This window comes from Pinus tabuliformis, chromosome 6 (genome assembly GCF_031772625.1).
Source record: "Pinus tabuliformis cultivar Carrire ecotype Pingquan chromosome 6, CPIR1, whole genome shotgun sequence".
NCBI classification, from domain to species: domain Eukaryota; kingdom Viridiplantae; phylum Streptophyta; class Pinopsida; order Pinales; family Pinaceae; genus Pinus; species Pinus tabuliformis.
In genome coordinates, this window is record NC_142292.1 from 625,241,591 (window position 1) to 625,313,679 (window position 72,089).

The 72,089-nt window shown below is 38.6% G+C and overlaps 1 pseudogene; it reads left to right on the top strand.

The window, feature by feature from the left end:
- The first annotated feature begins 24,598 nt into the window (after positions 1-24,598).
- Positions 24,599-51,854, top strand: LOC149260174 (uncharacterized; annotated as a pseudogene).
- The last annotated feature ends 20,235 nt before the right edge of the window (positions 51,855-72,089 follow it).

Consider the following 72,089-nt stretch of genomic DNA (forward strand, 5'->3'; position numbering starts at 1 on the left):
TCGAAGAGTTTGCCAGCTCATCATGGCTTGCTACATGTAGGCCAATGGATAGAACTCCGTTTCGATTGTAGAAACAAATTCACACCAAACAGAAAGAGTCTTACCATGTATCTTCATATCAGCTTGTGTCCTGCCTTCCCACCAAACCAAGGCAGTGGCCCCAAGGCGTAGGCTGGCTAGTTGAGTCTTGCTCTTATCTGAATCGATACTCTGCGCTCTGTAATAAACATCAATTTGTCTGATCCAATTTTCCAACTTTTCTACATTCAACTCTCCATCATATATTGGTAAATTAAATTTAACATCTAGTTTAATCAAAGGTGTCTTCTTTTTATGTTCAGGGATATTAGGAGGTGTGAGAAAGTTTTCTTCTTTCCCTTTGCCTTTTGAGTGGTCATGGAGGAGAGAATATTCTTCTCCTTTATCTTGTTTGGAGCTTGATGAATCTTCATCTTTATGTTTTCTAAAGTCCTTATACATTTCCTCTACCGTGGACCTTATGTCCAGGAAACTATCTACAAATTGAGGATCTTGCCCCACAAAACCTTTCTCTGACATTGTCTTCTGAGCATAGACTCTTCCAATTTTAGGATTAGTTTTGACCAACTCTCCTTCTCCTAATTTGAGCTTTGATCTAGTTAGCATTCAACAGCGAAATCTAGCACAAGCTTGTCTAACCTTAACAACCTATAGCTCTGATACCACTTAATTTGAAATCACCCCTAGGTGACCTCGGGAAATTAATGAAGGTATTACAGACTCATGTGTTGGTGTGTGTGTGTCTATGTTATCTTAGGCAACAGATCAATAATATTGCAAAATAAACAGACACTTGAAACAGTAAGAGATCACAGTAAGAAAAATAGAAACACAACAAAATTTAATAAGGAGTTCACCCAATCCTCCTGGGCTACATCTCCTTGTCTAACTTTCAGTGGTGTCCTTTTTATTATGTTTTCAAAGTAGAGTCTTACAATAAGGAGCTCAATCTAAGTCTCTCTTGACAGAGGACGATCAGTAGGATGGCACTTGGAATTCCCAAGTCCTTAGAGTTCACAGACTCCCTTTACTGAATTTTGGCCTCAATTGGTCTTTGTCTGCTTGATGTTGCCCTTACTCTGATGGTCAACTCAGCTTCTCTATTCTCTACAATTTTTCCTCTCTTTCTGTGTCTCTCAGCCTTCAGCTTCTTCACTGCTTCTCCACCTCACTATCTCTATCTCTTATCTCTGTCATCTCATGGCTTTAAAGCTAGTTCATTCCCCGACTGTTCGTTTCAACTTCCCGACCCTCTGGATCGCCTGCCTCTGTCCATTGGGACTTCTCTTCCCTGCATCATCATTGTTGTGTAATGCTTCGCAGAGAGGTGGCCACCTGTCTTCTTGCGAACTGAGTGTCAGTTCTTCTTGAATGGTCATTTTTTTCCGTTATTTCCCAGATGCCTGGGAAACAGATCCTCCTGTCGACTCATTGGTCAAATTGGGCTTCAAATCTTTATGCGTCGTAGCTTATTTCTCCCTCGGGTCCAATCATCCATCGGGTTGAACCTTTGTCATTCGATTTGGAGCCCCCAGATCCTACGGTCTTCGCTTATATCATGCGGTTGAGTTGCTCGACCGTTAGTCCCCGATGTAAGCAGTTTTTCTCTCTCCCCACTAGACATGCATCACTCAGCGTATGGAATCACTGGGTCTTTGGCCAAACCCACATAGCCCCTGAAATACCTCTGATATTCCACCAGTTTTGAGCACGGGACCCACCTGTCAGTTTTAGCACTTCCCCAGGGTTTTCAGGTTTTCCCTTGTGACCGAGCGCTCAGGGCTTGTCCTTCTCGAGGGGTTTTTCCTAGCGATACGTGATTATTAGAAACAGCCTCCGTTTCTAGGTTTGAGCTTCCCAACTGCCATTTTTGCACCATGCATAGTCCCCATGGGCCAATAGTCAGCACGCTTTGACCGAAGGTTCTCGTTGCTCTGTGCTAGCTGAAAATTACCATTATTCAGAGGTTATTTCTGATAGCTAGAATATTTCTTGAAGTCTGTCATCCATTCTTGACAATCATGGAATTGTTTGAGGATCCAATTCGGATCAGTGACTTGAGGAGATGTAGTGGCAAATTTACCCCTTTCCCGCATTAAAAAAGAATATTTAATTAAAATAAAAGAAGGAAAGGTGTTGCATGATTAAAATAATAATAAAAATAGAAGGTTCTAGAGGAGTCCATCAAATCTATAAAAGAGGAGGAGGAGACCATTGGAGGACATCTTGGATATGATATTGTTTCTTGTATGAGATGTTGAGAACCCAGTGCCCTACTGTAGTAGTAGCCCCAGGATGGAAACCCTCGGGTGATTCAGTAAGAATGGGTGAGCACCCATCTCTTCCTTTGGTGGATCCATTCAGGGTTCACAGGTTCCAGTTATTGTTTTTTAGTTTGTTCTAGAGGTCGATTGCTACATTATTGTAGATCTTTCTGAGGATATTTTATCTCATCTATATGGGTTGTATTTGTATCTAAACCCCAGTTCTTCTAATATAATAAAGATGAGAATTTCTTGTTCTTTGTTGTCAGAGATTGCAATGCTTTATTTGCTTATTTTTACATGGAAATCTTATGTTAAATGTACGATAAATTTTATGTGAAGAGCTTGTTCTAAATTTTTCTCATTTGGGACATTACAATGGTATAAGAGCATTGATTTTGGCTCAATAGTGGGTTATCTTAAAGGGCCAAGTTGAAGAGATTATTTTGAACATGCCAAATTCTATTTACCAGAGAAATTTTCATTGGGTATTAAGAGTTCTACAAACTCTCTGTTGAAAAATACTAGACAATTTTTTTGTGGATTTTTTAGTCACTTAATAATCGCCTGACGAAATAGAGAGTCAAATTGTAAAGAGGCATGAGAAAATTTTGGGCCAAGGAAAGGTGTTAAATTGCGTGGTGTGAAGGTCGTCCAAATTGATTTTCCGTCAGGAAGCCATGAGCTTATTTTTCCTCGGAATCTGTAGCCACATTCAGAGAAACTGCTGAGGCAAAGATCCACGAGTGAGGCCACATTTAGAAAATTTTCCAGTGCATGAAGAGACGTGTCATTGAATTCATTTACATGAATTAGTCGGACGAGGTTGGCATTCCTCATTTTCCCATGCTGCAGAATTGAAATACGTATTTATAGTGGAAAATATGAAGAAGGATTAGGGCCAAATTTCATTGGTAATTGAAAAGGGACCAAGCTGTGTTGATGGATCGTTGGGTATGTTGCTGCTGATTAGAGTGTGTAGACGTAGCAACGCCCCGGGGTTTGACTGCGCGAGAGACAACATAAGAAAGGGTCATTACCACTTGTTTGAAATCGTGTAGTTTGTAATCATTTTGTTCACAAGAGTTAACACCAACACTTGAACATAAATTGTTGAATGTTGAGGAAGTATGAGTGGTGTGGGAAATATTTGTGTGTCAGATCAAGCGTGAATGTAGAAACCACCAGAATATCTCACCACCTATAAGTTGATCGTGAAGATCATGTTGCTAGATCGACAAAATCCAAACAAACTACAATTGCACGTAGAATTGTTAACGATGCAGAGTACATGGGCCAAGACTATGCAGATAGAAGAGAAGCTACATCAGGTTGAATTGTTGATGGAGTTCCATCCATTGTGGCTATTGCAGAAAAATTTTAATAACTCATTGTGGAATATGTCGGGTAGCAAAGATCATAGTGATGATACTACATGAGAAGTCATAGGTGAAATTTGATGAAGACCATGAAGTATCGCACAATAATAACCTCATGGGTCTCCCAGTGGGTGTGGGGGGCACAATAATAACCTCATGGGTCTCCAAATGTGGGCTTAATGGAAGTAGCTTCAAGGTCAATAAATGAAAGCAGCTTCAAGGTCATTAGTACTTCGTTCAGTGACCTAATGTCCCCAACAACGAAGCCAAAAATGATGAATAGGAGTTCCAAAAGATCCAATCCAGAATGATGATCAGCGAATGAGCTCATATCACTTGTATTTATACACAACTTAGGAGTTCAAATTAGCCTCCCTTGCCTACATAAGCCCCAAAAATAAAATAATGTTCTAATAATTCAACGTTTTGTGACAATCCCACGAAACTAGCTCATAAATGAAAAAGTAGGCCTCTCAAGAAGTCAGATAATAATGTATGCATGTTGTAGGGGCCTCTAAGAGGTCTAGTGAGATCCATGGGTGCAACAATGAACAATAGGACCCTCAAAAGTAGTGGACAAGGGGTTGGCCCCTTGTAGTAACCTGTGGTGCCCCAAATGACATATGGGGGCACACAAGTGTCCTTATGGGTCTCTAAACCAATTGAAGATGCTTGTAGATCACCTACAAGGGCTAGGATGATGATGTAGGTGATGCCACATCATCATGCAAGTCCTTGATCATCTACAAAGTGTGTGGTGCAGATCTAGGGCCAGCTGGGTATGATGGATCAGGTGCATCTTCCTTGTCCAATAAGTGAACCACGGGCAATCTTTGAATGGCTGTGGGGATCCATGGAGTGTTGTCTACTACTATGGAGGCCCATGGCTCTCAACTCACACACTACAAGTGCCAATGAGTACATTCCTTTATAAGAATAGGTATGTCCTCACTAATTAAGAGGAAGAGATAGACACATCATTCTTGTCTTCACTTCAGAACACAGAATCGAGGATTGGGTAAACATCTGGCATCCAATGCTTTTTGAGGATGAGTTAGGGCATCCAAGATAAGAGTAGCCGTAGAGGACCAATATTCTTTGAGGACTAAGAATCCGAGATAAGAATAGTCCTAGTGGAACACACCCTAAGAACTCGGGTTGGGTATGTTCTGAGATAGACAATGATGAGGGTGTCTATACATCATTGGTCTTGCCAGCTTTATGCTCAGATCTCGTGGAGAGATAAAGTTGTTATTCAAGGCCTTGCTATGTGACAATGCTAGTTGATATGATGCTAGATAGTTTGGTTACCAATCCGACTCTTCTTATGAGAATTCTTCATATTGATATTGAAAATCCATGGGACAATTTGCTAATGATTGAATCTATCGGTGCGTATGCCATTATTGTCTCTACATGGAAGTTGCAGCCATTGTTAGGGATCGATAGGAGAATGCAACGAGTGACTGATTTGAGGATGCCTTAATTACATAAGTATGGTCATTTCTGAAGCACATAGATAGGCCATAGCCATTGAGTAGATGAAACAAAAAATTTAGCAGTAGCTGGTGTATCCCATGGTCATGTTACTAACCCTGTGTTGACTGTAAATCCTGAGACTGTGGATGGCATGCTACAGATACTTGGTTACTTATCCAAGAAAATGGACATATCTTCTAATAAAAACATATTACCGACTACATATGCCACCATGAAGGAGAAATTGAACCTCATGTTAAGTCAGTGTATTAAGAGCCACATTGTATGGAAGAGTCGTATTACCAAATTTAAAGGTCGAGACTCCACGTTCTGTTGTATACTCATTTTCTGTAATGTTGTTGTAGATTTGGTTGCAAAAGTGTTGAATACTCATGAACTTGTTTTCTATAATGATGGGTTAATATTTTAAATATTAGAGGTGCATAGCTATAGGTAATCTATATTGCAGAGAATTCATTGATGCTCTCATATTCGACTTAGGATTCTTATATTGAGATTAGCTATATGTAATGTGTATACGACCTTGATGCATGTATTGTTCAATATTTCTATGTCTAATTAATTCAAAACCTATGGTATTATGCTGGTGAAAATTACTAGACAGAGAGGTCTTATTGCTCCAGTAAGGGGTCATATTGCTATCATAGTCGTGAGGAGTTATCAATCTTAATGGTTGAGGAGATTCCATTTGTGTGATGTCATAACAAGATGAACATTTCTTTTATTTCTGTCCACGGTATTGTACATTACTAGGGTCAAATTGCTGAGTAGAAGTTGATTAGAAAAAGAAACGCTAGATGTATCTTGTCACAAAACGTTGTATGCTTGAATACCAGATTGTTATGCCATGTGAAGGTATGTGTATTGAATCAACTATAGAAGTATTATTGTACTGTTGTCATATTCATTTTAAAGCCAGCTGGATGTACTAGTTATCATTAAGATAAACATGGATGAAACCTTTATAGTTTCCCTTCATAAAGCAACAACAAAAATCAGAAAACCCTTCTCAAATGGGTTATATGTCATTCTTCAGAAAAAAACAACCAAGAGATGTGCACGATGGGCAGGAAACACGACACAAAATTTATTCTCCTAGGAAAAATTTGAAGCACATGAGGGTCATATGGAAAGTTCTATTAAAACTTGATGAATTAGATGCCCTCCTTTCCAAAGTAAACCAGTTAGAAGGGAAGAAACTAATTTGGGCTCTAAAATTAGCTATGTTTGCTCTCATACAACACAAGTTCTTGGAGGAACCTTGTGAATGGATCAGATTCCAACTGCATCTTGTCTCAGTAACATCATGAGAGTAACCACCCCTACAACTCGTTACAATGATGATGTGATGAGAAGGGTTTTTAGACTGATAGTAGAAACTTTCCAGGACTTGGACAATAGTCCAGGCTCTACCTTTGGGAACAAGCTTGATATTATAAGAGGCATCGACATGGCTAAGACTTATGAGATCTTGTTTGATCTGGAGTGTGAAGATTTGAACCTACAGATGTTCCAATGCTTCTTCAACATTAGGAAACATCATCCCACATACTCATAGTACACATGTAGTCCATCTTGTCCTCATCTATGAGAGGTCATGCTGCCATTTTTTAGGAGTTGTAGTCTCGATCGTTGTCTGTTTGAAGGAGAGAGAAGTTGGTCTCACTTGCTTCTGATGAGCTAGTCGAGAGGTTGGCTGAGAAGAACATTGGGTTTTTTAGGAGGCAGTTGACCAAGGAGGAGAAACTCAAAATTGGGGGATCATGCAGCAAGAATGAGATAAGGAGGAAGGGACTTTGCTTTGTCTGCAAGGGACCTTGAGCACCTAACCACTCATGCTTGAGCGATGTTAGGGAGATCATAGAGGTAGAGCAGGAGGAGATTTCTTTTGACTTTTAGGGTGAGGACTCTTCTTTGGACAAGTCCATGGGTTCATTCAATGATACCTCTAGGAAGCACGAGAAGTCATGTGGAGTTGATATCTGTAGCCCAAATGTGCATCCATGTTTGGTAGAGGAGTATGACGAGAAATTGATTGTTCCGAAGAGGGATGGAGGTCTGGGAGCAGATGAGTGACGGGTGATTCAACATAGGGAGCATGAGACGGATGACACACCCAGTGTGTGGGACGAGCCATTGTTGGAGAGTCTTCCAGTAGCTCATGTTGAGCCCACAATGGATGATGAGCAGACACCCTTGGGGCTAGCCATTGTAGTGGAGCAGATAGATGTGGAGGAAACCTCTGGGGAGGTAGTATTTGCATACAATTGTCCTTATGAGGTGTTGGAGGTTGACAGGGTAGTGTTGCAGAAGGCTAGCAGATGGTAGAAACGTGGAGTCTCCAATCGAACGAGGGAGGAGTTGTTGGAGATGGTGGTGTATCCATCTTTGGGCCGACCCATTAGTGAGGTATAGATAGCTGCAGTGGAAGCAAGTAGAGCTAGAGTGTTTCCAGGCAACATCCCTCTCCAGGAGTACATACACTGGGAGTTTAACTCGGTTTGCCCACTCGTACCTATTGTATGGAGAGATATAGGGTTCTCTTAGTGGATATTGTCGACTGACCAGGTAGAACAACATGGGTTGAGTATGGATCAATATCATCATAGCATATTATTTCCTTACATCGAACTCCATCGCCTAGATTGGTGGGAGATCATGAGTTGGTATCCTATTGATGATGTGATATCCTTAGTCATATGCATAGTAGAGTAGGGACTCCTAAACATGTCAAAGAATACATGCTCTAGTCGGCATTGGGATATAAATAGACAACTCTCCAACATTCCATCCCAACATCAGGAGAGGAGGAATAGCATTGGATTGAGTCTGTGGCTGAGCTAGAGAGAGGTGATTAGTTGGTATGCAGTTGGTGGGGCAACATTCATAGCCGAAGCTATAACAGAACACGAGCCATGGAGCATTGATGCTCCTTCTTGACGACATTGGGATCCAAGTGGATCTACTATTAGCAGGTTGAGTCAGAGATGGACATGGGATCTAAGTATTGGAGGATCTAGTCATGTTTTGATAGCTTAGAGGTGTGACGTGGACCAGTGGTTTTTATGGGATTCAGTCATTGGGTCTCAGTTGCGTTGGGCTACCAAATTGGTCCACGGATTTGTATTTCTTAAGGGCAAGTAATCTAGGGGTAGGAGGACTGTCATGTCCCCATTTTTATTCTTCTTCATAGTATAGCGAGGGTGGATTTCCAAGGTAGGGGATGGCAAGATCAGTGGAGTAGGTTTATGTCATCAGGGGTCTCGATGGAGTTTTGAAGAATTTTTATAGGATTTGATGGTATTCTCTTGGAATATTCCATCATTCGCACAATTTTCCTTTTGTTCTATCACATTTTAACAACTTTCAAAAATCGGCATTATTATTGGGCATAACTTAATTAATTATGCTCGAGGTCGCATTTGAGGGAGATTAATTTATGGAACACCTCAATGTAATAGCTTGTTGGAACTAGAACGAGAAGATCTACAAGATGGGATGGTTAGATATGAGTTTCAGTGACCTAAGGAGATGTGGTGGCCAATTTACCCCTTTCCTGCATTAAAAAAATATTTTATTTGAAATAAAAGAGGGTAAAGTGCTCCATGATTAAAATAAAATAAAATATAAGGTTTTAGAGGAGTCCATCAAATCTATAAAAGTGGAGGATGAGACCATTTGAGGAAATCTTGGATTATATTGTTTCTTGTATGAGAGGTTGAGAACCCATTTCCTACTCCAGTAGTAGCCCCAAGATGGAAACTCTGAAGTTATTTAGTGAGAGTAGGCGAGCACCCATCTCTTCCCTTGGTGGATCAATTATTGTTTTTCAGTTTGTTTTAGAGGTTGATTGTGACATTATTGTAGATCTGTCTGAGGCTATTTTATCTCAGCTATATGGGTTGTATTTCCATATAAACTCCAGGTCTTCTAATATAATAACGCTGAGAGTTTCCTGTTCATTGTGTTCTGAGATTGCAGTGTTTTATTTGCTTATTTTTACATGCAAATCTTCTATTAAATGTATGATAAATTTTATGTGAAGAGCTTGTTCCAAATTTTTCTTATTTGATACAATGCATTTTCTTTCGTGATAGAACCTACAAGGAAATAAACAAGGTAAATGTAGCCGTGACGAAAAACCATAGGTTATCTAAAACACCATGCATTTCATTTAATTGAATGGTTGGATGGATAACAATCCCTGTAGGTAATTCTTGTCATGGAAAAGCTCTAAGCCATGCCCTGTAAGCACTGTAAATTTGTGAATTAGTGAAATAATAATAACCGACATGGCTACTCATGTAGAAGCATAACCTAGTTAGCAAGAACCGAAAGAATTGTTACTTGTAAAAGATGACCGGTGCACTCCAGCCAAACCCCAGTCGGAAGTTTTGCAGAGCGCCAAGCAAACCTAGCAGGAATGAGGAATGGGCAGAGGGACCAGTGGAGGTGGGAGTTACCTCAACCGAATTGCAATGATCTCCACCGTTAGATTGACTCCATATTGATCAAGACCCCACATGGTTACACATAAACCCTAGGGAAGCTAGATTAGCTATATCTGTAAGAGAGCCCGAATCGAGAATGCTCGACAAAGGTTTAGGTAACTGTGATATGGTATAAGTAACCTCAGTCGGGCACCCTACTTTTATGCTTCGCATAACCGTACCAGGGACGAATCAAATAATTTAAATGTCGCTTAGAACTTTATAAGCACATGAACATAATCGTGTAATATAATGCAACTGATACATTTGTTCGTGGTATTTACATACTATTAGATTAGGGAACGAATGTAACACTCAATTACAAATTGAATATATATGCGAAAAGGTTTAATACAGAAGCCACCTAGTTCCATTAACAATGGCTATGTTGTTTTTTCTTCTTTTTTAATTGACTACGACTGTCAAAATGGTAATTGGAGTTTGTACAGGTTACCAAAGTGTTGAGTTTTGTAATTTAAATATTATAATGAAAGCTTGTTTTAAAATATGATTTACAAAATCCCAAGAAAGTGATATATTTTATATTTTAAATATAAATACATAAAAAAATTTAAACTTATTTTCACAATTTTTTTGAATTGTAAAATTTTTATTGTGTATATATTTATAAATGCATGTTTTTGCAATGTTATTTTCATAAATAGATAAGTTTCCGTTCATAATTATTTATTAGATTTTTACCATAATAATGAGATGAGTTTCAAAAATGTTATTATTTTAATTTTTTAAATAAAATTATAAAAAAATAAAAACAGAAAAATAATTGTATAATACATATTTTACAAAATTAGTATTATTGTTTAATTTAATTTTTTAAATTATCTTTATTTTTATATTAGTTATAATTACATTAATTAATAGTATTGTTGATTAATAAATTTGTTTTCACTTTTACATTAATTATGAAATAATAATTCATAATAAATTTTCTACATTTTGTATTTATAAATTGATTATAGTTTTTTTTCATTTTTATATAAACTAATGAAAATATTACTTTAAAAATATTTTTTAAATATGATTTATTTTTATTTCATATAAATATTTTTGTTAAATTTAAGTATATGTAAAATTTTAAGGTTTTTTATTTATATTTTTGAAAGATGTAAAATAATAATTTTTACATATTTAGAAAAAATAAAAGTTACAAAATTAACCTTTTAGATATTTAGAAACAAATATTTGTGAAAGATCCTCAACATAAATGGACGAGTGCTTGCTTGGGACGATTAATTGACTTTCTAACAAAACATTGAAACAACACAAGCTTCAAAATTGGTATTACATTAATTTGTTAGAAAATAAAAATTATATTAACGAAAAGTTAGATCATATAATATATACTAGCTATAAATAATATTAAAAATAATAAAAGTAATTTGCAATGTTAAACTATAAATAAAATTCAATTTGTAATGTTAATGTTAGTTAGTTGAAACTAAGTTTCTCCATATCAATTTTAACAAAACACTGCTAATGAAATAAAGCTAAAGAGCCTCATTACGCCCAATAAGGTGGGGTGCTCACCAAAAAGCACCATTTTAGCACAACATTTTCAATTCCATATCTATTTTTCATCAAATCTTTGATTTATCGGCTCCCAAGTTCTTTGTATTGCATAATCCAATTTAGCTATAACTTTTTAGTAGTCCATAAATAAGTGGTAGATACTAGCTACTACTTAGCACTTGTTAGGTTAAGAAGTACCTCTAAAACTCAATGAATAATTATGATTATCATAGAATTATCATGTAATATTTAAAAAAAAATTAATAACAAATTTTTTATCTTTTTAAAGATTGATTATGAATAAAATATAATAATGTTCACTTTAACTAAATTATTTTAATATTAATTTTTTTAAAAATGAAAAAATAAAAACTTATTATGTTAATAGTCAATAAAATATTTCAATTTCTATTTTAATTTAAAAAATTCCATATCAAATTCACCTATTTATCTATACATATAAAATAATTGAAGTTAAAAAATTATAGATAAAACATTTCAAAGATGAGGGAGATGGAGCTACACATATTCCATCATATATTTCCATCCATCATAAGTGAACATAAATCAAGTACTTTAAGGTCATTTTTTTTTTAAATTAAAAAAAAAATTAGGGAAAGATTTACATCATGATGGGTTTGATCCCTCTGCCCACATAATATATATGAATTTAAGATAGATTTTATAATGGTCATAACACAATTTTAGAAGTACAAAAACTCCTTTATGTATGAAATGCTGCCAAAGTACACTAATAAACATACACTTACAAGTAAGAGTTAAATTGATAAACTTAAAAAAAAAATACAAGATTGTTTTCAATATTGTTTATATTTGAGTTTACATATTATGATACATGAAGTAGGTAGGTCTCACATCCATGTAACCAATATGTTGCTAAGAGGATCACCCTCCTTATAACCATTATTTTATTACCAAATTATAATCAGATATAACAAGAAATTGCACCAAATATTGCAAATAAAATGTTGTAAGTCGATAGCATATGAAAAAAGAGCATAGAAGAAGAGTGATTTCTAGCCATAGAAGTAGATTCATCGAGGGAACACCCAGCTCTATTTTCAATTGAGTGTCTGCTTATCCTTCTGAAGAAACAATTTAGACTGGACATTCCTCATTAGTTCAACTTCCAAAAACATATCATTGTAGTATTTGATTACCCAAAACAATGCATTGTCATATGTAAAGGAAACATCAAAGACATAAACAAGACCAAGGATATCTTAACTTATTAGAATTTAAATGAAAATTTGATAACGTGTCATCAGAAATAGTGAAGCGTGAATAAATAAGGGAAAAGGGTTTAGTTACTTACTTAAAGATGCATATGGATCAAGTGGATTGTAGTTGAAGTTGAAAATTTGGGCCAAGTTGTTGAACTTTGGATGTTGAGCAACAATATTCCAATCACATAATTCATTATGTAATTGAAGTTTGTGATAGGATTTTCACTCTCCAACTCTTTGTAGTTGAGGTTCACATGCCAAAGTGTTCTAATTGGGTGCATGTGAGAATTTCATTGTATGAGAGGAGACGTATTGCTCTTTGTGGATGTTTGTACACCCAGACTCATCAGATGTGGGGAATATCTCTTGTAATGAATTGAAAATGCATCAGTTTTGTATCTTGTCAATTGATTCAATTATAAAAAACAAAAATTAAGAGGACTCTACCAACGTGAATAGGGTTTACATACTCATTACAAGCCCCAAGAGGAGTGAGATTGTTGTGGCAGTCACAAGAACGTGTAGGGTAAGAGACAATAGTGTCATCTTTGTGACACAACAATTGAGAGTCTTCTTATCTAGAAACTATGAGTCTATACAGATCACATTCCAAGTCAATGCAGCGAAACACAATTCGCCACATTACACTGATTTCATAGGAACTTTAAATTCAAACTAATTAGAATTTCATTAATGAATTAATCTTGCCAAAGTTATTAATTAGTAAACCATAAAATAGGGATGGTCAACTACACATAAGGTAGGATTTTCCCTTTTAAGGCATGTACACATAAACTATTAGATTTTTACTACTTAGTATCATTTGGGACATTAGTTTGGAGTGCGTTAACCATCGTCGCTAAAATTGTATGAGAAAAATCATAAATTTCAACTGCAAATCACATTGGAATGGAACACCAATTTTTTCAATTTACAGTATTCACATGGGAATGTGCCACCATGTTTGGCATCTTTGGAAACATAGGGCTACACTTTTGTGATCAATGAAGACATGTTGTAGATGTTTAGGGTTAAGAATTTGTATCCTAGGCCAAAAGGAGTCTACAAACTCCACTTTGTGTCATAAAAAAACACAAAAAACGGATAATATAACACACTATACACATGGCATCACAGTCTGAAAAAACATTTGATTCCATAATTTGCATATTCTAAAGTGGGATTCTGCATGTTGAATTCATATTCAATGGGATTTGGAATTTCCAATACCATGAGAGAGGAGGAATGCCTAAAACCTATTCCTTCTCTCTGTTTCATTCTGGTACCCCTTATAGAGGATGGGCATTCAGACGAACAACATGATCTAATCTAATCAATCCCATAATGAAAAATTGGTTGTAGCCATGCATCACTATCATATTCAACATATCTCCTCATAAGCCTATATATGATTTAACCTGCGTTGGATTCGCCTACAAAAAAACAAATATTTTCAGAACTTCACATGACTACAGTCCAATAAATTACTCTAAGCATACATATTGAATGCATCAAGGCTTACGAGAACATAGATACCTCATTTTTCTTTGTGATAGTAATGTTCATTTATTCAAATAATTATATTATAGGGCTCATCAATGAAGGATGCAAAAGTTTCAAATGAAGGCTTAAGGTCTAAACGTAAATGTGCTTCAAGAAATGCCCAATACATCGTGATAATATGCAATCAAAAAGTGGGGATTCGATAGGCATTCAAGTTGACATAGAATGTTGTTCTTAACCAAGCACTGCATTAATGTCACTGAAGACAACAATGACCCAATCTAGATAAGTTTATATAGAAGTAACCTAGTTAAGGTAACTTCATATAATGGTGACCTAGTTCGAATAATTGCATATAATGGTGACCCAATTGGAAATACCCTTACTTTAGCAGAATCAAAGTTTGAAAGATCTAGTAGCCATGGATCCCCAAATGCCAAAGTTGAGATATTTATATGGGAGCAGGAGGATGAGAATTAGTTGAACAATCTGCCAGTTTTGGAGGCAGACATGACATGGCATGTTCTTACTAGATGTTTATAAATTGACACTGAAGGAAATTAGACTCGAATGAGTCATATCTGCTAAGATTGAATTTCAAATTGTTTGGCAAGATTGTTGCTACGAATGAGCAAAAAATACATTCCTACTGCATTAACATTAAAATTTGGCAAATTCATTCCCTTAAATAGTTATGAAGACATAATTGCACCCATTAGTTTCCTACGACCTTTTTTAAAGAAAAGCCTCAGCTGATATATTGTAATGACAAACAATTCACAACTGACCAATATGCACCTCCCTCCCTCTCCAAGCAAGCTTTAGAACATGGGTGGGTTCTTAACACATAGTTGAGAACATAAGTGTCATATATGGAATTATGTTAATTGTGGTTCCATACACATAATTATGTTTTAGCTTTACAAAAAAAATTCAGGATGGATTTAAGTGTTACTCCTTCATATGCTACTACCTTACGATGTTCCCTTTGCAACATTTGGTGCAATTGCTAGTTATAATAGTGTAGATTTACTTTAGTTTTGGATCTACTAAGCGTTGTGAAGGATCAAATATTTTAAAGTGAAAATATTTTCTCGAGCTCCACATTCAAAAGGAGGTTTAAATCTTGAAAGATTTCATCTCTCTTGGTAGATATAGAGTTAAGATGGATATATATATATATATATATATATATATATATATATATAAAATGCAATTTTTTATGTCAATATATTTTTAAAATAATCTCTCTCTCTCTCTCTCTCTCTCTCTCTCTCTCTCTCTCTCTCTATATATATATATATATATATATATATATATATATATATATATATATATATATATATCAAACTCCATATTAAATACCACTTTCTCTATATGGTAAGGAAATTTTTACTTTCAATTTATTTCTCTCTATACTTAATATGAAAATTGAAATATGTAATTTATGGTTGACATTGAAACATTTTTCCAAATGTTGCAGTTGACACTTTCATTGCCAGTGCTACTCTTTCCTACGTTACTGCCTTACGACGTTCCCTTTGCAAAATTTGGTGCAATTGCTATTTATAATGGTGTAGATTTATTTTAGTTTTGGATATACTAACTTTAATTGTTAGCACTACTCTTTCCTTTGATACTCCCTTATGACATTCCCTTTCCAACATTTGGTGCAATTCCTAGTTATAATAATGTAGATTTATTTTATTTTCGGATCTACTAAGTGTTGTGAGGGATCAAATCAATCAAAGTGAAAATATTTTCTTGAGCTTCACATTCAAAAGAAGGTTTAAATATTGAAAGATTTCATCTCCCTTCGTAGATATAGAGTTAAAATGGATCTCTCTCTCTCTCTCTCTCTCTCTCTCTCTCTCTCTATATATATATATATATATATACTATGTTAATTTCTTATGAGCATAAAAAAAATTCAACATTTCCTTGATTTTGACCTATTCAACATAATATGTTTTAACCATAAGAATATTTTTATATAATTGACATTGAAATATTTTTCTCAACATGGACATTGAAATATTGTATTCACATTATCCACATTAAAATGTTTTTTTCTTATTAATATATTTTTAAATACTCTCTATCTCTCTCTGTACATATATATATATATATATATATATATATATATATATATATATATATATATAATGCAATTTGGTATGTCAAACTCCATATTAAATACCCCTCTCTCTATATGGTAAGGAATTTTTTACTTTCAATTCATTTCTCTCTATACTTAATATGAGAATTGAAATATTTAATTTATGGTTGACATTCAAACATTTTTTTATTAATATTTGTTTTTAAAAGAAAGTGTCTTAACTTTTGCCCACTAGTTCCTTGGGTTGGATCATTTTTTCCATAGACAACACCTATATCATTTTTGCCATAGGCAACACCTGTATGATTTTTTTCCATGAAATATGATTTTTTTTTACAGATTTTAAAGTAATTTTAAACTACCAACTAAAACAAAATACAACATTAAAACTTAATCACCAAATAATTTGGTAAAAAATCTTCTTTATATTTTAAATTTATAAAAATAGAAGCTAAATACAAATAAATTATTAGATAAACAAATCTCATTTTTAAGTGAAAATTCTCATATAAATCTTTGATTTAAATAAATTAAATATTTAACAACTCACTTCCTTTAAAAATAATTTTTTTTCACTAATTTGTAATAGATTAATAAGAATATTGATATAAAATTTTATACTTTTCGATTTAAAACCAACTTTCAAAATATAGAAAATTGCAAATTAAATTTTTTATTTAAAAAATAAATTTCTTTATTTTCTCCATTTATTATCTCACCTTTTATCAATACTACTTTACGTGGATGACTTTCTAATTCATTTTGATCATACAAAAATCCCTATGCAAAGAAACAACATAGAAGTGTCTCACCAAATGAGACAATGTGGTATTAAAACTAGTAGGACTAGATCAACTCGCCTATTTTCCCATTCCATGTGCACCTATAAATGGTTGACAAATAATAGTTTTGAAAGGGTTCCCAACGACGAGGTTTGTTACTTGTTTTTAATTATTTCGAGTGTGTGAAGTAGGGGAGCGTGGTTCGAATGTCCATATTACCTGTGTACCTCTTGGGTGCAGTGGACGGTCTATAAATGTACTAACATTCAATTTGTCAATTCAGGAGTTTGTGAACTTCAAGACACAGTACTGGAAATGCCAGAGAGAGTCCCTGGTAATCTGCAAAAACAATTCTAGTCTATCTTGCGATTAATCTCAAAAATAAATGTAATCCTGTAGTAGTGCGAGAAACACCAATCCTGGACTAGTTCGAGAAACACCAATCCAAACAATTAAAAGCATGTGGGAAAGTAAAAGTAATCAATGCGAAAGGAAATTCTAATTGCAAGTAAACAGAAGGGAAATTAGAACTGAAAATCAAGTTGTACTGACACAATAACGAAAAGACTGTAAATGTTGGAACAAATTCAAAAGCAATTCAAACTATTCTGCTTGCACTAATTATCCCTGCACTAATTCTACTTGCACTACTGTATGTTGTAACGTGCTTGCACTAATTCTGTGTAACATTCCACTTGCACTAGTTCTGTGTAACAATTTGCTTGCACTAATTATGTGTAAGCAAAATCCAGAAGTTAAAGGAAACCATAATATTAATTAAGCATTTATCAATTCAAACATGCAGTTTCCGTATTTATAAATATCATCTCAACAAATGTAAAAATCGCAGCTTTAAATATAAGTGAATGGTCTTGGATTAATTTATAGAATTAGAGTTAGATCTCATAATCACAAAGCCAATCTGATGGATTCAGACAATCTGGAGGGTGCAATCATTGTTTAAAATATTTCAGGTGGAAGTATAATTAATAATGTGGCAAATGAAATAGAAACAAATTGCAGCAACTCAAGTTAACCTTAAAACTTTGAATAGTGGATTGTAGCAAATCAAATTAATTTTTGGGAATAAAACATTTGTAGCAAGCTAGATAACATCAATCGAAGGCAGAAAGAAATTGTAAAGAAATCAAATTCACACAACAAACAAACAAGAATTGAAATGCTATTTAAAATATGAGAGCGGTGTCGAGTTGGTCTGGCGGCAAACCCATCCAACTCGCACCCTCTTTGAGTGCCTGGTTCACACAGGAAACAAAATCATTGGATGTTATAAATAAGTAGACAGAACATGGATACAAATTTCTTTAATTAAGTATTGAAAATAGTATTTTACATAATGCAGACATCGGCTAATCCCAGCACGTAGGAGAACCATTCCAAACTAAAATCCATGTGTTGCTACACCAGAAAACTTCCCCTCCTTTTTGCATTGTGCCTGCCTGTGTGTGCTTCTCCCTCTACTTAATTGATTGACTAAATTAATTAGCTAGGCTTGGAGTGTTGGGTCCCTCTAATACTAGTGATTACTCCATTACTATTGTATTTATACCCCTTATTTATATTGTTGTGCCCCCATTGCCCCCATATTGTTATTAATGTTCCCATAGAATCCCTCTATTGTTATTTTTGTGGCCTTATATTATTATTGTTAGGTTGGTTGGATTATATTGTGACTCCTTAGACTCCTATATATAGAAAGGAGGTTTTGTCATTTGAATTATCGAATAATTATTCATTTATGTAATGTAAAGGAGGTTTCCCCCTCGAAGAGGCTGAATTCTAAGGCATTGATCTATCTTTTCTATCTTTTCTTGAGCTGGTTTCATAACATTTGGTATCAGAGTTTTGGATTCTAGGGTTTCGCTACTCCAAACAGGTCATCGTGGCATTTTCGCTATAACTTTTTTCTGTGTCGTTTCAGAAGTCACAAAAAAAACCCATTTGAGAAGAAATCGTGCTGAACCTTGGGTCCGAATTTTAGAGCTTTTCATGTGATATGTTCGGAGATATGATCTGAGGAAGTTGGTCTTTTTGCAGACTCCTGAATTACATTCAAAATAGGTGACCTGGGGAAAATCGTCATAACTTCCTCTCTGAGGATCGAATTGAAATTTCGTAAGAAGGTACGGAAAGAGGACGGACTGTAGTTTCTTTTATGCATTTTTCAGATCCATAGGTCGAAACAATGACTCGTGGCACGTCGTACAAGTTTGCTCTACTGAACTAGTCTATAAGCAAGTCACTGTGGGAGATTTCGTATAACTCTTCCTTGGAGAAACCAATTTGGGTCAGACTTGTGGCATTGGAGAGAGCGCTCAAAAGGCTACTACAGGTCAAAATGTCAAAACTAGATGATCTGAAATTACAGAGATACACCAGATTCAATATCAGGCTTCTACAAAGTGAAAAAAGGTGTGTAGTTTTTTTTTTAAATTTTTGCATAAGCTTGGTTTGAAGGAATTCAAAGGGATAGTGAAGCATTATTATCGGTAACTGATGCCCCAAGGAAAGAAAATGCAAACACCTAGTAAGGAACCTGAAAGCTCTAGCACGACTCATGAAGAAGAGGAAGAAATGCTACATGATATATCAAAATTACAAGAACAAGTGAAACAAATGTCACGCTCACAAAAGCTAACAGAAGCTAAGATAAATGGCGTGGAATCTAATATAAATGGCGTAAAATCTAAGATAAAGGGCATGGAAGCTAAGATGGATGATTTGAAGACATATTTGAGGACAGATTTGAAGATAGACATGACAAATTTGAAGGCAGATTTGACAAATTTTCTACAAGAAATACTTAATAATGGTGAAAGGTTGTAAAGAAAACTCATTATGTGAACAAAAGAAATGTTAATCATGATTCCATAGACTCTAATGTTGGATCCAAGACCCACCATATTCCAAAAATCGATATGAGGAAGTTTGATGGCAAGGATCCCGCCACATGGATGTTACAGATGGAGCAGTTCTTCGATCTCAATAATGTGCAAAACACACAAAAGGTACGTGTGGCAACTTTATATTTGGAACCAAATCAGTTTGTATGGTATCAATGGCTTTGCTCTTATAAACAATTTATCACTTGGGCAATTTTTACAGAAGAATTGATAGCACATTATGAGGATACAAAAAGCAACACTTTTTTTAGCCAATTGATAAGTCTCAAACAAAAGGATTCAATAATGGAGCACATTGAGGAGTTCCAAAAATTGAACATAAGGGTAAAAGATATTCCAGAGGAGCATAGGATTGATGTGTTCATAGGGTCTTTAAAGGATAATATCCAACATGATGTTCGCCTTTGGGAACCTGATTCATTAGAGAAGGCATTCAGGTTAGCAAGAAAAATGGAAAGCAAAATTATTGCAACCAGGAAGCATACCACTCACAACTATAAAGACGGAAGTGCAGTTGCCCCTAGTCTTCCACAACCTATAAGGTTGACACCACAACAATTGGAAGAAAAAAGAGCAAAAGGGCTTTGTTATAGTTGTGATAGCAAATACACTAAAGGTCATAAGTGTGCTGAGAAGAAATTATTCTACATAGATTGTGAAGAGGAAGAAGAAAAGGAGCAAGAAAGGTCAAAAGAAGAGGATATGCTCCAGGAACAAATCCTAGATGAAGAAAAAATAAATCCGACCATATCTTGTAATGCATTGGCGGGAATTACCACTCCTCAAACCATCAAGATAGAAGGACAAATCAAGAAGAAAAACGTAATAGTTTTGATTGATTCAGGAAGCACCCACAATTTTATTCACTGTAGGGTAGAAAAAGAATTGAATTGCTTCCTATATCAAGCACCAGAGTGTCAAGTGATGATTGCAAATGGAGGAACAATAAATTGCTCTGGAAAGTGACATAATATCAAGCTATCCATGGGAGAACATGTATTGACTAGCCCAATGCTTTCCATTCCATGGGAGGTGCTAATGTTGTACTAGGAGTCCAATGGCTACAATCCTTGGGTGCAATAGCTTTTAATTTTCAAGAACTTTTCATCAAATTTTCTACGGAAGGAAAGGAATTTGAATTAAGGGGTATTGCAGGGAAACCAGGAAAGATAATCAGCTCTAATGGTATGACAAAGCTTCTAAAAAAGGAGCAAAGGGGTGTAATTGCACAATTATGTTCGTTAGATGTTTCCACATTAGAATCATCTATTTCTCCAGATCTCCAAAAAGTCCTGGACAATCATTCCAATGTATTTGAGACTCCCAAAGGTCGCCCACCTATGCGTGATCATGATCATGCTATTCATCTGATTCCAGGAAGTGTTCCTCCAAACATCAGGCCGTGTAGATATCCCTATGTCCAAAAACGTGAAATTGAACGTATGGTTGCAGAAATGCTAGAGGCTGGTATAATTCAACCGAGTCAAAGTTCTTTCTCTGCTCCAGTAATATTGGTGCACAAGAAGGATGGATCATGGCGCATGTGTCTAGATTATAGGGAGCTCAACAAGCTCACTATTAAAGATAAGTTCCCCATTCCTGTCATTGATGAATTACTGGATGAATTACATGGATCAATTTACTTCACCAAGTTGGATCTTCGTTCAGGATATCATCACATAAGAATGAAGATTGAAGATATTCCAAAAACGGCATTTAGAACTCATGAGGGTCATTATGAATTTTTGGTCATGCCTTTTGGCCTTACCAATGCACCTTCAACATTTCAAGGTTTAATGTATTCAATTTTCAAACCATTCCTTAGAAAATTTGTGTTAGTATTTTTGATGATATACTTATCTACAACAAGTCTTGGAAGGATCATGTTGAACATGTTGACAAGGTGCTACAACTATTGGAGGAGAAACAATTATATGCAAAAAGATCCAAATGTTTCTTTGGAGTCCAGGAGGTGGAATATTTGGGTCATATTGTATCTCATGAAGGAGTTAAAGTATACCCTAGCAAAATTAAAGCCATTAAGGAATGAAAAATCCCCACATCCATAAAGCATCTGCGCGAATTTCTTGGGTTGACAGGGTATTATCGCAAGTTTGTTAAGAATTATGGGAGAATAACAGCACCTCTAACAACATTATTGAAGAAAGATGCATTTACATGGACTCCGGAAACAACAAAGGAATTTGAACATCTTAAAGAGGCAATGTGCCAAGCACCGGTCTTAGCTACACCGGACTTCACAAAAACCTTTATTGTGGAATGTGATGCTTCAGGAAATGGAATTGGTGCTATTCTAATGCAAGATGGAAGAACCATTTCTTTTGAAAGTCATCCAATCAAGGGAAAGTTTTTAAGCAAAGCTATTTATGAGAAGGAAATGTTGGCAATACTCCATGCACTTAAGAAATGGCGGCACTACCTAATGGGAAGACACTTCAAGGTAAAAACGGATCATGATAGCCTTAAATACTTTTTAGAACAAAGATTATCCTCTGAAGAGAAAAAAAGGTGGGTCACAAAGATGTTGGGTTATGACTTTGAAATCATCTACAGAAAAGGGAAGCAAAATGTGGTGGCAGATGCACTCTCAAGAAAAGATGAGGATGTGGAAGCATTTTTGTGCGCTATTTCTATCATCCAACTAGATTGGATAAATGAATCAAGGGAGGAATGGAAGAATGACGAAGAAGTGTGGGCACTTATTCGAAAGCTACAACAAGATTCCAGTATGTCTCATACATTTAGCTGGCAAAATGATTCGTTATGGTACAAAGATCTCTTATACCTCTATAAGAATTCCCAGCTAGAACAAAAGATTCTTATGGAATTGCACACTTCTCCCTTAGGAGGGCACTCAGGATTTTTAAAAACTTACCACAGGGTTAAGAAGGAATTTTTTTGGGATGGCCTTAAATCAGATATTCAAAAGTTTGTGGCAGAATGTTTGGTTTGCCAACAAAATAAAGTTGAAACAATTAAGACACCGGGTCTATTACAACCTTTATCCTTTCCAAGCCAACTTTGGGAGGAGGTATCAATGGATTTTATCACAGGTTTACCCAAGTCTGAGGGAAAGAGTGTCATCATGGTGGTAGTTGATAGACTTACCAAGTATGCACACTTTTGTGCATTATCACATCCATTTAAAGCCAGTACAGTTTCTACTGCATTTATGGAAACAATTAAAAAGCTACATGGAAACCCAAAGATTATTGTAAGTGACAGAGATCCCATTTTCACTGGAAATTTTTGGAAAGAATTATTTTCTTGTCTTGGTACTCAGTTAGCTCATAGCTCATCTTATCATCCTCAATCTGATGGGCAAACTGAGATAGTAAACAAATGTTTGGAAGGATATCTTCGTTGCTTTGTATCTAATAAACAGACACAATGGGTCAAATGGTTGCCTCTGGCTGAATGGTGGTATAACACTTCCTTTCATACAACAACAAAAATGACCCCATTTATGGCACTTTATGGGTATCAACCACCATCCATCACATCATATTGAAGATAAAATTCTAAGGCTCAGGCAGTGGAACATCACATCGAGCATCAACAAGAAGTCCTCCAACTCTTAAAGGATAACCTCGTGTTGGCACAGAATAGAATGAAACAACAGGCAGACCAACATCGCAGTGAAAGAAGTTTTGATGTAGGTGATTGGGTATTCCTACGGCTACAACCATATAAGAAAATGTCCCTCAAGCAAGCTAAGAAGGATAATAAATTATCACCAAAGTATTATGGTCCGTACAAGGTGTTGCAAAAGATTGGTACTATGGCATACAAATTGGAGCTTCCTACAGCTTCTCGATTGCACCTAGTTTTCCATGTTTCATGCTTAAAAAAGGTTATAGGCGACAAGCTCCCAGTTCAAACAATATTGCCAGAACTTGATGAGGAAGGAAAACTTATATTAGAACCAAAAGCAGTAATAGAAACAAGAACTCGACAGCTATGAAATCGATCAATTTCAGAGTATCTTATCAAGTAGAAGAACTTATCCGTTGAAGATTCCACATGGGAGGATGAGAATTTTATGTAGAAGTATCCAGAACTACTCAAGCATTGAGGACAACACTTTTTTGAAGGCGAGGGGCATTTTGGGTCCCTATAATACTAGTGATTACCCCATTACTATTGTAGTTATACCCCTTATTTATATTGTGGTGCTCCCATTGCCCCCATATTGTTATTAATGTGCACATAGAATTCCTCTATTGTTCTTTTTGTGGCCTTATATTATTATTGTTAGGTCGGCTGGATTATATTGTGACTCCTTAGACTCCTATATAGAAAGGAGGTTTTGTCATTTGAATCATCGAAGAATTTTTCATTTATGTAATGTAAAGGAGGTTGCCCCCTCGAAGAGGCTGAATTCTAAGGCGTTGATCTATCTTTTCTATCTTTTCTTGAGTTGGTTTCATAACATGGAGCCATAACTCTTCTTTTATAATCTTTTTACATTCCAAACTTGGCATGAAACAAGCCAGTCCTTTGCAAACATCATGGGGATTGAATCCAAACTAAGTATCATTAACAGAATATGACTACAACCATTTCCCTACAAAAATAATGGAGATTCACCACGAATTTCCCAAATCTGGGCATTTTCTAGAATTCTAGAAAAGTTGGTATTTTTAGCAAACTTCCTCCAGAGCCCCCTTCGTATCTCCTTAACCATTATGAATTTTATAAAACAGCCTGAGGCTTACTCAATTTCCTATGCTGGGAGGAAAACCCATGTTTTAGAATTATGAGATTCACTATGATCGACGTGAAAATCTAGGTGTAAATATGCAGTCTGGAAACTGGTACAAATTCAGTGTTGTAGCATTAATTATTCTCTAAATATAAATTTGTATGACCTGGGTGTGTCTTGGCTTATGTCGAAGTGTTCAAATGACATTTTTATCATAAACCTATTTCAGATTCTTCCATAAATGTGGCAATGTGTGAAAGCCCCAAATTGGTGGCAACATGCTGTAAAACTTGCATTGGTGCAGGCACGCTGTAAGAAATGAATTTGTGTGGGAATCTGTTGCACAGTGTAGGCAGGTAAGTGTAGGTTCAAAACATGATCAAATCAACTTCAACCTGTAACATACAAACCTTTATTAAACTTCAAAACAAAAGAAGTAACAAATACTTGCAACAATAATCATTTAATCCAATAGTAGCATGAGAGGGTTTGAGTGAAAATGAGACAAAAATGAGGTGAAACAATACCTACCCTCAACAGAGTTCAAATGATAGGAGAAGACTAGTTTAAAGAAAAAATCCATAGTGAACAAACTAGTGAAACAACAAAGACAAAAAATTGAAGAACATGATGGAAGAGATGTAAGTGTGGAGAGAAATGGGGGAGGAGAAGGAGAAGGCCTGTTATATACATTTTTGGGCACTACAACCTTAATCATACATGTCCATAAACCAAGGGCTCCTAAATCCCTAAAAGTTTTGCTTCACACCCTAAAGGAACAAGGTCAGCTGATTACATCATCTCCCAGAAGTTCTCCACAAAAAATTGCTCAGAACTAGTCAAAGCTAGACCATACAGATTTCCCAGTGCAGAGGGTGCGATGCATCTCACCTACCCAATGTAAAGGGTGTGATGCATACTAGAAATCTCTTCTGTAGGGTGCGATGGGCCAGAGTAGACAAATGACAGAGACTGTTTGCAAGGTGGATCATCATGGAATCTTCCAGAAACTTCTCCTATGACACTTGCCTCTCTGAATTCGCCCAGGGATGAGTGAGAGATCATCAATCTCGAAGTGGAATCAAGAACTATCAGAGAGAAGACACTAATCAAAACCCCAGAAGCTGACTCACCCCCTTGCAATCATCTATATATGGATCGCTCATCCCAGAGATCCAGAGGCTGGAATTTTGTATCTTGTAAGGAAGTGTTGTTGGTTTCTTGGTGGAATATCATAGTGTTGGGTGATCTAAGCTTTTCATGAGGTGAAGAAGGGCTTTCATGTTGGGAGGATGACACAGGGTTAGAACAATTAGTTTTAATCCTCTTTGCTATTCTTGATATTAATAAAGCTATTCAAGTTTTCCTCCACATTCTTTTATGTTTGATTATATATGCATTTGTGTGGTCAATATATATCTGGTCCTATGTTGTTTATGATTGTAGATCTATGTTCTTCGATAGTATTATGCTGCTTTGATTCCACAGGTGCTCTTTGAAGCTGGGTAGATGAAGGAAGAGCGGCAAGGATCTGTTAGAAAGGAGGGGAACCAAGAAAGGAACCAAGCACAAGACTGAGGTTGGTGTCCTTTGTTCCCCTTTTATCTACTTCTCATAAAGGAAAATGAAAGTAGTTTTAGTTTGTTTGTTTCTAGGATAGCTACCAGTCTTAATGGGACTAGCAACTCCGAGTGGACACTAGATTTCCTGATAACAAAATGATGACTCCATTAGGGAGCGAATAGATTGTTTTCTTGTCTATATCTTTTTGCTTTAAAAACTTACAGATGGAGCCTAAAGTTAAGCCAGCTAGCCTTCGAACTGCATTTGCTATGCAAGTGCAAAGTAGATCAATGCTGCTTTAGTCTATCTCCAGGTTTTGTTTATAAATTGAACAATTGATTTGCAAACATCCTAATTGCCCTAGTGGTGGCTCTAGTAACCTCATTAGATCAGCCCGTGTGATTTGTATTTACTGATTATCACTTGCTTGGCCTAAATCCCTGAATTGAGCTGCAAACTGTGATCAAAAGCCAAGTGAAGTCTCGTCCTGGTACCATCGCACCCTCTCTTCAAGGAAATCAGTATGCATCACACCTCCCATGTACAGTAGGTGGGATGCATACTGGATTCCCTGTGTAACAAGTGCGATGATCAGAAAAGGCTAATTTTTCCTCTAGGTTTTGGTTTTTCTTCACTCTTTTCAGCTCTATTATGGAGTTTTGCTGTCTATGATCAGTATACCACTGTGGAAAACCCTTTCCTTTCCATCATTCTGCCTCCATTTTGAAAAGAACTGTGAATGTTTTTATGTAATGTGCGCCATTTTCAGTTCTCTTTTACAAAGAAGTAGCGTAATCGAACTGTCGTTTCTTGATTTGTAAGTGTCGCAAGTGTCGTTTTCAGCCATAGAAAAGAATCCTATTGTTCTTGATAGTCCATTATACTGTTACTATTGTATTTGATTTGAATTAGTGATTTTTCACATGTCGAAAGAAGTTCTCAATTCAAAATCGCAAAGTGTCGTCGTTATCTTCCTTTTGTTTTTGAAGAGAAATTTGTTAGTATTGTCACTTTGAAAAGATAATTCATATTTGTACTTATCATTCTTCTTGTCATTCACACATTAAGAAAGTTGAAAACAAATACATGCATGTGCATTTGCATTTAGACTGCTTGTTGGTTTGATTTAGGACCGTGCATCTAGTGTGTGCTCTCTGCTCTATGTTGAAAGAATATCATCTCTCTTTCTTTAGTAGCTAGGATTTTCATTGCAAAAAGAAGATTAAACGATTGTTTATCATCTTAGATTGAATTTTAGGAATTGTATATCGACATCACGTGGTGAACCTGAAAGGCAAATTTCTTAAGAAATATCAACTGTAAAATAAATTCAATGAACATAAAAATGCTTTGGAACCTGTTAGAGTCGGTCTAGTAGCCCTCCATCAGCGATCAAAACTCTTTGCATTTACATAAGTAGGTGTCTCATCAGTGTCATTTCATTGCATTACATTAGGCATGCTATAACCCTGATGGAGGAGCTGGTGTCTTTATTCCCCTCTTGGCACTGCTGGATCAAGTTGTTTCAGTCTATAAATTTTTTCAAGGTTCCTTGTCTTGTCAAAGTCCTAGGTCTAGGGTTTAGGTCCAATTTGTCTTTGAGGTCATGTCTTTAAAGGTCAATAAATGCCCAGCAGGCTAGAGGGATGACTATCAAAGTTTTTCTTCAAAGATTTCATCTTGTACAGCTAATTTTAACCTTGGATTTAGAAACCTTGTTTTTAAAGACAAGGTCTTTTTTCTCATTTTTGTAAAAAATTGTAAAAATTCAAAAGTTTTCAAAGACATCATGCAGCCCTGGTCCCCTTTGCCAAGATTCCAAAGAAGCTTTCCCTACAAAAATTTTCAAGACAAAGCATCAGTTCAAACAATTTCAGGACAAAAGGAAACCATAAAGTCAGCAACATTTAAATTTTAAAAAAGTGTCAAGTTAAAAACATTAGAAAGAGGGTTTGAGGAGAAATTAATTTAAATCAAGCCTATAAAGCCCCTATCTCCTTCTATTTGATCATCATTTGCCTCAAAGCAATAGTGAAGAGCGATTTGGGCGATTTGGAGAGAAATTGAGCAAAATTGGCAAGCTGAGCCCGCGCGCGACCTGTCAACACTTTCGCGCGACTTGTTGAGCCGGCGCAACCTATCAGGGGGGTTCACCCAGTTGAAAAATTACACTGGCGCGACCTATTGAGCGCGCGCGACCTATCAGCACCTGCGCGCGACCTGTTGGAAATTCATCTACAAAAACCGCCAGTAAACTCCCAAACGACCCCAAAATTCTTCAAGATTGCAGGTAGGCCTCTGATCATCAAGGTATTTTACTTGATAAAGAAAAATGAGCATGGGAAAGGTGTTTTAATGTTGTCAAATTGAAATGAGAGGTTCATGTATATTTGCTTTAAAAATGTCAAAATGCTTGTAGAACTATGGTTTGTTTTGTTGTTTCAAGGTCATCCTTGTCACCCCAATTTTTCCCCACTTCTCTTTACCACCTCCTATATCATTTCTACCTAATCTCCCTACCAAAATATCAAAAGCCCCTAAAACCCTATCCCTATTCCTAAAAATCAAGAATCAAACCCTAAACCCTACTTCCGATAACATCCTTGCAAATGGAATTGTATGATGATATGTATGTCATGATTCTTCCCCTTAACTCCCTATTTCCCTATTTCATATATTTTTCCCAATTTCCCTTCAAAGTCTCCCTTCCCTAACATTTCCCTTGTGCTATTTGTCCCCTTGAAACAACATTACAAACAGGGAAAAACAGCAGGTCATTTGAGCAGAAGCAGCAGTACATTTCAGCCACTTTGCTCCTGAAACCATGTCAGAAACTGAAACCGACTATGAGCAAAGTGATGACCATGAGTCAACACCAGAAATTGAGATAGAAAGGAGGCCTCACAGGGGTGGTAAGAGTGGACACCATAAGAGGGAGGAGCCCACCTCTTTGACTGATTTGCAGGCTTGTCCACTTGCGGTCACATGTTTCCGCTATCTCTCATGTTATGAATTTTGCGAGAGGATTTCTCAAATTCAGCATCATAGGGAATTGGCTCGCTTGTTTGTTTTGCATTTGCATAATGGGCATGTAAACCTTGCAGGGGTGGATTTTATATTGTCATCTGAAAGTATTGCTCAAGCAACAGGAATACCAAATGTGGGAGAAGAGTGGAACAAACGCAAAGTGTTGGACAGGTTTCGGTATGAGCCCTTCGTTAAACCTGCCTACATGAGGTCCATAACTGGTATGTTTCCTTTCAGATTTTTGAGGGATGAGTATGCTCCCTTGATGAGGCTCATCATGCTCTATTTCACCTGTGAGGGCAGGTTTGCATATGTGTATTCGTACCATATTCGCTTGTTGATGCATTTCACACGAGTACGAATGATGAACATACCATGGTTCATGTGCTGGGATATTGAGAGGATGGTGCCCTTGGTGTAGAGAAGGAGCCCAGCACAGCAACATAGGAGCATTTATCATTATGGTTTGATCCAGCTTGTGGTCATGCATCAGTTGGCTCAGCAGGGTATCCCATGGGAGAATTTTATCTCTCAGGATTTTTTCACTGCATCAGCATCATCTTCCCCTGAGGTTGTTCATGAGGAGGGAGGGCCTTCACAACAGCATGATAGTCCTGAGACTAGACATGTCAGCTCTCCTCCATTGGTCACTTATCAGAGAGGCCACAGAGCCTTATTTGCATCAGCTAGGCGAGTATTATCTCCACACCAGGTGGAAGGGGTCTCGCCTTCTTCATCAGCACCACGAGTGTTATCTCCACACCAGGTGGAAGGGGCCTCATCGCCGACAGCAGCACAGGTATCAGAGAGGGGCTAACAGCCTAGGATTGATGAGGGGCCATCAGGTGTTCCAGACATAGAGATTGTTGACCTTGATATCAGTTCTCCTAGTCTAGAGTCAAAGGAGATCATTCATCACCTAAGAGCTGAAAATGATTCATTGCAGCGAAGATTGGAAGGAGCACAATGGACGATCACATATTTAGAGCAGTGCAACAAGCAATTGGAGGATGAGCACACTCTTGATGAGTTGCGGAGGATTCATGAGGACCGCAACTTGGCTCGAAAGAGACCCGGTGATTTGGTACATGTTGAGCGAGAGGCTATTCTTCTCCGGGTCAATGCTCATTTGGAGAGGCTGCTGGCTAAGGCCAACAAAGATAAGGACCTGCTCCGAAATATGAAAAACCACTATTGGGCCCGAATGCACGTATGCAAGGCGAAAATGAAGGTGATTCAAGGGCGGTTGGCCAAGGCACTAAAACGACGAAAAAAGGCCTGATCCCCTCCACATCTTGGCTGAGGCTTCCTTGAAGGAGCATGATATTAAATGACCTCACTACAGCACAAATTTCAAAAAAAAATTGAGCATTTTTGGTCACTTATGAATTTTTGGGCAAAAAACAGGTTTTTCTCCGGCACGCGACCTATTCGATGGGCAACTTCATTTTGGGAAAACTCAGTATTTCTGGATTTTTCATGCAAAGATACACCTGCTCAGCAATTACCAAGAGATTTCATCAAGTTTTGAGCCTCCAGAAGGTCAAAAAACATGCAAAAATTGACTTTCTGCCACCTTTTTGATAAACAGGGAGCAGTCCTGGGAGATTGCAATTTTGGAGGGGCAAATGGCCACCAAATTCAGAAATTCCACTTGGGTTGGAAAGTAGATATCCAGACCTTTCCAAGAAGCCCACGTTTGCCTCATTTGGACACCTGGAAGTGCCTCAAATGGAGCTCCAACGAAGCGCGACCTATCAGGATTAGGGCGCGACCTATCAGACAATTTTCATAATTTTTGACCTACAGCTTAGGAATTCGCCCAGCTTTGACCAGTTTTGACTTTTGATGGGATTTTTCACCCTCTTTGATGTAATTAATGTATTTTCATGTTGACATGACACTTATTTACCTATTCTAGAAGATTCATTCATGTAATAGCAAACATTTAATGAATGAATTGGTTTCCTAGCTTATAGAGGCAAGTTGTTTTGACTGCCTAGATTATAGTGCTCAGTTTAGAATTGGTTGAAACAGCTCCTAGAAGGATGAGCTCGACCCCTAGAGGCTAGGGAATGGGTTGGAATGGTATATATTATGTATTTTCTCAATCATTTTCATGGTTGGAGAGGTTGGACTCTTGAGGGAGAAAGCTCTATTGTATTATTCATTGTATCTCTGCAATTTTGACAAAGGAAGAAAGACCAGGGTTTTGTAGTCCTTTTTGGGATTCATGTGGTTACATGTATTGATGGTGTGTTTCTCTTTGTACTTGTAAGTGTGTTATGTGAAATCATCCTCTTTCTTTTTCTTCTGAAATTAGGCAAATGAAGTGTTAAAGTAGAAGTCATGATTTCCATGCTCTGCTTTTAAATTTGCTTAATATCAATGTTTTCATCTGTTTAAGGAGAACTCAAGGTGATTGCTTGCTCTCCTTAGCTCCTCAACAGTCATTCCTACCCATTCACTTAATTTAAAGGCATCAATACAGTCTCCTACCTTGCCCCAAAGAACCCCCTGCAAAAACTGTGTCCAATCCCCGCACCCAAAATTGCCTTTCCCCAATTTTCCACCAAAATCCAAAAATCCCAAAACAAACCCTTTTTATCAGTTTACTAGCCTAAAATCAGTGTTTCCTTATGGTTATCTCGCCCATTGAAGATCTTTACCGAGATAGACCGGAGAGAGCCCTCTCCTGCCCCATAGGGCTAGCTACGAGGCTAAGTGGTTTGATGTTGCCTTGGAGTTTACCTTTCTTAGCCTGAGGTGAAATTTCAAGCGCTAACATATTGGCGACCATACTGGGGAGAAAAAATTGTTTTTTTATTGATGTGTTTGTTTCATAAGTCTTAGACGGAGCCTGAAGTTATGCCAGGTAGCCTTCGAAACGCTTTTGCTTTGCATAAGCAGAAGTAGATAAACGCTGCTTCAGTCAATCTCCGTGAGCTTGTGAATACAGCACTTCATTCGCATTTTACCCCAGTACATGTATCAAGTTCAGATCTGATTGTTGATAGTGGACAACGATCAGACACTGACAAGGCTGAAATCATTCACTGGTGACTCCTTCACTGAAAACTCCAGAGATCAATGCTTCATGGTGACTTCACTGCAGAGAGATCAGTAGCTATGAGATTTTCAAGATGGACCGAATCACAAGAAGATATGCTCCCTTGAGCCGAGATCACATTCCACGTTTTCCGAATAAAATTCCGAAGGTAGATTGGTCAAGGAATTTGCCTACATTTAATGATGATGGTAAGAAGGATGCTGCTTTACATCTAGTTATATTTCATATGCATATTCGCAAGTTGAAGGTGGATTTTCCTGAAGATTGCTTGATGAAGATATTCCTAGCCACTCTGGAAGGTGAAGCCCAATCTTGGTATGAAAATTTGCCGCCTGCTTGTATTTACTGTTTAAAGGATTTTCATGCTATGTTCATTGAAAGATATATGGACTCTTATCCATCATTAAATTTAGTTCAAGACTGTTGCAAGCATGCTTATAGTTTTATTGAAAGCCTTGAGAAATATTATGAAGATGATAATTTTATGGATGGTGAGATCATGGAGGCTCTGTATGAGAATCCATTTCAGCAGCACACAAAAATCTTAGAGGATACTTGTCAAGATCAGCAGGCTGAAGATGGTCATATAGTGGAAGATGATGAAAGAGGAGATCTTGTTTCAGATCTGCCCACAGAAGAAGACCAGATTGCAGAATGTGATAATGTTAGGACAACTACTTCAGAACAACATTTAGATTATGATGACCAGGAATATCTTGTGCTGAAGCCCATCAAAGAGAGCTCTACTGTTGATATCATAAACAGAGTTTTGGATTCAGATGTTCATGAACAGCAAGGTGAGATCTTTGTGCTAGTAAGTGATGAATCTCCTTTCAATAATTCAGTAATAAATGATAGTTTGAGTGCCCTATCATATGAAGATAATTATTGTTTAAGCAGAAGAGAACAAAAGGCATTGTCTCCTTTGTCTGAAGAGGAGATAGATCAGCTTTTGAAAGGTCTTTTTACAGCCCAAGCTACAGCAGATTTGCAATGCACACATAGTCAGGAAAGTGTTGGGGAAACTTCTTCTTCTGTTGAGGAAGATGATTGTCTTGTAGATCAGCAAACAGATAATGTTTTCCTTCAAAAAGATGATAATTTGGCTGTGATATCATATGAAGATGACCTACCATATTGTCAGACTACAGAAGATCATAGCATACAGGATTACATTTCAGATTCTTCCTCATATGTCTCATGTTTTGAAATGTTATTTCAAGAGGAGATCTGCTCATCTACTTGTTCAGAATTTTTTGAGGACCAGGAACATACTCTTTCTGAAGAACATGATGAAGGCAGATCAGAATTTGAAGCAAAAGACACCTTGTTCTTTCAGCAGGATGTGGCAGTGGCAAAACTTCATGTTTTTCAAGATCCAATGGCAGCCCTGTTGCAATCAACAGTGCAGGTGATTATTGCAGTATTCAGTGATGAAGGAGAATATGGTCAACTATGTTTTTGGATGCCCAGTGATAGGTTTGTATTGTTGACCAGAAGATCTAATCAGGAGAATCAATCAAGAAGGCATCTTCTTGATTGGTTGCATTGGCATTTTGATATAGTTTGATGTATATTGTCTTGTAAGAAACACAGGTGGTTGTCATCATGATTTCAAATCTTGATGGACTGTTGCCCTTCAATAATCTTTGTAAGTTCTTGTTTTAGTTAAGTCAGTCATGAGTCATTTGTTTTTGGTCTGTTGAGTGAGTTTTTCAAGTTATTTCAGTTTGCCATCGAGTCGGTTTGAGTCAAGTTCCAGTTAAGTTTCAGTCAGCTTTCAGTCAAGTTTTCATTCAATAAATGTGTCAAAGTTTTGTGTCAAAGGTGGAAATAATGACTCCATCGCCCAATGATCGAAAGGCACTGGTCTACTCTCCCAGAGGTCTAAGGTTCTTGGTACCTCCAAGGAGCTACCATCCCCATTGGAGCCAATGTTAGAGTCGGTCTAGTAGCCCTCCATCAGCGATCAAAACTCTTTGCATTTACATAAGTAGGTGTCTCATCAGTGTCATTTCATAGCATTCCATTAGGCATGCTATAACCCTGATGGAGGAGCTGGTGTCTTTATTCCCCTCTTGGCACTGCTGGATCAAGTTGTTTCAGTCTATAAATTTTTTCAAGGTTCCTTGTCTTGTCAAAGTCCTAGGTCTAGGGTTTAGGTCCAATTTGTCTTTGAGGTCATGTCTTTAAAGGTCAATAAATGCCCAGCAGGCCAGAGGGATGACTATCAAAGTTTTTCTTCAAAGATTTCTTCAAAGATTTCATCTTGTACAGCTAATTTTAACCTTGGATTTAGAAACCCTATTTTTAAAGACAAGGTCTTTTTTCTCATTTTTGTAAAAAATTGTAAAAATTCAAAAGTTTTCAAAGACAGCATGCAGCCCTGGTCCCCTTTTCCAAGATTCCTCAGAAGCTTTCCCTACAAAAATTTTCAAGACAAAGCATCAGTTCAAACAATTTCAGGACAAAAGGAAACCATAAAGTCAGCAGCATTTAAATTTTAAAAAAGTGTCAAGTTAAAAACATTAGAAAGAGGGTTTGAGGAGAAATTAATTTAAATCAAGCCTATAAAGCCCCTCTCTCCTTCTATTTGATCATCATTTGCCTCAAAGCAATAGTGAAGAGCGATTTGGGCGATTTGGAGAGAAATTGAGCAAAATTGGCAAGTTGAGCCCGCGCGACCTGTCAACACTTGCGCGCGACCTGTTGAGCCGGCGCGACCTATCAGGGGGGTTCATCCAGTTGAAAAATTACACTGGCGCGACCTATTGAGCGCGCGCGACCTATCAGCACCTGCGCGCGACCTGTTGGGAATTCATCTACAAAAACCGCCAGTAAACTCCCAAACGACCCCAAAATTCTTCAAGATTGCAGGTAGGCCTCTGATCATCAAAGTATTTTACTTGATAAAGAAAAATGAGCATGGGAAAGGTGTTTTAATGTCGTCAAATTGAAATGAGAGGTTCATGTATATTTGCTTTAAAAATGTCAAAATGCTTGTAGAACTATGGTTTGTTTTGTTGTTTCAAGGTCATCCTTGTCACCCCACTTTTTCCCCACTTCTCTTTACCACCTCCTATATCATTTCTACCTAATCTCCCTACAAAAATATCAAAATCCCCTAAAACCCTATCCCTATTCCTAAAAATCAAGAATCAAACCCTAAATCCTACTTCCTATAACATCCTTGCAAATGGAATTGTATGATGATATGTATGTCATGATTCTTCCCCTTAACTCCCTATTTCCCTATTTCATATATTTTCCCAATTTCCCTTCAAAGTCTCCCTTCCCTAACATTTCCCTTGTGCTATTTGTCCCCTTGAAACAGCATTACAAACAGGGAGAAACAGCAGGTCATTTGAGCAGAAGCAGCAGTACATTTCAGCCACTTTGCTCCTGAAACCATGTCAGAAACCGAAACCGACTATGAGAAAAGTGATGACCATGAGTCAACACCATAAATTGAGATAGAAAGGAGGCATCACAGGGGTGGTAAGAGTGGACACCATAAGAGGGAGGAGCCCACCTCTTTGACCGATTTGCAGGCTTGTCCACTTGCGGTCACATGTTTCCGCTATCTCTCATGTTATGAATTTTGCGAGAGGATTTCTCAAATTCAGCATCATAGGGAATTGGCTCGCTTGTTTGTTTTTCATTTGCATAATGGGCATGTAAACCTTGCAGGGGTGGATTTTATATTGTCATCTGAAAGTATTGCTCAAGCAACAGGAATACCAAATGTGGGAGAAGAGTGGAACAAATGCAAAGTGTTGGACAGGTTTCGGTATGAGCCCTTCGTTAAACCTGCCTACATGAGGTCCATAACTGGTATGTTTCCTTTTAGATTTTTGAGGGATGAGTATGCTCCCTTGATGAGGCTCATCATGCTCTATTTCACCTGTGAGGGCAGGTTTGCATATGTGTATTCGTACCATATTCGCTTGTTGATGCATTTCACACGGGTACGAATGATGAACATACCATGGTTCATGTGCCGGGATATTGAGAGGATGGTGCCCTTGGTGCAGAGAAGGAGCCCAGCACAGCAACATAGGAGCATTTATCATTATGGTTTGATCCAGCTTGTGGTCATGCATCAGTTGGCTCAGCAGGGTATCCCATGGGAGAATTTTATCTCTCGGGATGTTTTCACTGCATCAGCATCATCTTCCCCTGAGGTTGTTCATGAGGAGGGAGGGCCTTCACAGCAGCATGATAGTCCTGAGACCAGACATGTCAGCTCTCCTCCATTGGTCACTTATCAGAGAGGCCACAGAGCCTTATTTGCATCAGCTAGGCGAGTATTATCTCCACACCAGGTGGAAGGGGTCTCGCCTTCTTCATCAGCACCACGAGTGTTATCTCCACACCAGGTGGAAGGGGCCTCATTGCCGACAGCAGCACAGGTATCGGAGAGGGGCCAACAACCCAGGATTGATGAGGGGCCATCAGGTGTTCCAGACATAGAGATTGTTGACCTTGATATCAGTTCTCCTAGTCTAGAGTCAAAGGAGATCATTCAGCACCTAAGAGCTGAAAATGATTCATTGCAGCGAAGATTGGAAGGAGCACAATGGACGATCACATATTTAGAGCAGTGCAACAAGCAATTGGAGGATGAGCACACTCTTGATGAGTTGCGGAGGATTCATGAGGACCGCAACTTGGCTCGAAAGAGACCCGGTGATTTGGTACCCGTTGAGCGAGAGGCTATTCTTCTCCGGGTCAATGCTCATTTGGAGAGGCTGCTGGCTAAGGCCAACAAAGATAAGGACCTGCTCTGAAATATGAAAAACCACTATTGGGCCCGAATGCACGTATGCAAGGCGAAAACGAAGGTGATTCAAGGGCGGTTGGCCAAGGCACTAAAACGACGAAAAAGGCCCGATCCCCTCCACATCTTGGCTGAGGCTTCCTTGAAGGAGCATGATATTAAATGACCTCACTACAGCAAAAATTTCAAAAAAATTTGAGCATTTTTGGTCACTTATGAATTTTTGGACAAAAAACAGGTTTTTCTCCTTGATAGGTCGCGCGCCGCGCGCGACCTATTCGACGGGCAACTTCATTTTGGGAAAACTCAGTATTTCTGGATTTTTCATGCAAAGATACACCTGCTCAAAAATTACCAAGAGATTTCATCAAGTTTTGAGCCTCCAGAAGGTCAAAAAACATGCAAAAATTGACTTTCTGCCACCTTTTTGACAAACAGGGAGCAGTCTTGGGAGATTGCATTTTGGAGGGGCAAATGGCCACCAAATTCCGAAATTCTACTTGGGTTGGAAAGTAGACATCCAGACCTTTCCAACAAGCCTACTTTTGCCTCATTTGGACACCTAGAAGTGCCTCAAACGGAGCTCCAAAGAAGCGTGACCTATCAGGCAATTTTCATAATTTTTGACCTACAGCTCAGGAATTCGCCCAGCTTTGACCAGTTTTGACTTGTGATGGGATTTTTCACCCTCTTTGATGTAATTAATGTATTTTCATGTTGACATGACACTTATTTACCTATTCTAGAAGATTCATTCATGTAATAGCAAACATTTAATGAATGAATTGGTTTCCTAGCTTATAGAGGCAAGTTGTTTTGACTGCCTAGATTATAGTGCTCAGTTTAGAATTGGTTGAAACAGCTCCTAGAAGGATGAGCTCGACCCCTAGAGGCTAGGGAATGGGTTGGCATGGTCTATATTATGTATTTTCTCAATCATTTTCATGGTTGGAGAGGTTGGACTCTTGAGGGAGAAAGCTCTATTGTATTATTCATTGTATCTCTGCAATTTTGGCAAAGGAAGAAAGACCACGGTTTTGCAGTCCTTTTTGGGATTCCTGTGGTTACATGTATTGATGGTGTGTTTCTCTTTGTACTTGTAAGTGTGTTATGTGAAATCATCCTCTTTCTTTTTCTTCTGAAATTAGGCAAATGAAGTGTTAAAGTAGAATTCATGATTTCCATGCTCTGCTTTTAAATTTGCTTAATATCAATGTTTTCATCTGTTTAAGGAGAACTCAAGGTGATTGCTTGCTCTCCTTAGCTCCTCACCGGTCATTCCTACCCATTCACTTAATTTAAAGGCATCAATACAGTCTCCTACCTTGCCCCAAAGAACCCCCTGCAAAAATTGTGTCCAATCCCCGCACCCAAAATTACCTTTCCCCAATTTTCCACCAAAATCCAAAAATCCCAAAACAAACCCTTTTTATCAGTTTACTAGCCTAAAATTAGTGTTTCCTTTTGGTTATCTCGCCCATTGAAGATCTTTACCTAGATAGACCAGAGAGAGCCCTCTCCTGCCCCGTAGGGCTAGCTACGAGGCTAAGTGGTTTGATGTTGCCTTGGAGTTTACCTTTCTCAGCCTGAGGTGAAATTTCAAGCGCTAACAGAACCTAATGCACAACATCTAGAAGTCTAGGCTAGAGACATATTCCGGCGTTGTAAAGCCTGGTAACTATCGTTTTCATTGTTGGTTGGGTGACTCCTCCTCTTTGAGACGACAAGTGCCAGTATGGACTAGTGCTCCCATGTACCGTCGAGTATATATTGGGAGACCACAATAGGCTATATCCTTTATCCATAGGAAGCCGTGTCTGCTGCCCTATCGATCGCAGTGCACTAAACATAGCATTCGGGAAGATTGACTGTCGTACTGTAAAAAGTATTCTGCAGTTTTTCGATTGGTTTGATAACCCCTCTGTCTAGATTTCCAGAGTATTCTCTTTCATTCCTTTTCAGACTCCTTAAAGGAAAAGGTCCATCTGAGCACTTGTCACTTCAGGCTCATTAAAAATTGAAGGCGACTAGGGTCATCTTTTGATTTTTCTCGACTCTTAAAAATTGAAAAAACAAGTTGTGCCAAAGCGTCTAAAATTAATTTAATTCGAAATCATTTTCCCCCTTTATTTTTAGTTGATCGAGTAATCCACAATCATGGAAGAAAGTCAATAAAAACCCCGTCATTCGCGGAGACTTACGAGTCAACCGTCTTTGTCTCCAGGAAAAAAACTATTCCAGACAAAGCGAACTCATTTAACCAGTTCAAAGTCCCCTGGTCTGGTTGGAACAAGTGTTCCGACACCCTCGGAGACTCCGGTTACTCCAAACGTTTCTGGTATCCCTGCACTTGCAGAAGAAGTTCTGCAGCCGCAAAGGAACATTACAACTGATCCTAGTCTGACAGTGAACATTTCTATTCCTGAACAGGCTCCATCTACAGTTAATTTGGAAGGTATTGTTCCCCAAACATCTGTCACTACAGAACCTATATCTTCTTCAGCACCGGAAATATTTTACGGACCTGACGGTCTACCTCTTCCACCTGGATTGATTTCCATAGAAGAGATTGTGGAGGATCCTCCATCTAGTGCTCCATCGCAATTCGGAGCTGGGATCACCCTATATCCTTCTTCATTAGAAGTTAGTCTCCCACAATCGGAAGTTCCTGAAGAATCACTAAGGAATATTTTGGATAGACTAAATATGTCTGAGCAACTGTTGACATCTAGGATTGTATCATCTAACACAGCAGCAACAGAACTTCTTGCTGCTACTCCGACAATATTCGTCGCCATACCATCTATCCCAACTAGCTCTCAATCGCTGGATGGAGCCCATCCAGGGGCTATTTCGACAGTATGTTCTATTCCCGTTTGTTCGTCCGGAATAATATCTGCAATCTCTTATGTTGAGTCTCAGCAAATTGATCCTTCGCAATGTCAATTTGGGCAGTCCAGTCCTCAAAGGCAAATCATTCCCTTAAGCACTGGATTACCGCCGTATGGGGGGCAATATGCCCTTTCATTGTCTCCTAAGGGAGAACAAACATACGAGAGTTCACAACAAAATTTAGGTTATGCTGGAATTACATCTAGCAATTGGGTGCCAATACTGCCTCAACAACCAAGAATTGTATACTCAATGCAACAAAGTCTGCCTATGTCAAATATCCCCACTACACCGGCTACTGTGACGGTGTCTCAAGTACAAGCATTGCCTGTTGTGTGCCAACCTCAGTTATCTTAGGTTACAATCCAACAGCCCCTTGTCTCTACAACGCTACCACAATCATCAATTAGTGGCCCCTTAACTCGAGTGACCTAGGCTCAAACGGGTACCATTACCCCTCATCTTGGTCAAACAGCCAGTATTGGACAACAACAAATGGTCTCACAATCATGGCTAGTGCAATACCAACAACTGCAATTCCAACAAGTTTACCAAGGATTTGACCACCAAATCTTTGCAAGTAATGGGCAGCCGTACATTCAAAACGGTCAAAATCAACCATTTCATAATGGTTTTGCCCATCAACCTTACCAAATTTATTAGTATCAAACATTATGCTGGTATGCAAAGACCCACTACTTAGGCAATCCAATCTTATCCTGGGTATGCTTCGCCGAACCTGAATCAACAGTTGCCCTTCGTGGTAACTTTAGAGTTACTAGATCTAAATTGGCAAACAAACGATCCAATCGCTTATGCCCCTTGGTGGCCAGCGATTCTTCATAAAATTTCGTCAGATATTCCTAAATTTAATGGAAATCCGGGTGAAGACCTGTCGAATCATGTGATGACCTTTCATCTGTGGTGTTCATCTAACACTCTAAATGATGATTCAATTACGCTTCACCTTTTTTAGCGAACGTTAATTGGTCTAGCAGCAAAATGGTATATCGAATTGCCTAGAGCTTCATTTGATAACTTCAGTACCCTAGCCACAACCTTTTTAACCCATTTTCAATTACCCATAAGGTACGAAATGGGAATAGAGCTTCTTACCAATTTCAAGCAAACGATGGCCACTCACATATCCGATCATATTCATGACTAGCGACGTCATCATAGAATGGTAAAAACATATGTTCCTGATCAGCTGTTGGCTGAATGGTTTATTAAGTCATTGTTACCTTCAATTATAGAAGATGTGGCAAAGGGAGGAGTCGTCACTGAAGACCAAGTCATTGCTCGTGCGCAATATTTAGATTTGATCTATACTCAGTCTGGCACCCTCTATGATAAAATCCCTGATGCTCCTAGACCAGAATTTTCCATTCCTCCCTCTCCTAAATCAAACAAAGACTCTCATGCTGGGGGCGGTGTGATAGGAACGACCAGCACGAAAACCTTAAAGGCTAAGTCGAAGAAGGCCCGTACAGTTTCAGGTCAAAATTCAAATGAAGAACTTCTCGCCTCGGAAGTAAATGTCGTATCGACTCACAAAGGCAAAGAAGCCAAGCAACCAGGATGCAAGAAGAAAAAGAAAGGGAAGAAGAAGAAACAGGAGGGGTCGTCCCCTGAAAAATCTTCTGCAAACCCTTCTGGAGATAGGAAACCAAATCATCCATGCCTTATATGTGATGAGGATCATTGGACAAGAGAGTGTCCATATAAAGCTGAGCTTAGAAAATTCTTCAAGAATTCAAAAACCTCGACGGTATTCACTGATCCGTTTCCAAATCCAGGAACAAATCTAGTCACTAGTGACAATGATTCCCTGTCCCAAGTGCTAATGTTGTCGGTTTCGAAGCAGCAAAATGATGCTTTGATATCGACAAGGAATAAAGATTACGGGAATCCATAGCTGTCGGACAACAAGGCTAATGATCAACCTAGTAGTTCGACAACAACTCCGACCGAAGTTGTGCCACCCATCATTCTAGATCTAACGATAAATCCGCCAAAGGGAGTAGTACATAACTCGACATTTAATCCTCACGCCCGAGCAGCACAGCATTACAATATAGTGGAGGATCTGGCCCAATCACCATCCGCTATGTCGACACTTGAGGTACTACAAAATTTCCCCTCCCAAAAGCAAGCTTTATTATTGGCGATAGGTGGGATTGAACCAACATATTCCAATCTTGTCTCATTTAATCACAAAGGATATGACCCTGAGTTACTAGCTCAACTAGCTTTCCTTATTCAAGTGAAAGCCCTCAACAAAACTGTTCATCGAACAATTATTGATGAGGGGGCATCTACATGTATTATTTCGATGAGTTGCTGGAAAACTTTAGGATCTCCACCCTTGTCGCGATCTTCGACGACATTAAAAGCATTTGATGGACAAACATGAATCCCATATGGGATTTTATGTAACTTGCAAGTCCAACTGGGGGGCAAAAAGGTAGAAATTGATGTGGAAGTGATCGATGGAAACCTCGATTGCAACATCCTACTGGGAAGGACCTGGATATATGCTATGGCTGCCATTGTGTTGACCTACTTCAGGAATATTGCATTTCCCTTCCATGGAGGTATTACAATCGTCTACCAACAAACATTTCTCCCCAACAGTTCACAAGTTACGGGAAGCATTTTGATGATCCATGAAAGCCCTCATTCGCTTCAAAATATCGGAGTAGGGCTACTAAAAGACCCTATATTAATGGCGACTTTTTCCCTACCACCTCCAATCAATCTGGCGGAAGTGGCAACAGTGGGAACCTTCAATATGATATCTTCTATTCAAAAGATCTCTGAAAACGATATTAACATGGATCATCCGTAGGTACTGCCTACAAGCCCAATGGAAATATTGTAGCAATCAATGTTTTCGGCATGGGAGGTAAACCCAAATCAATGCTCATCAAGTGTTTGGATAGATAGGTCTAAGGAATATGGTATTGTTTTAGATCCTTGGTCACAAGTACATTCTACAAACGAAGGAATTGTTTAGTCAATGGTGATTGACGGGGCACCATGGGAAGATTACCACCATCGTTCCCATCTTCTGGATTACAAGGAAGATACTCCTAGTGACCTTCATCATCCCTTAGTTCTTTATTTTTCTATTAAATACTGTAAACACAGTGGATTCCGAGCGAAACTTGTCCAATATTGAAGAGATTATCGCCATAAATATCTCGACCAAAACAGATGTTGTAGAGAATATTCATGTCAGAAAATCTTGTTCTCCTTCAGAATGGGAAATATATAACACTCTTTTTTGCTAGTTCAGAGATGTCTTTGCTTGGTCGTATGATGAAATGCTATGCATTGACTCAAGCATAGTTGAACATGAAATTAAGATGTATCCAGATGTCAAACTGGTACGACAACGGCTATGGTAGGTGCACCCCAAGAAAGCTGCTGCCATCAAGGCAGAATTTGAAAAACTTCTCCATGCTAGTTTTATTTACCCAGTTCCTCTAACCGATTGGGTATCAAATATTGTTCCTATAATGAAAAAAGAAGGAACAATTAGAGTGTGCGTTGATTATAGGGATGTAAATCAAGCTTATCCGAAAGACAACTACCCTACACCCTTCATTGACCACATAATTGATGAATGTGCCAGATGTGAAATCTTTTCATTTATGGATGGATTTTCCAGGTATAATCAAATAAACATCCTCCGACAAGACCAGTCAAAGACTGCATTTATTTGTCCGTGGGGCACATTTGCATATCGCAAGTTACCCTTTGGTTTAAAGAACGTAGGGGCAACATTTCAAAGGGTGATGAATTATGCCTTCCATGACATCAAAAACATCGTTCAACCATATCTTGACAATCTTCCGGCTCATTTTGCAAAAGCGGATCGATCATCCGCAGCATTTGAGAGCGATATTTCTATGTTGCCGACACCACAAGATATGACTCAATCCAATGTGTGTTCTATGTTAGTTCTAGTCGTTTACTTGGCTTTGTGGTCTCAAAGGACGGGATTCATCTTGACCCATGTAAGGTTTAGGCAATCATTAATTTGCCTCCACCTTCAAATTTGCTTCAGATTCAGAAACTCCAAGGGAAAGCAAAGTTTCTGAGGAGGTTCATTCTAAATTACACCGAACTTGCTAAAGGTTATACTCTTCTATTGAAAAAAGAAGTACCCTTCGTTTGGGATCAGGTCACGCAAGCTTCCTTTGATGCTTTAAAGGAATCCCTAATAAAAGAATCATTAATATACGTTCCTCATTATCAAAAAGAGTTTAACCTGTATCTGGTTGCAGCGGAGACAACCATCGCAATGGTTTTAGTTCAAGAAGACAATGGAATTGAACATCCTATATATTATTTGAGTAGAAACCTAAATGATACAGAAAGCAAGTACTCCTACATTGAAAAGCTAGCTCTCACAATTGTTCAAGCGATACAGAGATTTCGACACTACGTCCTCTTTCGAAAAACTACCATTTTGTCAGATTGCAACCCCATGACTTATACATTGTTGCAACAGTTGCTGGGGGAAAAATATTCAAAATGGATAGAAATTCTACAAGAGTTTGATCTGGAATTTATAAAATCCAAATCGAAGAAATCCCTACTTTTCGTGGAGTTACTATGTGATCTCCCATCGTCATCCAACAATGCAACCTCAGAAGAAGTGATCGTGGACGAATCTTTGTTTCTGATATCTTCAAGCAATCCATGGTATGGAGACATAATAATTTATCTCCAAACCCAAACTTATAGGTCTAATACCTCGCGCGCGGAACAAAGACGAATTCAATACCAAGAAAAAGGCTACATGATCGTCGGTGAGACACTTTACCGTCCTGGTATCGATACAGTTCTGCAGAGGTGCCTCACCCACGAGAAGGCCAAAAAAGCCCTGAATGATTTTCATTCAGGTGCGTGTGGGGGGCATCAATCCTGTTACGCTACGACGCAAAATATTTTACGGGAAGGATACTTCTGGCCAACAATGTTCAAAGATTGCATAACCACAGTCAGAAGTTGCCATGCCTATCAAATCTTTGATCGCAAAACTAGAATACCACCCACACTTCTACAACCAGTAGTTGCTGTTGGGCCATTCGCCAAATGGGGCATAGATTTCATGACATGTAACCCCACCTCGGCCAGGGGGCATGGGTATATCATAGTCACAATAGACTATTTTACCAAATGGGCTGAGGCGATGCCTACATTGAACAACAGTGGTGAAATGGCTGCCCTATTCCTTTTCAGTCATGTAGTCTCTAGATTCGGCATTCCACAGGCCATAGTCACAAATCATGGATTGCATTTTCACAATCACATGATGGTTGAGTTGGCTACCAAATTAGGCCTATCCCATGACAGCTCTACTCCGTATTATTCGCAGGCTAATAGACAAGTTGAGGCAATCAACAAGGTCCTGAAGCGGATGCTGCAAAGGATGATTGGAGTCCATAAAAGGAGTTGGCACCTGATCCTGTACGCAGCCTTGTGGGCATACCGGATGTCGGTGAGGAATGCAACTAGGTTTACACCCTTTCAACTGGTGTATGGCCTGGAAGCAATCTTACCAATTCAGTGTGAAATCTCATCCCTCAAACTCGCGTTCGACCTTCTCCCTGGAACTTTAGAAGAGGAGGCTCATTTCTTGGAACTAATCCAATTGGATGAAACCGGTCGTGACTCTGCTTTGGCTAATGAAGCCCATAAGAAATGAGTCAAGGCGCAGTTCGACAAGAATGTCAAATCCCGTGTCTTCTCAGAAGGTGACCTGGTCTTACTTTACGACCAGGAGTCTGATAAATTGGGAGCAGGAAAATTCAAGTCCTTATGGATGGGCCGCTATATTGTTAAGCATGTATTAGCAAAAGGAGCCTACGAGTTAGTGGATTATGATGGGATTCCACTGGCGCAACCTGACATTGGGTTGTACCTTAAGCGTTACTACGCTTGACTCAAGATAGTAACCCCTATGCTTTTGTTACATTTTTGTTTTCGCTAAGGGTAATTGTTTTGGTTAAGTGATCTACTTTTACATTGGTTGCAGATGTCGGACCTATTGGAATCATTTTTTGGATATGCCGACAGAGTGAGTCGTATTTTGCAGAACCTATCTTCTGTGGCCTGGGCCATCTTCGATCCAAGCAGTGAGTTAGTGAGTTTCAGAGGGGTATGTATTGGTCGGTCAATGAACAATATTGCTGAATACAGTGCGTTGATAGAGCTCCTCTCTGATGCCATCACATGTGGCATACGCCGACTTGTCGTCAGGCTAGACTCACAACTCGTCATCCTATAGCTCACCGGTATCTACTCCGTACGGAATCCAGCTATCTATCGCATGTTCCTAAGGGTCAAGATTTTGGAAATGCAGTTTGATTCTATTCAATATTAACATATTTCTAGAAACTTAGACACATTAACGGACTCATTAGCAAATTATGTGTTAGATAGACATTTGCAACATTTATAAAAGAAGCATTTCATCAATATTTGCATCAAGATCATGTAACTTAACCAAAATAAAGCTCCGAAAATCAAAAATATATATATAACTGTTTATGGTTTATACATAATGTTCTGTAACCAAGACAAAATCGGTCAAATGACCCAAAACTCAAAATTATAGGGGGCACCCTAGTCTAATGATGCTGGTGATAACAAGTCACCGCCTGTGCAATCATCTGTAAAAGCCTAGTCCATTGACTCGGCACGCTAGTAGTATGTCGTTGCAACCTCAGAGGCAGCTCATTGGTCCTCACATCCGGAATACCAAGAGTGAGACCCTCAACTTGATCCTACAATGCTGAAAGTGTCTCAGCCACATCAAGGTCGCGAAGGATAGCCCTCCCCATAGCCTCTCCTACTGGAACGGCAGCTGGTTCTCTTAGACGTAATGCTGGCCGAACTGATCCAATATCTACATGAGCACGTGAGTTTTGATTAGTCTTGATAGAATAAAGCACGTTAACATCATAAAAAATGATAAACAAAGATATGGTCAGAGAATTTACCGATAGCACCTCACTGCTCACCAGCCGGCAGCACCAAATCCGAGTCACCCCAGAAATCCATACCAGCATATTGACACTCGGAAAAAACCATCTCCTGATGCTTGAACCACTCGAAGAAGGTATCAGAGAAGGAATCTTGGGACTGACCAGCATGTCGGGCCATGAGGTCGACCCATCTCTGCATCTGTGGCTCAATCGGTGGAGGTAAACTAAGTGAGATGTACTGCGGCTGCATCAATGGGATCTTTTCCAAGAAGAAAGCTGTCAAAATCGAAACATAGCCGAAATTCTTGGATTTTCCACTTTTTACCTTGGTCAGTTGTTATTTCATCACAGGGAGTGTTGTGTCACACCAGTTGAACTCCTTTGGTTCAAGGCATTCCAAGGCGTACTGCATATAGGACTTGTTAGCCACGTGAAGGGCTACACTACCAACTAGTGTAGCAAAAGTGAATAGAATGGTCCTCAAAGACTGGTCAATGACATCTTGGATGTTGATCTTTCCGTCTCTACTCTGCTAAGATCCCTCTCTACAATACCTGTGAATATAATCTTTCACAGATTCGCCCCCACGGGCGGAACCTGATAATGAAAGAGGGGCACCACGCCTCGATAAACCAGTCAAAAAATAGATGTCCACGACAGTCAAGGGGATGGATTTTCCTCTGATCTAAAACACCTGGTTGGTGGGATCCCATACATTGAGAAAATATTGCAACAAGTTGATTTGTTGCCTCATGTTAGAGATGCGGAAAAACTTGAGCAGGCCACAGTTCCGCAGTGCAGTGACTGTACCCGGATCATGTAAAGCAACCATGTCCTCTCCTTCATGCTCATGTTCTTGCCATGTAACAACCATTTTTCTCCAATGAATCTCTGCAAAACAAGCAAGAGAAGAGTCAGGGTCCTGATTTGGCAAAAAAGAGGCAAAAATTCCATGAGAAAATAGTGCAAAAGTTTCCCTTCTCGCGCCCATCACACCCTAGGAGTGTACTGGGTGAGATGCATACTGACTAGCCAATGGCTAGGCTAGTATGCATCGTACCTTTCAATATAGGAAGGGTGCGATGGAGCCAGGGTGAATTTTTCAAACCCCGGCGGCTTAGAAAAATAGGGAAACATGCTCAGAATTCAAAAAGGAAGGAATGCAACTGAAGAGCTCAGGTTTAGCTCCTACCTGGTCCAGATGGCACCAAGAATCGTCCACAGAATTTACCAAAATTAGCTAGTGAAAATCAAAGGGGAAAAGCACCTCGAGAGCTCCAAAAAACCAAAGTTCAAATGAAATGGTAAAATGAGGGGTAAAAACCACTTTTAAATTAATTTTTACGTAATTTGAGTAAAGTATTAATGTTTTAACTCATTTTTCAAGCATGTATTGTTTATTTCTAATCGATTTGATGAAGCAATTGAACAGGTAGTACAACCATTGAAGGAACAATGTGGTTAACAGTGAAATCAAATAATCAATGACCATTATGACGAGCAATTTTTATGTCTATTTCAAGCTCGTTAAAAATTAAACCTAAGAAATGAGCGAATCTTTTCCCTGAAGTTTAAGCTCATTAAAAAATGAACCAATTTCCAGTAAATAACCATTGTGAATTCATTATCATCAGCTTTTGAGCCCTGGTCGTGTTCTCATCATCACCTCGACTCTGTTTTAGCCAATCATTCACCTCCATTGGATTGTTTACCCCTTTTTGAAGAACAACTGAAAAGAGTGATCCTATTAGCCATCCTTGTGACACTGCCATGATTGGAAAATTCCAAACCTTACCTGGAATCAGCTGCTACCCGAAATTATCACTCGTTCCTCAAAAAACGAGTCTCCCTTAAGCTTTTTTCACCTGATTCGTAAAATATGAAAAGATTGCCAAGAAATTGGCCTCTCTAGCTCGTTAAAGCTACCATAAGTGTTATCCCTCCTCTAGATTTTAATCTTTTTGGACCTGAGGGATTATTACACAAAAAGATCAAGCGCTTGTTTTTTTCAGCTCGTTAAAGTTACCGAAATTCATCCCTTTCGTATTATTTTATACTTTTTCGGACTTAATGGATTACATGACGAAAAAGGATTATTGGAGTTTCCTTTACATCCCTTTCAGACTCTCTAAAATTGAAAAGGACCGAGTTATCTTTGTCGTTAAACTTGTTAAAACCAATAGTGACAAAGAGTTTCACTGTCGCTAGGCTCGTTAAAACATAGCGACGGGTTTGCCCGAAGGGAAAATTATAGAACAAGCATATGTTATCCTCCTCAAGCTTGATAAAAATAAAGAGGTACTGGTCAGCAATGACTGGGAAAAATTGGGAAGAAAACTTGAAGAAACTTTATTTGTAGCAAGTCGCTCTTGAACATGACAATTTCACTTCACATCCGAGTCGGGTTGGGTTATTCCGTTTACCGGTCATATCACCATTGGTCCATCACACCATCCATATTTGGGGTTAACGTTACCAATCCATGTCAGTGTCACCGGTATGTTCAAGAGAAGTCACTCAGAGAATTCACCTGTGTCTCATCCACTGCAATACACTCATGCTCCATTCTTTCATGACCGCTACCCTGAACACTGTATCAACATATCATTTTCACCTCCAAAATCATTTACTCCGTTCCATGTCATAGATGTGGGATTCATTAAGGCCCTCCTACGACAGGTCACTTCTTGTCGACATCAGCTCATTATCCAAGAAGTCGACTTAGGAACAACCCTTTCAGTACTTTGAAGCTTGCATGACTCAATGGCAAGTTTCTCAGTTCCGGCGATAGGTTTACATCAATGGCCTTCAACCGAAAGATTTTTCTTGGTGTTTGATGCCAAGTCCCTTTTTCACACCACGCGAATTGTACTGTAGTACCTTGAGGGTCATCATCATTATTGGTGATTCCTCTCGCGCCTGTTAACAACTTACATCATTGGCTGGTAATCAGGTAATGTCTTTCCATGTTCGACTCTAGAACATCTTTCACATGGATCCACTTGTACTCTGAGTGAAGATTGGACGCGTTTGAAGACCCCAGATCTAGTTTCATCCATTCGGGCTATGATGTATTCAGGAAAATAAAGACATCAAATGTACATCATTGCTGCACAGATGATCATCCGAATCAAAGGATGATGGCTCTATCAGAATCATCAGTCTGCCAAATAGACGGTTGTTTGTCTTATGTACATGAAAATGAATTTATAAAGCTGAGCATGGGAATTCATGCCTTAGCTAGATCATGAAAATATTATGAAGATAATGTATTGTTTTTTATCTTATTACAGGTCACCTTCCAATTCGAAAAAACTTCGGATCCTCATGATAAAGCATTTCACCCGACATCAAAAGAATAACAACCTCATGCTTTAGGGGGCAATTTTTATAGACATTTTTGGGCACTACAACCCCAATCATACGTGTCCATAGACCTAGTGCTCCTAAATCCCTAAAAGTGTTGCTTCACACCCTAAAGGAACAAGGTCAGCTGATTACATCATCTCCTAAAAGTTCTCCACAGGAAATTTCTCAGAACTAGTCAAAGCTGGACCATACAGACTGCCTAGTGCACAGGATGCGATGCATCTCACCTGCCCAGTGTAAAGAGAGCGATGCATACTGGAAAGCCCTTCTTGAGGGTGCGATGGGCGAGAGTATACAAATGGTAGAGATAGTTTGCAAGGTGGATTTTCATGGAATCTTCCAGAAACTTCTCCTGTGACACTTGCCTCTCTGAATTCTCCTAGGGACGAGTAAGATATCATCAATCTCCAAGTGGAATCAAGAACTATCAGAGAGAAGAAACTAATAAAAATCCTAGAAGCTGACTCACCCCCTTGCAATCATCTATATAGGGATCCCTCATCCCAGAGATCCAGAGGCTGGAATTTTGTATCTTGTAAGGAAGTGCTATTGGTTTCTTGGTGGAATATCATAGTGTTGGGTGATCTAAGATTTTCATGAGGTGAAGAAGGGCTTTCATGCTGGGAGGATGACGCTGGGTTAGAACAATTGCTTGTAATCCTCTTTGCTATTCTTGATATTAATAAAGCTATTCAAGTTTTCCTCCACATTCTTGTATGTTTGATTATATATGCATTTGTGTGGTCAATATATATCTGGTCCTATGTTGTTTATGATTGTAGATATATGTTCTTCGCTAGTATTATGCTGCTTTGATTCCATAGGTGCTCTTTGAAGCTGGGTAGACGAAGGAAAAGCAGCAAGGATCTGTCAGAAAGGAAAGGAACCAAGAAAGGAACCAAGCGCAAGACTGAGGTTGGTGTCCTTTGTTCCCCTCTTATCTACTTCTCATAAAGGAAAACGAAAGCAGTTTTAGTTTGTTTGTTTCTAAGATAGCTACCAGTCTTAGTGGGACTAGCAGCTCCGAGTGGACACTAGATTTCCTGATAACAAGGCCAAGTCAAAGTGCAGCCTCTATGAGAAGGATAGATGTTTCCTCCATTAACTCAAGGTAGAGGGCCTGTACCATATCCTATGTAGCTCATGTGTCCTTGTGAATCATTACCACATGTACTACTCCTATTATCTAGATGATTGCGATAGCTACGCTTAGGGTCTCTTGAAATGATCTGCATGTCCTCACAGCATCCATGTCAATTTCCAGCACATGGTGATCGCAACTCTCCCAATGGCAGTGCCCATGAGAGATCCCTTCTTTTGTATGCACTGCTAGAACCCTAATTCATATGTTATGCCCTTTGTGCTTCTAAACAACCACATACAAGGCGTAGACAAGGCCCCCTTAACAAGAAGCTCAAGGGCATCTATGCTCACCCCGTTAACTCGTAGTCACATTTATCTTCACTAAAGTGGTCTTAATCGTCGCTAGAATTTCATTCGCTTCGATGCACAATGTCGTAGCAACTGCATGTGCTGAGGCCCAGAAGAGGGCCATGGGAGCCACTTAATTGAGGAAGGAGGCTAAAGAGGGCATCCATAGAGAGCTCAATGTAGCCACATGTTATAGATCTATTTGGGCACATTAACCCCAACATATAGATCAGTACTATTTGGGCCCATCAACCCCTAATTCAGTTGTTACTTGCCCTAAAGAAGTCAACCATCAGAATGCCTAGCTTCCCAAGAAGTTTCATGACCAAAATCATCTAGAAACTACCTCTAAGAATATCAGCGCTGGCAGGCCTTCATTAGGGTGCATTGCAATGCAGACCATACACTGATAGGGTGCTATGCAGTGCACTTGGTCCCTCTTTGGCCTGCGCTGGGCGAATTTGAGTGAATTTCCATTAGGGTTTGAAAGATTCCTCATCCATTGGATGCCTCTAGAAGTTTCTCAAGGCTATCTACTCCTTTGAGCTTGTATTTGGATGAGGAAGGGAGTTAAGGAACATCAATCCCTTCATCCCTTCGTCCATGGAACTAAATTCTAAGTTTGGGAGGGCAATCATTATCACCATTTATGGCATAACTTCCTTCATTCACCTATAAAAATACCACTCATCTAATCGATCAAGGGCTATAAATTATTGAATTATAGGAAGATGTTTTTAGTATGAGACTTGAGTTGATTTCAAGTATTGTAATGATGTCAAAATGTCTTTCTTGTTATGAGGAGAGGATGGGATTGAACTGGAGGAGTGATGCTGAATCGAGCAATGGGTTGTAACTCTTTGTTTTACTAATAAAGCATTCAAAGCTTTTTCCATATGTTTGTGTTATTCATTTATGCTTTCATATGTGTATCATGTACTTGATTCCATGGTACATTTAATCAATAGATCATTATCATATGCTTTGATTGGTTGTTGTCTTCTGTCTGTGTGCACGTACTCTTCAAGTGGATGAAGTATGGAGAGGAGCAACAGAGTTGGTCAAGGGAGATAAGGAGTAAGCGAAAGCTATAGGTAGGCTTCTTTTCTTCTTTTTTTATCGATTGGTCATAGTAAAAGTAGAGAATGCTTTGCACTGTTGTTCTAGAGTTAGCTACTAGTCTAGGGGTTTAAGCGTTTATTCGTAGACACTAAAAATTCCCAAAACAAATTGGCAACTCTATTGGGAAATGATCATTCATCCTAGTAGCTTATCAACCTCTTAAAACATTTCTACATACTATACTTGTGGTTGCTCATTGAATTTCAGTCTTCTTTCATTAAAAACTGAGCCAAAATTGTGCCAAATTGTCTTCAAATTTGCTTACTGTCACCTGCGTAGCCCAATGAAGGACACAGTGCACTATAATGTACTTCCTTCATAGACCATGTATGTTTCAGTGCACTCTCTCACTACTACCTGCGCTGATCCCTTGAGGGTCAGTTTCCCATCTAGGAGTTGAATTTTTGGAGCCAATTTTCTCCTGTTTGAATGATTTCTGAATGTCAATGATGTATTGTCTATGAAAATAGTGTTTCATCTCCTTACCTGGCCCTACTTAGACTAGGATTGATAAATGTCTCTTATGTATTTAGTTTATCATTTTCAATCTATAGTCGAAAGTTAGTTTTTCTATCGATTGGTCTTTAGCGAAAGAAAGTGTTGTAAAATCGTATTTTCCTTCAAAAATTGAATTTTCGTCAAATATTCATTCACGAAAGATCAATTGATTGATGTGTGAAAAATTATTAGTCTTTTCATTGGAAGTGTTGTAATTCTTCATTTCTTTGAAAACGAAAGTGTCGTAAAGTCTTCCTCCCCTTGAAAAGAAATTGTTGCAAAATCATCCTTTTTATGAAAAGGGGTTTTTGATCGATTGTGCATATTTCCTTTTTGTTCATTCACATTAAGGGAAATTGAAAAGAAATACATGCATGTTGCATTGAAAAAGTTTGTTTGTGTTGATAAGGAATAGTGTAGGGAATTTTCATTTAGATTGTGCTCTTTGCTCCTTGATCAAAAGAAATCGGATTACTTTATCCCTAACTAGCTAGGATTTTCAACGTTAAATAGAATGGAAAGAATCTTATCATGATAGTTGCATTCCTAGGAATTTCATAATACATCACCTGGTGAACTTTAAAGGAAAATTCCTAAGCAAGATCAACTTAAAATAAACATCAATTTACCTAATGGATCATTGTCATTAACACAAACATTTAGTGGTTCTAGGCTAGATATGTGTTCTGGCATTGTAAAACAAAGTAGTTGTTGCTAACTTGTCTGCAATACATCCCGAGTGCGATACCTCATTCCACGTATGTGAGTATATTGTAGCTCATCCACGTACCTGTAGGTATATTGGGCAGTGTTACAGTACGTAAAGTATATGGGAATGCTCTCACTGTGCGGTTTTGCATTAGACAATGCTTATACGGACTAGGCCTCCATGTATCTTTGAGCATATATGGGAGGAAAACTCTAGGTTGCCATCCATCCTTAAGTAACCAAATCGACCGCCTTGTAAACTATGATACACCAAACACATCATTTGGGGAGATTTTCTGCCCGTACTTCTTGGTTCGCCAGGAGGTATTTTGCAGTTCACAGTTGCTTGGTAAACCATTTGCCTAGATTATCCCTCTTTTGTGTTGTTATATTACTTTTATTAAAATAAATTTAATTGGTCATGGATAATATCCTCCTCGCTCGCTCCTTAGTTGATCTTAGGTTGAAACATAAGGTGAAAAATCTAGAGTCCACCGATCAAGGAATTCCTTTTGATGGGAATCCTAGTCCTTTTCCTCCTTTCGGAAATATTGGTGCCCCATATATGGCTACAATGTCCCTTTCGGGATTTACCATTGGCTTGCCAGTATGGTTTTTTTCAACCTCCTTAGTTCAAAATGTCATGATTTCTCCAAAATTGAGTACACCTCCAACTGGACAAAATCAACCTCCAGTTGATACTAAGGTTGACCCTTTGCCTTCATCCTCGGTTGTTTCTTCTTCCCCTTCTTCCTCTTCGCCTAGTGAAAGTATTGGTACTAGTAACTAGATGGCTAAGAAGAAGAAGAAAGGGAAGAAGAAGAACCAGAAGCAAATTCAACACAGGGGAAACCAAGCAACCATTGCTTTGAATGCAACATCTAATGAGAAACCATCCATCAAGCCTCACAAAGTTCTATATCCATGAAAAATTTATGCGAGAGACCATCTTCTTCGAAATTGTCCTAATATTCCTCAGATCTTAGAAGAATGGTCTTCCCGTTCACATCATCCTATGTCATCGGCTTTTCGATATCATGCTAGTGACACACCATGAACTAGTGATAGTAAAGTTCATGGAAAGAAGGGTAAAGTTAAGTTTCCCTGTAGGTTATGTGAAGGTAATCACCCCATTCACCTTTGTTCCTATTTGGATGAAGCCAAAAGAGTGTTGGATAACCGTCTTGCTTCACTGCAGCAACTTCCAGCTGGTTACAGGAAACTCTCTCTAAATCCTTCACTATTTGATGAATTGATTGACTCAAATCAAATGTCGGTCAAACCCACTCTCTCTGAAAGTGAATCCTCTGAGTCTATACCCGACCCAAATTAGCAGGTCGAGGTAACAGTTGACCCGATTTCACCTTCAGCTAATCGTACCTTTCCTGAAGAGAGTGAACATGATACCACTCAAGTTCTTTTTATTTCTTCAGATTCCAATGAACTTGGGGGTACCTCCAGTTCTCATAACTCAAGGGGTTAATTCTCCTATTTCTACGGGACCCCCTCTATGTAGTCTAGTCATTTCCTTTGATTGGAATCGACTGGCAGGATTTTGCCTTCCTTCTTATGTTCCTTTCCAAATCATAGTACAAGTTTGTAATATGATTGTATCTGGCACTATTATAGATGAAGGTGCATTAGTGAGTATCCTTTCGTCAACTGCTTGGCAAGCGCTTGGTTTGCCCCCGCTTGTGCTTGTTACCCAGAATCTGTTGGGTTTTAACAGAGGAAATAGTCAACCATTAGGGATCCTCCCTCAGTTACCCATTACTTTAAGAGGAAAAATCATTTATCTGAATGTGATGGTAGTACCAGGCCCTCTAGATTACAATTTACTTCTTTTGAGTGATTTGTTTCCCGCATGAAGGCAGAATTGTCACCATTGACCAGCTTTCATTTCTCTGTCCAAATATGGTTCCTAGTCAACCATCTTCTCTAAATGGTCCTTTTGTGCCAATTGTATCATCCTCGCCATGGGTAATTATGTGGCAACCTGTTCCATACCTACATCAACTGACGATCAATTTAGTGATGTTGTACATTATGTATTGGGGGCATTGGAACCAAATCTCTCCTTCATGACCTCTTGTGAGTTGTGATTGAAGGGTATGAAGATGGTTCTTTTACTGTGTCAACCTTGTTAAAAAATGAAACAGGCCATGAGGAGAGTTCCTTGTCTTGTGTCAACCTTGTTAAAAAATGAAAACAAGGAATATGAGGATAGTTCTTGGCCTTGTGTCGACCTTGTTAAAAAATGGAACAAGGAATATGAGGATAGTTATTTTATTGTGTCAACATCATTAAAAAATGAAACAACCCCTATGAGCATAGTTCCTTGTCTTGTGTCAAGCTCGTTCAAAAATGAAACAAGGAATATGAGCATAGTTCCTTGTCTTGTGTCAAGCTCGTTAAAAAATGAAACAAGGAATCTGAGCAAAGTTCCTTCTCTTATGTCAAGCTCATTAAAAAATGAAACAAGGTCCTGTTAGCTTTGCTGAACAAAAAATCAAAAATGGATTCAAAATTCTCTCAAAGGCTGCAAAATGCCTATAATCATGCCAGAGGATTCATTGATGCCATTGAAATCCTCAAATTATGGCTAAAATCTTTCCACCGATTGAAAAAGTTACAAGAGAAAAGCCCTTGGGAAGGCGGAAATGATCTATCGGGAGGAGAAAATGCCCAAAAGGCCATATAAAATTCAAAAGCACAGGCTTATGGATCCGCTTCAATCTCAGCCGTTGAATCTGGCCGATCAACGGTCCAGATCGCGTCGGCATATCGCAATCGGAGGAGGCGGGCAGTGGCAGCGACATGAGACTTCGCCGATGAGTGATCGTCGATATCGCATCAGTGTATCGCAATGGAGGACTTACAAAGGAGTTGGGATTTATTATTCGCCGATGAGCGATCGTCGATATCGCATCGGCATATCGCTATCGACATTGTCAAAGGGGCAGGTGCAATCGCCGATAGGCCGGATTCGACGGCCATACAACACCCCGTTTCATATTATATCGGGTCCGGGGTGATTTCGCTATCGACGTTTTCTAATGATCGGGGCCTTTACATATGACATGCCTCCGATGCGATGGGCCGGACCTGATGGGACTATAAATGATTTTTATTAAAATTTCAAGTCCGCGCTAAGCCATTTTTCATGGTTTTGCGGCAGTTTTGTCTGTATTTGCAAATATTAAAAATCAGAGGAGGGGCCTGTTTTAGTATGAATTGCGACCCGAAGGGCGGACCCGATAGATGAATGAACCATGCCCGAACCTTGTAAAGTCAAAATTGAAGCAATGATGGGCGGGAATGAACAGTGCAATAGCGTTTCCCTGATTTAAAGCCAAGCAGTCATAATTGAGCCGTTTTAATGATTCAGTAGCTACCATTAATCAAAAGTATGGCCGAGGAGGAAGCAGGACGTTGTTTATCAATGCAGAGCATTCAATGGTTATGGTTCCTTTGGTATTACATGCCACCTGCTCCAAGGAGGACTGCAGAGCTACAGAGAGGTCAAATCCATTTGCAGCACAGCTAGAGTCGTATCTGTAGCCCCATGTCTGAATGTAAATGTGGTTGGTGGCCATTTATGGGCTCCTCCACGCATAGCTAAGAGGGAAATTGTGTAATGAGACACCATATATACTAAAAAAAAACAGAGGTAGGGATTGATGAGTGTTTGATGAATGAGAGCTTAATGTAGCCTTTTAACTTCTGGAGACTGTTAATACTATGACACCTGCAGCTTCTGGTCTTGATTTCCATTAATACAAGCTTCTTTTGCTATCATCTGCTCGCTTTTCACTTCTTCTATGTTCTAGGCTCTGCCTGCTTTGCATTTTGTAATGTGCTGTCAATATTTGGCATCTGAGGGGTTGTCATCCCACCTCCATGTTAAAATCTAGTAGTTCATTGGAAATTGTTTGCAGGTTACTTTTGTTCAAATAAGCAGAGAGCTGTCATCCTCACTGTCTATTGAATAATAGTTGTTTAGATCCTCTAACTGGTTGCAGCTGGCCATCACAGAGCACTGTGTATCTGCTAGTGCAAATCAGTCTTCTCCATCATCACTTTTACTTTAAGTTGTGAGTAGTTGGTGGTTGAAAGCCTTGTACTTTGGGGGTCTTCACCCATGTATGGGGTAAATAATAGTAGGAGTGGTTATCTGGCTTAAAGGTGCCGCACATCCTTCATTTGTCCATCATTTTATCCAACAAAACTGTTGAATTTTAATGTTCCTGAGCATCACCGAATTACAACCTAGGTGAGTTTCTTGGGGTGATAACATTAATTGGCTTCGTTGCCGGGGAGAGGAGAATCGAAGCTCAGCTTCCCTGGGAAAACGACAGAGCTTCAAACTTTGATGACAGACAAGGTTTGAACACAGATTTTGGTTGTAATCATCTGTCTGGCGACTCCACATTGAAGTTCTGGCGCAGTTTGTGAGGCATACTAGAAGAAATCCGCAGAAGTCTCCAGCTGTTCCAGTGCCTGACCCTGAAAAGATTGTTAACTCGAAGAAAACATCGCAGAAAGGAGCATCAGGATCAGGTAAGCCCAAGAAATCTTATTTGTCTCTGCATAAGGGGTTTTTAGTTGAGGATACACAATTTGAAGACTTAGAGCCTAGTACCGTTAAGGAAGAAATACCTACAGAGATTCTTAAAGCTCCTTCTCCATTTAGTTCCCCTTTGAATCTGAGTCCGAAGAAAGTTTCCCATACTGTCCAAAACATCCCAATATCTTTCCCATCCATTACATTATCTCCTACTGCCCCATCTGTTAGTATTCTTCCGCATATTCCAAATATGGCTGGACAACAAGCACCCACTAGGATTGAAAGGATTGTTGCTGCTAGATATGGACCTTTGATATTGCCTACACCTTTAAATGCCATGCCTACAGGAGAATATCAAAAATATATGCCCAAATTTACTGGAATAGAGGGAGTGACACCAGAAGAACATCTTGAAGCTTTTTACAGTTATGCTGATAATTTAGACATAAGTGAGAATGATGTATGGATGAGAGTTTTTGTCCAGAGTCTTGATGGAGAGGCTAGGAAGTGGTTTAGAGAATTACCCCAGAGATCTATAACCGATATAGAAGCATTAGATGAGGCATTTTTGAAGCAATGGGGAGATAAGAAGGACTTGTTGTATTATCATATAGAGTTTGGAAACTTGAAAAGAGAAAAGGGTGAGTCTTTGCCTGACTTCAATAAAAGATTTAATAGAATGTATAGTAAAATACCAGCTGAGGTAAAGCCTACCCCTACTGCTGCCAAACTCACATACGCCAATGCTTTTGATTCTGACTTTTGCTTATTGTTGAGAGAAAGACGATGTGCTACGTTGGGTGATATGCAAGAGGCAGCCTTGGAGGTGGAATCAAATATTATGGCAGCAGAAAAGTTAAAGAGTCAAGGAGACAGAAGAAGGCCGAGAGGTGAGGCTTCTTCTTCCACTGCATCAACTTCTGAGCCTAAGTTAGACAAAATGACCAAAATGATAGAGTCATTGGCTGCTGAAATTTCTAAAAGTTGATCAGACTTCTGGCAAAACAAGGTAGCAAAACACATTTGTCCCAAGAAATCCAAACCCATTCAGAAAAGCAAATGAGCAGCTACAGATTATGCAAAGGGGTGAAGAAGCAAGAGAAGATCATAAAGTAAAAGCTCCCTTTCAGAATGCAGTCATGGATGGGGAACAATATGAAGAAGATGAAGATGAAATTCATTGCTTGGAGGATAAAGGTAATGCTGCATTTTTAACATTGGCCGAATATGAAGAGTCATTGCTGCAAGAGTAAAGTAGCCAGAGGTGGGACAGTGGTGCCGTTCTGCAATCTGGTGAGTAGCAGCAAAGATATAATCTAAGATCCAATGCAAAGAAGGTAAAGGAAAATACTACGCAACAAACAGCTGCTCAAACAGTGCCACAGAATAGCAGGCAAAGAAGGCCAGTAGCTGATCTTGTCACCCTCAAGGCCCCTGTTCAAGAGGTAAAAACCACTGATAAATCATTCTCGTCTTTCAGTTTTGAGTCAGAAGTTCAGAAGCTGAAAATAGCTGTCCCTCTGGCTGAGTTGGTCAAGAGTGAATTGTTTAGAAAGCCCATCCTTGAAGCCCTTGAGCTAGAGCATAACCAATCCTCCATTGACTCTGTCAATTTGCAAGACGACAAGCCTGCTATTGTGCTTAGCCCCATGATTGAACCTGCAGATGATACTTCTCCATATTTTTATGTTTCATTAACTATCCATGATAAAATCCTCCACAATTGCCTGCTAGACACAGGGGCCAGTCACAATTTAATGCCTAAAACTGTCATGGAAGGGTTAGGCCTTGATATCACTAGACCTTATCATGATTTGTTCTCTTTTGATTCAAGGAAGGTAAAATGCCTTGGATTAATTAAGGATCTGGCTATTACCTTAACCCAGCTGCCCATGAAAAGTATGATGATGGATATAGTGGTGGCTGATGTTCCTTCGAAGTTTGTTATGCTGTTATCTAGGGGGTGGATTAAGAGACTGGGTGGGACATTGCAAAATGATCTATCTTATGCAACTGTTCCAGTGTTTGGAGGAGAAAGCAAGAGGTTATATAGAGAAGCACAACTGGCATATGTTATTAGTGATGAGAAGAATCCTACAAACCATCCCACATACGCAGTGGACACTGATTTTGGAGCTTGCATCCTCCAAATAGAAGAATCTCATAAGGCTGCATTGCATATTCGGAAACCAGCAGCTCAAGCTGAACATGATACAGGTGGTCAGATTTGGGAGATGTTCTTTGATGGAGCATGTACCAAGGAGACTGCAGGAGCAGGGGTGGTGCTAGTATCTCCACAACAAGAAACAGTTCAGTTATCTCTAAAGCTGGTTTTTCAGGTGACAAACAACATAGCAGAATATGAAGCACTGCTATTGGGCCTTCATGAAGCCAAAGATAGAGGAATAAAAAATCTGAAGGTATTTGGAGATGCTGATCTGATAATCCAGCAAGTAAACAGAACGTTCCAAGCAAAGCATCCAAGGCTGAAAGCTTATAGAGATGAGGTATGGAGAGTCAAAGAGCTCTTTGATTTTTTCTACATTTCATATATTCCTAGAGCCCAAAATCAGCTTGCTGATTCCCTTGCTGTCTCTGCTAGTTTGTTCATCCCTCCATTGCCTCCCAAACTAGTTTATGAGGTACAAATGAAGTATAGACCCTCTGTGCCTGATAATGTCCACCATTGGAAGGTTTTTGATGATGATGATGAGTTAAGTAGGTTCCTTCAAGTCATTGACGAGTTCTCTGAAATGCAAATTGACCAAAACAATGATGCTTTGTTAGGAGATCCCAAGTCCCAGCTTAGAAATAAAATTGGCAAGAATAGCATAGTCCAGCTTCCTAGTAACCATATTCCTAAGGGTCTAATTCCTCTTGAGAGATAGTTTGACCACAATGATGTGCCTTACAAAGCTGCCCAAAAAGATGATCAATCTCAAGTTTGCAAGCATGATATAGGAGGTCCAGGTCAGCCCAAATTCATAAATCTGTCCACTAATCTATCTGCTGATCAGAGTGCTGAATATTGCAAATTAATGAGGAAATTTGCTGATGTGTTCGCTTGGGAGTACAGTGATCTGAAAACATATGATAGGAGTATAATACAGCATAAAATTCCACTTGAAAAGGGCACTACTCCTTTCAAACAAAAGCTTAGGCCAATGAACCCTATGCTCCTTCCTCTGGTCGAGAAAGAAATTAAAAAGTTGTTGGCTGCCAAAATTATAGTGCCTCTCAGGTATTCTAAATGGGTGGCCAATCTGGTTGTTGTGAGGAAGAAGAATGGAGAAATCAGACTGTGCGTTGATTTCAGGAATCTAAATAAATGCTCCAAAAAAGATAATTATCCCTTGCCCAAAATGGAGCATTTGTTGCAGCAAGTCTCAGGTGCCAAGGTGATGTCTTTCATAGATGGGTTTTCAGGCTTTAATCAAATCGTTGTGCATCCAGATGATCAAGAAAAGACAACATTCACTATGCCTTGGGGCACATTCATGTATGCAAAAATGCCATTTGGACTAATGAATGCTGGAGCCACCTTTCAGCGCGCTATGGATATTGCTTTTGTGGGTGAAAAGGATAAATTCGTGTTGATATATCTTGATGACATAACTGTTTATTCTGGCAGCCATCATGATCATCTACAGCATTTAAAAAGGGTGTTTTTAAAATGCAGGAAATTTGGAATTTCACTCAATCCCAAAAAGTCCCAATTTGCTTTGGAAGAAGGGAAACTGTTGGGGCATGTAGTGTCTGCTGCAGGTGTTCAGATTGACCCAGAAAGAGTCAAAGCAATTCAGTCCTTGACTCTTCCAAGATCAAAGAAAGATATACAGTCTTTTCTTGGCAAAATCAACTTTGTAAGGAGGTTCATTCTTAATTTTGCAGAGCTAGTCAAGCACATAACCTACATGTTGAAAAAGGGAGCAGAGGTGAAGTGGACTGATGCGGCTAGAAGATCTTTTGAGTCCATTAAGATGGCTATTGTGGAAGCTCCCACTTTAATAAGCCCTGATTATAGCAAGGAATTTCATCTATTTTCATTTGCCTCTAAGGATACCATTGCAGTCGTCCTGTTGCAGCAAGATGAAGTAGGCCAAGAGCATCCGGTTGCCTTCTTTAGCAAAAATCTGAGGGATGCTGAACTAAGGTATGAAATCATTGAAAAGCAGGCTTATGCCCTTATCAAATCTTTGAAGGCTTTCAGAGTTTACATCTTGCACTCCAAAATAGTTGCATATGTGCCTTCGGCTGCAATAAAGAATGTTTTAACGCAGCCTGATGCTGATGGAAAAAGAGCGAAATGGATTGCAAAAATGATAGAATTCAACGTAGATCTGAAGCCCACCAAGCTGGTAAGAGGTCAGGGGCTTGCTAAACTGTTGGCTGAAGAAAATTGCAGGTCTTTGGACATTGATTTCTTGTTCAATGTAGCAGAAATTAGCCAAATAGAAGAACATGAAACAGCCGAAACGCAGAAAGGACAGTCAGTGGCCGAGAACATAGCTTCATGTAGCTGGTATGCTGCAATGATTAATTTCCTGCTAAAACTAGAGGTTCCTTTAGAATTTTCTCAGATTCAGGCAAGAACGTTAAAGCTCAAGGCAATAAAATATTGCGTCAATAGTGGCCTGCTTTATTGGAGGGATCCATCTGGAGTGCTTTTAAGATGCCTGGACAAAGAACAGTCAATAGAAGTTATGCAGCAGTTCCATGACAGCATGTGTGGAGGACATCATTATTGGAGAACTACAGCCCAAAAGATTCTCAGAGCTGGGTACTATTGGCCCTCTTTATTTTCTGACGTATTTGTTTTTGTTAAATCTTGTGACAGGTGCCAGAGATTTGAAGGTAAGCAGCAGTTGAAATCCCTTCTCCTAAAGCCAATCATTGCAAAAGGACCTTTTCAGCAGTGGGGCTTGGATTTCATTGGTGAAATCAACCCACATTCCAGTGGCCAGCACAGGTGGATATTAGTCGCCACTGATTATTTTACAAAATGGATTGAAGCAATCCCAACAAGGAAGGCTGATCATAATGTGGTAATGAAATTTTTATCAGAAAACATTTTCAGCAGATTTGGTTGCCCACATAAGCTTATAGCAAATAATGTAGCAGCCTTCAAGGCTAAGGAGCTGATGGAAATGTGTGATTCAATGGGCATTAAACTTGTTCATTCCACCTCCTATTACCCCCAAGGGAATGGTCTAGCAGAGTCCTCTAATAAAAGTCTGATCAGGATTATAAAGAAGCTGTTAGAGGAAAATAAGAAGAATTGGGATGCCAAGCTCAAATATGCACTTTGGGCAGACAGAGTGACCATCAAAAGATCTACAGGCTGCTCTCCTTTCAAGCTGGTATATGGTACTGATGCTATTTTTCCAATTCAACTTACCCTCCCTGTGGCAAAGTTGCTCCAAACAGCGCATAATGAGGAAGATAATATGGCCAATAGAATCACTGATTTAACAGAATTATATCAGATCAGAGAGCAAATGATTGAAAAAGCCACAGTACATCAACAAAAGGTCAAGGAAGCCTTTGACAAGAAGACAAAAAGAAACAATTTTCAGGTCGGGGATTTGGTCATGAAGTGGGATGCTTTTAAAGAAAAGAAAGGCAATCATGGGAAGTTTGATGCTCTCTGGACAGGCCCTTTCATCATTGCACAGATTCAAGGAAACAACACTTTCATGCTGAAAAGTATGGGAGGGGAACCAGTTTTTGATGGCCCAGTTAATGGGCGGTTTCTAAAGAACTATGTGATTTAAGGTCTTCTGGCCTTAAAAGCTGTAAATAAGTCCATTTTTATCAGTTTTTAGTGTGGCTATAGTAGACTCCATGCCCAATGGAACACTAGGAATTTTGGCTAATTTGTTTGCTGTTGGAAAGGTATTGATCTACAGGTTCTTGAGACCTCACAGGGAGGATCTCATCCCCAGAAGGAGCCAGTGTTAGCTTTGCTGAACAAAAAATTAAAAATGGATTCAAAATTCTCTCAAAGACTGCAAAATGCCTATAATCATGCCAGAGGATTCATTGATGCCATCGAAATCCTCAAATTATGGCTAAAATCTTTCCACCGATTGAAAAAGTTACAAGAGAAAAGCCCTTGGGAAGGCGGAAATGATCTATCGGGAGGATAAAATGCCCAAAAGGCCATATAAAATTCAAAAGCACAGGCTTATGGATCCGCTTCAATCTCAGCCGTTGAATCTGGCCGATCAACGGTCCAGATCGCGTCGGCATATCGCAATCGAAGGAGGCGGGTAGTGGCAGCGACATGAGACTTCGCCGATGAGCGATCACCGATATCGCATCGGCGTATCGCAATGGAGGACTTACAAAGGAGTTGGGCTTTATTATTCGCTGATGAGCGATCGCCGATATCGCATCGGCATATCACTATCGGCATTGTCAAAGGGGCAGGTGCAATCGCCGATAGGACGGATTCGACGGCCATACAACACCCCGTTTCATATTATATCGGGTCCGGGGTGATTTCGCTATCGACGTTTTCTAATGATCGGGGCCTTTACATATGACATGCCTCTGATGCGATGGGCCGGACCCGATGGGACTATAAATGATTTTTATTAAAATTTCAAGTCCGCGCTAAGCCATTTTTCATGGTTTTGCGGCAGTTTTGTCTGTATTTGCAAATATTAAAAATCAGAGGAGGGGCCTGTTTTAGTATGAATTGCGACCCGAAGGGCGGACCCGATAGATGAATGAACCATGCCCGAACCTTGTAAAGTCAAAATTGAAGCAATGATGGGCGGGAATGAACAGTGCAACAGCGTTTCTCTGATTTAAAGCCAAGCAGTCATAATTGAGCCATTTTAATGATTCAGTAGCTGCCATTAATCAAAAGTATGGCCGAGGAGGAAGCAGGACGCCATTTATCAATGCAGAGCATTCAATGGTTATGGTTCCTTTGGTATTGCATGCCACCTGCTCCAAGGAGGACTGCAGAGCTACAGAGAGGTCAAATCCATTTGCAGCATAGCCAGAGTCGTCTCTGTAGCCCCATGTCTGAATGTAAATGTGGTTGGTGGCCATTTATGGGCTCCTCCGCGCATAGCTAAGAGGGAAATTGTGTAATGAGACACCATATATACTAAAAAAAAAAAGAGGTAGGGATTGATGAGTGTTTGATGAATGAGAGCTTAATGTAGCCTTTTAACTTCTGGAGACTGTTAATACTATGACACCTGCAGCTTCTGGTCTTGATTTCCATTAATACAAGCTTCTTTTGCTATCATCTGCTCGCTTTTCACTTCTTCTATGTTCTAGGCTCTGCCTGCTTTGCATTTTGTAATGTGCTGTCAATATTTGGCATCTGAGGGGTTGTCATCCCACCTCCATGTTAAAATCTAGTAGTTCATTGGAAATTGTTTGCAGGTTACTGTTGTTCAAATAAGCAGAGAGTTGTCATCCTCACTGTCTATTGAATAATAGTTGTTTAGATCCTCTAACTGGTTGCAGCTGGCCATCACAGAGCACTGTGTATCTGCTAGTGCAAATCAGTCTTCTCCATCATCACTTTTACTTTAAGTTGTGAGTAGTTGGTGGTTGAAAGCCTTGTACTTTGGGGGTCTTCACCCATGTCTGGGGTAAATCATAGTAGGAGTGGTTATCTGGCTTAAAGGTGCCGCACATCCTTCATTTCTCCATCATTTTATCCAACAAAACTATTGAATTTTAATGTTCCTGAGCATCACCGAATTACAACCTAGGTGAGTTTCTTGGGGTGATAACAGGTCCCTTGGAACAAAGTTCCAATTCGAGTCTTTGATTATATCCCGTAAAATCCCAGTCGAGTCTTTCACTTGATCTCATAAGTGAACCTTCATTCCATCTACCTCATAGCCGCGAGTAGGCTACTTAGGTGAAGGTAATGAAGCTTGGGGGGCATGCACCTAATGGTAAAGTTAAGTTTCCCTATAGGTTATGTGAAGGGAATCACCCCATTCACCTTTGTCCCTATTTGGACGAAGCCAAAATGGTGTTGGATAACCATCCTGCTTCACCGTAGTGATTTCCATCTATTTATAGGAGACTTTCCCTTTCATCATGCCGGGGGCATGTAAACCAATTTCAAGCATAGCTTTTCCTTGTTTCGAGCTTGTGTAAAAATGAAACCAGTTTCAAGCAAAGTTTTTTCTCGTTTCAAGCTTGTGTAAAAATGAAACTAGTTTCAAGAATAGTTTTTCATTTCAATCTTGTGTAAAAATGAAACTAAATTCAAGCATAGTTCTTCATTTCAAGCTTGTGTAAACATGAAACTGAATCCACGCATAGTTCCCTATGGTTCAAGCTTGTCTAAAAGTGAACCAATTTCTATTTTAACCCTTGTGATTGCCATTCTATTGGCCTTTTCTATCAGATTAGCCTTGGTTGTTTCATTCCATCACCACCATCTCTTTGGCTGATCATACGCTTTCACTTGGTTGTTTTACCTTTTTCGAGGAACAGTTGCAATGAGTGGTCTTATTAGCTAGCCTCTTCACGTCAATCAACATTTTTTGAGAAGTTCCAACATCACCGAAACCAAATGCTATCCTAGACACCACTAGTTCCTAAAAATGGAGTTCTCTTTAAGCTCTTTTTAGACTCTCTAGACATGAAAATATTGTCGAGCACTTGTCCTTTCCAACTTGTTAATGGATTGGAAATGATATCTCTCTTGTATTATTTTATGTGTTTTCGGAATTGAAATATTAACTCACAAAAACGAACTTGTGGAGTTTTCTTTCGTCCCTTTTCAAACTCCCTAAACATGAGAAGGATCGAGCTATCTTTGTCGTTAAACTCGCTAAAAACATCAAATAGCAACAAACTTGTCCATCTAGACAAGACTGAGTTTCACCTTCGCTAGACTCGTTAAATCATCAAATAGCAATGGATTCTCTTGTAGGGTGAAATTATACAACAAGCATATGTTGTCCTCCTCAAGCTTGATAAAAAATAAAGAGATACTGGTTAGCAATGACTAAGGAAATGGGAAAAAGCTTAGAAAACTTTATGGTATGAAGTCGCTCTTGAACATGACACTTTCACCTCATCACCGTGACTATGTGGGTTGGGTCATTCAACTTGATGATTATCACACCGTTGGTCTATCATACCATCCATTGCTTTGTTTTGGGTCAATGCTACCAATTCATCTTAGTGTCGCCGACATGTTCAAGAGAAGTCATTCAATTCAAACTCCATCCTTTGTAGTACCGTAAACCTTCATTTTCATCATCGCCATTCTTGAACTTTCTATTGTCAGTCAATTTTTCATCTCCAAAATCATTTACCTCATTTTGTGTCATTGATGTGGGATACATCAAGGCCCTCCTGCGACGAGTCGCTTCTTGTCGACATCAGCACATCATCCAAGAAGTTGACTTAGAAACACCCCTTCAGTACCTTGAGGCTTGCATACATTAATGGCAGGATTCTCGGTTTCGGTAATAGGTTGATGTCACTGGAATTCAACCGAAAGACTTTGTATGGTGTTCGAAATCAAATCATTTATTCACACCATGCAAAATGTAATATAGTACCTTGAGAATCATTATCATTATTGGTGATTCCTTCACATCTGTTAACAGCTTACATCATTGGCTGGTAATCAGACAATATCTTTCCATGTTTGACTTCAAATCATCTATTCACATGGTTAGACTTGTACTTGAGTGAGATATTGAATGAGAATGAAGTCTCTGGATCTAGTTTCATCCATCCGAGCTGCAATGTTTTCAGGAGTAATAAATCAAATGTACAATGGCCTTACATTCATGGTCATCCATTCATGCGTCTATATATGTAGATGGCTATATTTGTACATGTAATGAAAGTTTATAAGCTGAGCATGGGTATGCCTTGCCTCAGCAAGTTCATGAGAAAAATCAAATTATCATTATATATGTATTGTAATTGATGCAGGTCACCTTCAGCTTCGAAACCTCCTCTCCACATGATAAAGCATTTCACTTGACATACATATTTATGACTTCATGCTTTAGGGGGCAACTGTTGCAGATCCATTTGGGCACATCAACACCAACCTATAGATATGTACTATTAGGTTCCATCAACCCCTAATTCAGTTGTTACTTACCCTAAAGAAGTCAACCATTAGAATGCCTAGCTTCCCAAGAAGTTTCATGACCAAAATCATCCAAAAACTACCTCTAAGAATAACAGTGCAGGCAGGCCTTCATTATGGTGTGCTCCAATGTAGACCATACACTGATAGGGTGTTATGCAGTGCACTTGGACCCTCTTTGGCCTGCGCTGGGAAAATTTAAGTGAATTTCCATGAGGGTTTGAAAGATTCCTTATCCATTGGATGCCTCTAGAAGTTTCTCAATGCTATCTACTCCTTTGAGCATGTATTTGGATGAGGAAGGGAGTTAAGGAACATCAATCCCTTTATCCCTTCCTCCAGGGAACTAAATTCTAAGTTTGGGAGGGTGTTCATTATCACCATTTATGACATAAATTCCTTCATTCACCTATAAAAAGACCACTCATCTAAGTGATTAGGGGCTGGAAATTATTCAATTGAAGGGATATGTTGTTAGTATGAGACTTGACATGATTTCAAGTATTGTAATGATGTCAAAATGTCTTTCTTGTTATGAGGAGAGGATGGGATTGAACTTGAGGAATGATGCTGAATCGAGAAATGGGTTGTAACTCTTCCTTTTACTAATAAAGTGTTCAAATATTTTTCCATATGCTTGTGTTATTCATTTATGCTTTAATATGTGTATCATGTACTTGATTCCATGCTATGTTTACTCAATAGATCATTATCATATGCTTTGATTGGTTGTTTTCTTCTGTCTATGTTGAGGTACTCTTCAAGCGGATTAAGTACAGAGAGGAGCGACAAAGTTTGTCAAGGGAGATAAGGAGCAAGTGAAAGCTACAGGTAGGCTTCTTTGCCTCTTATTTTATCTATTGGTCATAGGAAAAGTAGAGAATTCTTTGCATTGTTGTTCTAGACTTAGCTACTAGTCTAGGGGTTTAAGCGTTTATCCGTTGACACTAAAACTTCCAAAAACACCATAGAGGAAGAGTCCAAAGATAATGCAACAAATTATTTACATACATGTGTACCATACTTCATATTTTTGAGTTGTTGCTGATTGTCATTATTGTAACGAACTTACTATAATCACCTATGATGATCTGACAGTCAGAATATTTTAGTCGTCTAACACATCAAAATCAAATACTCAAGATAATACACCATGGCACATAGGGGAGTTCATTTCAGAGCGAAACACCTTATGCCATAATAAAATATTTGTATTAGTGTCCAAATAGTGACCTATAATAGGTTAAAGCTGGGACAATTAGGTACAAGAGTAGTAATGTGTGGTGGGAATCTGAAAGAAACTTTTGTATGTTAATCAAATCTAAATAAGATAAAATTTTATCCATGAGTTGTTAAGAACAAGTTCAATTCTTATATTCTAGGTAAAACAATTTACAATGGGAGAGAAAAAGAAACACTTATAAGCAATAAATACATGCTAAATAATTTACTATCTATGTCTATCATCTAATGGTGAAATATGGTTGTGGTTTATAAAAAAAGAGATGGAATAATGTCAAATGGATCCAACCCTCATTCCCTACATCCATGTAGGTGGGGAGTTGTTGATTAAATAACTAGTAAACATGGAGATTAATGATGACATTGTCAAGGTCTTCTAGGTAAAGGGCAGGTTCATCCCTTTCACTCTCTCACTAGTGTAGAAGTTGAGAAGCTAATATGATTTTCCTGCCTCTTAGTGCATTTCTGTAGCACTTAAAAGAAGAAGAAGATCATCTTGATAGTGTTGGGTGAAGGATGTTGTTGAAGAAAGAAAGATGTAATCCTAATTCCTTCATGTATAATGATAGGGTCTATTGATATATTTACCTCAATAAGGTGTATTAGGAGTCTATTAAGTCTTATGAGAGGAAGTGGAATTAAACACCAATCTAGTATTGAGGCTAGAATTACAAAATTAAGTGAGCTTCCATATTGATCTCGTATAAGTGGCTATATGATCCCACCTTTTTTTCTTGTAAAGGCTGGTGACCTGTCTCCACTTGAAACATGCATGAACAAAACCCAAAATTGCCCTAGAGGTAATACGACAAGTGCATCCATTTAGTTTTAAAGCATATATATTGGTCTAATAATAAGGTGATCTTTGTGCTTGATGAAGTTCTTTACATAGAGGCCATATTGAATTCAATCCCTCAAGGAAGATGTACCTAGGCAGCGTAGATATATTTCTCATAAATTGTTTTCCTATTAATCTTCTTACTTCTAGTCTTGTGGGTAGGAGATGACCAAAGCCATCAAGGACATAAATGGTTGAAAATTGAATGAAATTCCTAGTGTGGATTGAAATAAATATGTGTCATTTAAGAACTAATCCTAAGAGTACCCAATGGTAGTAAGGGTCCTTTAAGAGTGGCATACTAGGAAAGGGTATTGATTTTTCTTCACTTATTGAGTCTATAAATCCCTGAGCTAAAATAATAGTTTGAACTAAGTGATAAAATATGAAACATGGTTAAACATTACTTTCATAAAAGGAGGATAATAATAAATTTAAATGTAGAAAATATGAATGTTAAAACACATATTTCAAAGATTTTATTTAAAAGTTGTAGATGTCCATGTGTCTTTCATTATTAACTATTACTCATTAATGTATAATCTCAAATATATCAATATTTGACATTCAAAGTCATTCAATTCTAGCCCATCTCCCATGAGGCCAAACAATAAACTTTTGTAATGTTTTTTTTTTAATGTATATTCCTTTACATGAATTAGCTATATTTTAAAATTAAATAACACATTTACACACTTCTATTAATATAAAATTTCAATCAATGCCTTCATGCCTTTTCACATTATATAAAATAATTTTAATTACAAAAGATTGACAGAAATCAAATCCTTGTTTTTGTAAATATTGGAATTGTATTTTTATGGATATTATCTCAAAATTTCATGTCACATTTATATATTTAGTAATAATTGATTTAAGAATGTGTAACTACAACATATTATGGATTGTGAAATCAAAGGAGTTATATTTTAAAAGTTCAAAGTAACTCATTTGTGTTCGTTCTTATTAGTTTGAACAATATTTTTTAGAATCCATTATCAAATAATTATGCCATAAAGAGTTATTTCTTAGAAGAACTTCCCTCTATGTAACCTCCCACTAGTCTGTATCATTGGATTATATGTTAGGTTATTGGCGAGTGTTCAGCCATTCGATCAAGCTAAGGTAGTTCTAACTATTCAATATATTTGAAGCAATTACAATTGACTTGGTTCCTAAAGGTAGTTGGAACTGTTCAATATATTTGAAACAATTGTGATTGAATAGAATTCCTACTCCAGGCTTTCAAGCACCATCCAAACACCAAAGGTTCTCAATGTTTGTGTGCCATGGAAAAAGTGGGAGATTTTTTCAACATTCTCTGGTCAGGTAAGAATGAAGATTCCATTGTGTCTCTGAAAGAAAATATT